At 40.0% G+C, this 61,922-nt stretch overlaps 1 protein-coding gene across 4 annotated transcripts; it reads right to left on the bottom strand.

Annotated features, from left to right (window-relative positions):
• Window positions 1-7,932: 7,932 nt before the first annotated feature.
• Window positions 7,933-41,517, bottom strand: C2H5orf63 (chromosome 2 C5orf63 homolog). 4 transcript variants are annotated; one of them, XM_021662455.2, is made up of 6 exons: window positions 41,410-41,517; window positions 39,455-39,553; window positions 29,499-29,576; window positions 28,876-28,993; window positions 25,946-26,002; window positions 7,933-25,335 (listed from the first exon to the last, which is right to left on the bottom strand). In XM_021662455.2, the coding sequence occupies exons 2-6, from the start codon at window positions 39,508-39,510 to the stop codon at window positions 25,156-25,158; spliced, it is 489 nt and encodes a 162-aa protein (XP_021518130.1). In that variant the 5' UTR covers window positions 39,511-39,553; window positions 41,410-41,517; the 3' UTR covers window positions 7,933-25,155. The 4 variants fall into 4 exon arrangements, with proteins under 4 accessions (XP_021518130.1, XP_060233227.1, XP_021518131.1 ...); XM_060377244.1 differs by lacking the exon at window positions 41,410-41,517 and adding an exon at window positions 39,724-39,808; XM_021662456.2 differs by lacking the exon at window positions 29,499-29,576.
• Window positions 41,518-61,922: the final 20,405 nt, after the last annotated feature.

The following is a 61,922-nucleotide window of genomic DNA, read 5'->3' as shown; positions in this document are numbered from 1 at the left end:
GAGAAGATGAATAGAATGTACAAACCTCTGCTCATGTTGGGATTGAGTGAGGCTGGAGATAGCAGAAAAGAAGGTCCAGAAGACTACTCCCCGGTTCTGGTAGTGTGTCTGTCAGGTCTAACCACGGTGACAAAGTACCCGAGAAAGTGTATCGGATAAGAAGGAAAGGTTTATTTTGACTTACAGCTATAGAAGCATAATAAGTTCATGGTATCTTGACTTCTTTGGGCCTGTGGCAGCACAGTGCCTCATGGTGGAAACACTAGGTAGAACACCACGGTAGGGGGATGGGCAGAGAAGGGAGATGGGTGGAAATGCCCCAGTGTCCTAATTTTCAGCAGGCCCTGCTTCCTAAAGGTTCGATCACCTCTCTATAATGCTACAGGCTGGAAACCAACCCTATCACATCTGTGTCTTTGATCCAAGCTACAGCAAGCAGGAGAACTCCAATCTCCTTTTAAAACTGTGTTCTTCTGTTTGCTTTCATGACCCCCTTGAAGCCCTTCCATGGAAGGCTGTCATGAAACACATCTTTGACTGGGATGATAAGGAAGTTCCCACAGAAGAAATGTATTTCTTTGGACTTTTTCCATTCACACTATGGATGTAATTAGACAAGTTGGCCATCAGTGCTTATGATCACATGCTGAGAAAAGGTGCTAATAGTTATTTAAAAAAAAAACAACATCTTTGGGTTGGTAGGATGGTTCAGACAGTAATGAATATTTGCTACTAACCCTGAATAGCTGAGTTCTAACCCTGGTCTCCACTTAGGGCGAGAGAACTGACTTCCTTCAAACCGACTTTTTACCTCACATGTGCAGCATGGCTCGGGGATGTTGGCATGTGTGGGTGCACAGACACAAATGAATATAATACTAATTAAAGATAATTCTAGCAGAGCTGGCGAGCACTTGTGATATATGGGCTTAAGAGCACTAGAAAAAGCTTAAATCACCTTGGTATTAGGAGCCAATCACTGGCTGATGACTCCACAAAACGTTGCACTCATATTAGCTACTGAGGGTGAACTAACAAACATTTCCTTTTGTAAATAAGAAACACATAGCTTCGTGTTAGTTTTTCATTTCTTTTATCTATAGATATATCTGCCCGTGGTTCCTAGATTAATTATGTATCTCAGTTTCTCTTAAAGAAGGAATAGTGTCTTTGTTAGGGCTTCTATTACTGTGACTTAAAAAAAAATGATCAAAGCAACTTGGGGAGGAAAAGTTGTTTTTTTTTTTTTTTCCATTTTACTGTTTATAGTTCATCCTCATGCTGAAGCCACTGAAGAATCATGTTTGCTGGCTTGCTTTGCTCATGGCTTGCTCAGCCTGTTTTTTGTTTGTGTTTTTTATTTATATTTATTTATTTTTATTTATTCACTTTACATCCTCATTGTAGCTCCCTCTTTTGCCTCATACTGATCCCATCCTCCCCCTCCCCTAGTCCTCAGAAAGGGAGCACCCTCTTCCCCTACCAAATGACCCCAGCCTATCAAGTCTCATCAGGACTTGGCTGCATTCCCTTCCTCAGTGGCCTGGCAAATCAGCTTCTTTTCTTAACCATTCAAGATCACAGGCCAGTTGGTGGCACCAGCCATAATGGCCTGAGCCCTCCTGTATCAACCACTAAGAAAATACCTCCCAGGCTTGCCTACAGGTTGATCCTATCTAGGTAGTTTTTCAATTAAGATTCCTTCTCAAATGGCCCTAACTTGTGCCAAATTAACATTAAAAACTAGCCCGCACAGATGGCAAGGAAAAGACAGCCCATTTGCACGATTTTCATATTACCACACCATCTTTTTAAAATATTTTTATTTTGAGATTAAAATTTATACATTTCCCCTTCCCTTTCCTCCCTCTAAACCTTCCTGTATACTCACTCCTCCCTGCTCTCTTTCAAATTCATGACCTCTTTTTTCACTAATCATATGCATATTCACATACAGGAATATACATCTACATTCCTAAATATAATGTGTTGACACTATTTAATGAGTTTGTAGATTTATTTATTTATTTATTTTTGTAGTTTTTCAGGGCTGGTCATTTGACACAGGACAACCAATTGGTTCCATAGCATCTTTTATTTTTATTATATGTATTTTTATTTTCCTTTTACTGTATGCAGTTTCTGCAAGAGCCTATCAATTGGACACAAGACAGATCATTCCTTTTAGTTGCTAGCTCCCATGATTATCTATTGAGTTTGGGTTGTCCTGATATTCTAGGAGGGGAAACAGATCTTTTACTGCTTCAAGAACTTAGGCTAACAATGTCTATAGGGTAGAAAAAGAAAACCCTGGAAGTCTGGATGTGAAAGTCATTCTTCTAGCCTATTTCGTGATTTCTTTCACTCAGAGGGCTGAGGAAGTTTGAGGAATAGCTTACGGATGAGAAAAGTGGTAGAGCTGGGCTGGATGGCAGATCTACTTTTAGCCTTTTGAGAATTCACACTGATTTTAAGATGCACTAATTTGCATTTTTACTATCACTGAATGGGGGTTCACCTTTGCCCACATCCTAGCCAGCATTTGTTGTCACTTTGTCTTGATGGTTTTAGCCATTCCCCTAGGGTCAGATGAAAGCACAAAGAAATTTTAATGTGCATTTTTCTAATTCCTAAGGATGTTGAACACTCTTGAAGATATTTTTCTCGGCCATTTTTATTTTTTCTTCTGAGAACCCATTTTTAAATTGTTTTTTTCCCTTGAATTTTTAAAAAAAGTCCATTATATAATCTGAATAGTAATTCCCTCAAATGATGAGCTGCAAAGGTTATTTCCCACTCTGTAGGTTTTATTTTCACTCTATTGTTTTTTTGTTTTTTATACTGCAGAACTGTTCTATGATATCTGCTTTGTCTGTCGTTGGCCTTAATTCCTATGGAAATGGAAGTCCTAGTCTGAAAGTCCTTTCCTATATCTTGTAGGTACTATCTGTTTTCCTCTAGATGTCTCAGCATTTCATGTTTCCCATTGACATCTTGACCCATATATATATATATATATATATATATATATATATGGGGTAAAAATGCTCCCAAGAGCCTAAGGCCAGCGCTTAGGAAGGAATTCATGTCTGGTACCATTTCCAACTACCTGTGGTTACTGAGTGTTCCTGATCCTAAAAGGAGCCTACTATGCCATTTTCCTAAACCAGTACAATTTCTAACTTTATTCTAAATGTACTTATCCTTATGCCCACAGAGAAGTGTACCTCTTACCCCTCATCAGAGCTTTTTGCAGTGGTTGGAGACTATTATGGACATCCACAATTGGTCGAAATATAGAGAAAAACTGACCATTGGATGCTCAATCCCAACTGACACATCTACATCACAAATCCTACACCTAAGGTTTGGGGAACATTGTAGAAGAGGGGGCGGAAAAGTGGGAAAAATCGAGGACCAAAATATGAGATTGTGAGTTCTATATAAGACAGGGAGCTGTACCTTTCAAGTCTCAACAATATGGTGTCTACACAAGACCTGGACAATGACAATACAGGTTAACATGAAGATGTTCAGGGAGGATCTCATAAAGATCCCTATCTGATCCCTACCTTCAGATGAAAAATCACAGGCAATTAGTGGCTGCTGACAGTGGCATCAGTCTTCTTCAGGGACCAGCCTCCTCATAAGTTATCCAATCCGAAGCAGTCAGCCTTAAACACACACACACACACACACACATACACACACACACACATATGAGCAACACTAAATGGACTCAACAGGCTACATACATACGCACACACACATATACACACACATTTAACAATAACTAATAAGTCATGAATTTGAGCGGTACTGGGGAGGGCACAGGAGGAGCTGGCAGAGGAGTGGAAATAATGTAAATACAGAACTCTTGTACAAAAATTCTAGAAACCTATTTTAAAAAGAATGAGAGGAATCAGAACCATGGATGCAAGATTTTTCCATTGTGGATGTAGAGCAAATTTTTAGGCACTGCCATCCCTCTTTGACAAGCTACACTTTAGAGCTTTTCAATAGGCTATGATGGGTAAGAGCCATGAGTTCCAATCTGAACAGCTGTCATGGGGAGTGCTTCTGGCAGTCACTTAACCTTTGTTTACCCTTTCTTCCTTGGCTGTAAAGCAGCTGGCAGAATTGTCCTACTGTGTTTAGCTGCTCAAGGGGGACCCCATGACAATGGTTACTATGCACTGCAAGTGCTTTGCATTTATAGTAGTACTGACTGCTGAAAAGGGGAAAAATGTGAGGTTGAAATGGGGAACTAGTGTGCTCTGGACAATTGCCTACATATGCAATTTTTATCTATTTAGATCTCATTGGACTCTTGTCCTATAAATGGAAATGAGGAGAAAGGGCCATTTGCCATCCTCTTTGATTGCCAAGTGTTTCCAAAGATGTTCAGGAGAATACATACTGTGTTGGTTAGATTTTTGTCATCACAAGCTAGCGTCATCTGAGAAGAGGGAACCTCAATTGAGAAACTGCCTCCATCAGGCTGGCCTGTAAGCAAGCCACCATGACAGTGTCTTGATTGATGATTGTCGTGGGAGGTGGCCAGTGCCATGCCTGGACAGGTGGTCCTGGGGTGTATAAGAACACAAACTGAACAAGCCATGGGGAGCAAATCAGTAAGTAGTGTTCCTCTATGGTTTCTACTTCAGGTGCTGCCTTGACTTCCCTCAGTGTATTGTTACTTGAGATATGTCTTTCCTCCCCAGGTTGAGATAGGATTTCTCTTCGTAGCCCTGCTGTCCTGGATTTACTCCGTACGTTATGCTGGCCTTGAACTCAGAGAGCTCTGCCTACCTCAACCTCCTGAGTGCTGGGATAAAGGTGTGCACCACCATCCGGCCATAGTCTTTATTACTGCAAGTGAAGAGCAGACTAAGACACTATAGGGACTGGCAGGAGGGCTCAGCAGGGAAGAGTTGTTGCACAGCCTGACAATTTGAGTTTGATCCCTAGAGAAGTAGGAGAGTACCCACTCCACAAAGTTGGCACATGTAAAATGGCCATTCATCTCACACCACACCTCACCATGAGCTTGTGTGCGTACACAAACAGACAGACAGACACACACACACACACACACGTGTGCTAAAAGGAGATAATGCATAATCAAAATGGAAAGAGTTGAAGCAGAGCTAGAGTTGAAAAATTTGCTTAAGTAAAGACTGTTTCCCACAAATCTTCCATTTCCACCATTTCTTTCAACATAGATTTACTTTGAAAATTGTTTGCACTTTTTAAAGGACCACCCACAGGATCTTGCAAAGAAATGAGGAAACTTCTAAATTCCTGCCAGAATCTATAGACTCTAACAGAAGCATTGCTTGGGAATCAATCTGAAACCTTCAACAGGTCATTGATTCATTAATGCTTTCCCATGTGTAACAATCTAGCAATATTTCTGACCAATTTCACACAGATGAGAGGGATAATTAATGATAAAGCAGTCTGAAATAATAGCTTCTGCACAGACAAGGTGTTTTTGGAAAAGTGAAGTATGGTGTTGGTTTGTGTACATCAACTAGGAGATATTTTGTAAGAGATTTTGATGGCACAGCATCTTCAGCCAGTGTGTCACCACCCACAAAACAATGCAGTCTTCTCTTCCTTGGATGTCAAAGCAACTTCTCCATTTGAGAATTAGGTTGGGACAGGTCCAACCACGATAAAATGTGCTAACAGAAATGGGTAGGGAAGAGCAGTTTTTGTTCCACAAAAACTTGATTTCAACATACATTCTCAGAAGAAAAACTATGTTGAATTTCTTAAAAATTTATACCACTGAGGACAAGCCTGATGGAAGACTGTAATCTTGAAAAATTATGGTCTGGTATCAAATGACACAAGCTGGTCAGGAATATACCAGAGGAAATTCAAAACAACAGACTATTCCCATTCATTCATAATGGGAAACTAGGCTTAGTGGCCCACACGTTTAATCCCAGCAGTGGGGAGGTGGAGGCAGTTGGATCTCTGTCCATTTGACGCTGGGCTGGTCTACATAGTAAGTCTCAGGACAGCTACACAGTGAGACCCTGTTGCAAAAGAAACAAACAAAAACAAAAAAAACTTCATAATGAAATGGGCAACCTTGAGGAATTAGGCAACCATTGAGAAAGGGAGAACCACATGTTCAGGGTGGAGATGGGAGTGGGGTGGGGAACTGACTCCATTGTGGCATTCTCCAGAGTTACAGAAGCAATGGGATCTATGCTTGCATACACAGAAAGAAACCCACTATGGGGAAGTGACTCAGTTATGGAGGCCAAGAAGTCCTGTATCTGTTGTCTGTAAGTTGGAGACCTAGGAAAATCAGCAATTTAACTCTACTCCCTGATTAGAGATTAAAATTCAGGTGAGCTGGTGACATAGACCCTTGTTTGAAGTCAAGAAATGACTAGTGTTCTAGCTCAAGCAGGCAGGAAGCAAAAAAGGAATTCTTTTTGTGCTTTTCAAGCCTGCCCAGATTGGATGATGCTCACATTAGGAAGGGTAGTCTACTGAGTCCACCTATTCAAATGCTACCCTCATCTAGAAACCACTTTATTTCAGCTTCAATTGTACTCCATCATGCAGGAAAATCAGAGCAGGAACTCAAGGCAGGAATCTGTAGGCAGGAACTGAAGCAGAAACCAGAGAGGGACAGTGCTTACTGGCTTGTTCCCAAGGCTTGCTTAGCCTGCTTCTTATATACCTCAGGACCACCTGAGGTCCTGCCCAGGGACAGGTCTATCCACAGTGTGCTGGGCCTCCTACAGCAATCATTAATCAAGAAAATGTCCTAAAGCCTTGCTTATAGGTAATTGGATGGAACTATTTTCTCAAGTGACATTCCTCTTTTCAGATAATTGTAGCTTATGTCAAACTAACCAGGACACCACTGTAGAAAGATGCAGAAATAATGTTTAATCAGGCTATTATTATTAATCAGGCTTCATAAAATTGACACATAAAATTAACAATCATAAATATAATTAAAACACGAGGAATTTCTTGCTATGTGAAAAAGTCCTATTTTTTGGAAATCCCATTGCTGAGACTGGGAGTATGGAGGTGATTAGTTCACCATGTTTGCTTGTTATGAAGCTTGAGAGCCAGCACAGGACCAGGCTTATGGAAGGCCCTCTACTGATAATACTAAGTACTTACTCAATACCCTGTTCTACTTTAACCCTTTAACATGTAAGGACTCCCACAATCCTCATGACAGTCTGTCATATCACTGTCATCTCCCCTTCCTCAGAATCTCTATGTAAAGAACTATTCTAGGAATAAAGTAGGCCATATGCTCCAAAGCTCTTGATAGGAACTAATATAGGAAAAATATAGGAAGTTTTATTTTTCTACTTGCAACCTCTTGAACACATTAATAAAAAAATGACATAAAAAAACTAGCACTTCTCTGCTTCCATGTGAAAAGACCTAATTCATATGTTACCTGATTAGGATAACACATGGCAATGAGTGATTGGTAACACTTAAATCAGAAGGGAGCTAAAGAAGGCCATAGAAAACAAGTAGTACTTTAAAATCCAAGCCATTTCCAGGTCTCATTGTAAAGCTCCTAGAAATTTTAGGCTTCTGAAAATCTAAATTCATCACCCAGATTTTAGACTTAATGGGAGCTAGTTCCCTGGAGGCAACAGCATTCAAATAATAACTGGCCAGTCAAAGACTAAAAAGATGGATTAGCCCTTAGAAATGAATTGTATCATTAGTTACTATGAATACTCCAAATTATGACAGACTCACTGGTAAGTGTGCCAAGGAAAAGTAGCTGTGATCTATAATACACAAAATTGTTTATTACTCAGGAGAATCTAGGTACTAATGTGAATGGTACTGCATCTGTGAAATCCTGAAACCCACAAAGGATTTGAAGATATAAAGCCAAATAAAACATAATACAGAAGGAAATGATTTTGATTATGTAACATTTATATATAGCATCTCATTTTACAATTTTAAATTGCTTTTCAGTCATTGGTTTATTCTTCCTGCACACCTGGGGAGTATGCCTGTACTGTTATCCTCTGTTCATAGCAGAGGCGTCTGAGACTGAGGAGGCAAGGGGTTTTGTCCAAAAGCACAATAGAGGTAGGGTGAGAAATTGTTCAATCAGATGCCTATTCAATACTCTTCTTGGCAAGAGAGCAAAATCTGTGTGGTGGCAAGAGCACAAACACAAGTATCTTATGTGTGGCCTCTCTCTTATAGGAACTTGCATTCTGCTGGATTAGGAAGTGATCTGTCAATCAGGAGTTACTCAATGAGATAGGACCAAAAGTATAGAGGAGGAGGAAGGCAGAGTTTTCTAAGATTCCTGGAGACAGATTCAAAGCCACTGAGGGTTGGGTCAATTTTGACAAATGGGGGCTGTAGGATGTGGGAGTGACACTGAGACATGAAGCTGGACAAATAATTTAATACAATATGGGAGAATGTACAACTGTGGCAAAGCAATTATTGGAAAAAGACCAGAGGGTAGAAAAGAAACAGGTTTTCCAGGTCATTTAAGTGCCCTGGAAAACCCTATATATTTAAGATAAAATATATGGCTTTCAAGCCTGTGGGTGGGTTCTCAGGGGCTGGATTCAACTCATCTCCGATTTCTCTTATTTTCTCATTATATTAGATGATAATATATGCTTATTCTAAACTTCACATCCATCTAAAAAGATATGTATTTTTATTCTTTTATGTGTGCAAGTGTGCATGTCCACACATGTGTTTGCAGGTGCCTACAGAGGCCAGAAGAGAGCACTGTATCCCCTGGAGCAGGGATTACAGGCAACTGTGGGGGACACCATGAGATCATGTCCCTAATAACTGACAGACATGGGACTCAAAATCAGCACCCCAACTTTCCACTTAGGAAGAATAGGTGCAGGTGAAGAATATGCATTCACTCGGGATACCCAAAGAATAGCATGACCCCTTCCATAACGGAATATCTTTCCAGAAATAAAATAATGCCTTAATATTCAGGGTACTTTATATCTACATTAAGCTCCAGGGTAAACAGAAAGCTCATTTTCCTTTATTTTTTTCCTGCTCTACAAGTAAACAAATACCAGCATTTTGATGATATTCTTCTTGTGGGTATTGCATACATTCTGGTCTCAGCTTAGTCTTCCAACTAAGTCAGGATCTTTCTCAAAGACTGGTCATTTGACTCCCTAGCAAATGACCTAGTGTTCTTTGCACTGCTATCTAATCCATTTAACCTCTGCCTATCTTTGTTTGAACCTTTACCTCTCAAAAATAGCTCCCACCACCAGAACTTCAGTTATATGCTGTTGTTCTTCATCACTTTTACAGTTTAATCATATGGTTAATAATCATACATTAAACAAGAGGAATGTTATCATTAACCCAGAAATATTTTTGAATGAAAATATTGTTTACTTAAATCTTTGTACAAGGAAGAAAAGTTCCAAGTTTACTTAGATAACATAAAAATTAAAACAAAAACAAATTTATATTTGTCAAATAGGATGCTTTTCACTCTTCTGGTTTAGAGAAAAAGTTAAAAAAAAGTTATTAGCAATAACCAGTGAGGAAAGTCTCTCGAACAAATAGGAACCATAAATGATGGGTCAGACAACTAGGAAACTATCAAAATGGGGCCTTCTTCTTGTCTGTTAATTCTTTACTCCTGTATTTGGTTCAGCTCACATTATATGACCCAAGTTATCAGAATAGTTGAGGGTTTCTCCATGTTTCTTTTATTTTTTTTATTTTTAAAAAAGATTTATTTTATGTATACGAACACTCGGTTTTTCATGTATATCCAAAGGAGGGAATTAGATTCCATTATAGGTGGTTGTGAGCTACCATGTGGGTGCTGGGAATTGAACTCAGGATGTCTGGAAGAACAGCTGCTGAGCCATCTCTTTAGCCCTCATGTTTCTTTTAAAATAAGTTGAAAGAGAGAAAACAAAGTTAATGTGCAAAGATGATTAAATTTCATCTAGGAACTTGTTTCCCCTTCAGAGATGTGGTGAGAATGCATTAGGCCATAAACTTGTACCTGATGGTTATACAGTCTTAAAAGTGCCATGACCCTTTCCTCCAATTTCAATAAGAGCAGTGGGGTAGGACACAGGTGGCTACGTGTCACCGAGGAAGGTGATGTAATGAATACACCTCATGCTTAAGCTTGTAGATCTGTGAAGCAGAGAACACTTACCTTGACATACTGGAAAAACAGAAATTTGAGCAACTCAGAAGGAATCATCTAATCTATTATAAACATTTACATATCTTTACAAAGGGATGTAAATCCCTTCACACTTCTGAAGATTTTCCATATTAGTGGAAGAAAGTGTGAAAGATACTTAAATGAATCCCACAGAAGGCATAGATTAGCATTAGTATCTTCTGACTATCACAATGAAGTCTATGTGGCTCTTCCCCTAAAATGTTCAGCAGAAACTTCTGAGATCCTTAAAGACTACTTAGGTAGTCTTGAATTAATCTTATTTTAAAACAGTAGCTGAACATAATAGATAATTTCCCTAACCAATAAGGCTCACTTCACCAGGGCTCTCTGAATTCTGATCAGGGTCTAAAAGCTGTCACAGGGTGAAAAGTAAAAATAAAGTACATTTTAACTTGCCTGTTGCCAAAGGTTAGTCTAGGAGTCCCCATAAAACTGCCACATCATCCAACCAAATCCTGGGAGTCTCTGTGGGAGGCCCGTGGTCTTCAGAGTCACTGAATTACAGAAACACTGAGGCACCTCAAAGAACTCCCAAGAGCCTCCAAAGCAAGGGCTGGGATACTACCCATAGATATTAGAAATAAAAAATATTTATTATACAGAATTTAATTGCTACAAGTCTTGAAATTAACTGAAGAAGCCAACTGTCATCAGGAGTTCAACCTAAACCCCCAAGGACCCAAAGAGATAAGAGCAAGATCAAGATCAAATGGCCAAAAAAGGTCCTTACTCCTTTAGGCTCGTGGCTCAAATTAGCTAGAGTGGAGAGCCACAGAAACCATTTAATTGTGGATAAAACAGTATTCAAAGTGGACCTGGCCCTTTAAACTTTGACCTTTTCAGAGCATAATGTAGAATAATTTAAAAATCCAGGTTAAAATCCAGGTTTGTTTTCTGTCTTCTTTTTCCAAGAAGCTGAACATGCATAAATGAACTGTTAGTTGTGGGTCACCATATTTATAAAACCTACACTCATTCCCAGGTTACAGAGTCCTGTGTCCTCATTGTCACACAGTCCTATTGTGAAATGGAGGTGAAGGTCTCATTTGACCACATATTCTTTCTGTAACCTGGGAGAAATGAGGCAAAATGTTGCTCTGAAGAAGAGATGAGTAAAGAATACACTTTCCAGCTCAACATCAGGGGGTTAGTGGTATCAATTGAAGGACCTGTGTGAACATGCATAAATACTGTCTAAGAATAGTCTTTTCCAATGAGTGCATTTATAGGCATAATCTCTAGTTGCATCTTAAGTTGATACGAGATGGTTAGCAAACAGATTGCAGCTTCTTTCTGTACTTATTTACTGCATTGTCTTCTGTGACCATAGCTTGAGTCGGCTTGTTTTGGCAGTGTAGAAGGCCTATGTTGGTGTTGGGAAAGGATCTTTTCAAATGATAGCGCTTGCAGGGAGGCCTACTTAAGTGTTTCTTTCGGTATTTGTCTCATTTTAAAAGGCTGTGACTAGGACTTCATACCTGTCTAATTAGCAGCATGGAACATTTTTATGTTTGGTGGCTGCTTTATAGGCCTCCATTAGTCTCCACAGTACCCCTTGAGGGTAGGTCAGTATTACCACCTACAGTTTACATATGAGGAAATTTAAGACACAAAAGGATTATGTGATTTGTGCAGGGTCAGCCAGTATGTGAGTCTAGCTAATAAAAGATGACTGCAAACTTTTTCCAAATAAAAAGGGCTTACAAATGTGAGGCAGCCTTGGTGGTAGCATAATCTCAGGATGAGTAAAGTGCTGTCCAGGATCAGGATGCTTGCACTCTATAAAATGGAGTTTCTAAACTACAGGCTGGTTTTGAAACAGTCACTCTTGGCCATGAAATGTCTGAACATTTCTAAGAGCATATGAATATCTGGCCCTTACCCAGCCTCTAGACTCATAAGCAGGGGTATGGGAGCTTGGGGGTTGCAGGCAAAATTATCTGTACCTTGAAAAAGCCCCTGGTTGGGAGTTGGGGGAAGAGGTCTGATGCTTAGCCAGAATCAAGAATCACCACTCTAGAATCCAATTGTAAGCTAAGTCCAATCACAAAACACTGTGGTTCAATTCAGGGAAGGATGTCCGGTGTCTTTCCAGGCCTCTGTCCAACAAGATCATAATTATTATCAGCAAAGTAACCACATGCATGAAATAACTATGACAACCACATGCTGTCCCAGGAAGTCATGCAGACATTAAGGTTTATTTGAGAACCACCAGTCTTTGAGATTTATAATTTACTGGATTGGGTAACTATACTGATCCAGTCTTTAGTTATCATTTGGTTCACTTTAATGTTTTAACTCTAAGTACCTTGTGGTTTTTTTTTTTTTTCCACAATAGTCATGGGGAGAATCAATAATCCCTGATGATGTATCCTCCTGTCAGACATTTACTGAGCACCTGCTATGTGGAGATTACAGAATGAAAAATAGCTGTAGGTAAAACCAAATTAAGAAACAAACAAAACACCCTAGACTACTAAACTACACATATTAAATGATAATAAAAAGTAAAAACAAAGTGTTAGGTTGACATTCTTCATAACTGCTTAAAGTAGAAAGAACTCGAATGTCCATAATCTAGTAATGCATAAGTAAATACAATGAACTATCACTCAACAATGATGGAGGGGCTGCACATGCAACTTCATGGTAAGGTTACACACGCCTAGCATGTATGTGTAGGGTTTGATGCCAAGCACAAACCATCATCACCAAAAACCATATTAAGGTGGAATGGAGTATACATGGCATAACATGGGTAGGCCTGGAAGACATTCTAAATAAAAACAGCCACAAAGGAGTGTTTAAAAAAAAAAGACACAGGAATTATACGATTCCACTGATATAAAATGTCCAGAATAAGCAAATGTATGGTTACCTCAGGCTAGAAAAAGGAAAGGAAGAATATGAACTGACATCCAACAGACATGGGTTTTCTTTGAGAAGTGATGAAAAAAATCTTCAAAATTAATCTTCAAAATTAATAGTTGCACAAATGTATTGATTATACTAAAAACTTCTAAATTTTATACTTTGAATGGGCAAATCATGAAGTTTTGGAATATGTTTCAATAAGGGAGGGAGGAAAGGAGAGGGAGAAAGAGAGAGAGAGAGAGAAAATCCTGAAGAAAGGAGTGATTAATGCGGATTAGAAGAGTAGTAGGAAGTGCTGTGAAGGAAGGGGCATTTGAGCAGAGTCAAAAAGCGACTTTGAGAGGTGTACTGGGTAGAGTGAGTTATGCTCAAAGACACAAAAGTGGTGGGGCAAAGGCAAATTACCTGGAATAAATGGGATTTAGGACACATAATGGGGACTAGGTGGGGTCTAGATGACATCCTGAACTCCAGAATTTGGTTTTTTGGTTTTCTTTCTTTCTTTCTTTCTTTCTTTCTTTCTTTCTTTCTTTCTTTCTTTCTTTCTTTCTTTCTTTCTTTCTTTCCTTTCTTTCTTTTTCTTTCTTTCTTTCTCCTTTCTTTTTCTTTCTTTTCTCTTTCTTTCTTTCTTTCTTTCTTTCTTTCTTTCTCCTTTCTTTTTCTTTCTTTTCTCTTTCTTTCTTTCTTTCTTTCTTTCTTTCTTTCTTTCTTTCCTTTCTTTCTTTTTCTTTCTTTCTTTCTCCTTTCTTTTTCTTTCTTTTCTCTTTCTTTCTTTCTTTCTTTCTTTCTTTCTCCTTTCTTTTTCTTTCTTTTCTCTTTCTTTCTTTCTTTCTTTCTTTCTTTCTTTCTTTCTTTCTTTCCTTTCTTTCTTTTTCTTTCTTTCTTTCTCCTTTCTTTTTCTTTCTTTTCTCTTTCTTTCTTTCTTTCTTTCTTTCTTTCTTTCTTTCTTTCTTTCTTTCTTTCTTTCTTTTCTTTCATTCTTTCTTTCTTTTGGGGGTGGGGAAGGCCAGGGGAGTCATAAGCATTTATCAGCATCACCCTGGGTTTTCAAAGAATTTTTGGAGATGGACTATAGAGGGGGTGAGAGAGCAGTGAGAAAGGAAAACCATTTAGGAAGAAAGGTTATCGAAATGCTTGAGTGCTAGATGGAATGAAGGAAGCAGACAGGTGACTAGACAGTTAGGAAGTAGAATTATAAAGCCCATTGACATGGAAAGCAAGTGAAAAAGCACACGTGTTTACCTCACCATCCCAGACTACATAGGGGAGTGCATCCAGTTTGTTATTTAGGATAATCATAATATAAATTTTTTTCAGATGACACCCAGAAGCCAAACTGTAGCTGTTTAACACTTTGCTAAGATCTGATTGCAGAAACCCCTACATTTTTAAAGAAAGTTATGTGCATCATGCTTCAAGGGTGGATTGAAGAAGAAAACAGTATCCTACTAGTCTGTGAGCACTTCGAAAACAGGCCTTCCCTTGTTGATGAGCTGGTCATTTATGGCCTGTCCTAAATGACTAAGTATTTACTACTTACTCAGATAGCTTCCCTAGAAACACTTCCTTTGGTGTGAGTAGCCTGCATTTACTGCCTGGGAAACACCGCCCATCCACCACCCATGCTGCTACTTGGCTCAGGCCTCATCAACAGGTGTCCGTAAGTGTCATTTTTTGTTTTGTTTCTAATAAGGGTGCAGACTCTGAAAAGCACAGGCTGAGTGTATCACACATTTAACTTTCCCTTACAAGTGCTCAGCAGGGAAGAGCTGAAGCCTTGAAGTCTCATGGGTAAGGGAGACAAGGACTGCTGTTCCTCTTAATGGTGTAAGGCCTTAGCTGTGTTTTCCACCAGGAGTAGAGGCAGCCAGATCCTGAGCAACAACAGAAATCTCTTCTTCCAGTGAATGGTGGTATGCTCTCTGGGATCTACCTATTAAGTTTTCCTCTGTGGGCTTTGGAAGGTGTTGCAATGGCACTTGCCTGCTGTTTGTTGGATTTGAGAACAGTGTCCCTGAGAGATGCCTTAAGGGAGTTTACCAAGCAGGCTGCACCATTTACAACACAACAGTGAGACATGCTCACCTGAGCCTGTCAGCGAACAAGGATTACAAGTCATTTTCAATGACAGCTGTTAGTACAGCTAATGACAGCACTCTCCTGTGATTAGAATATAAGTAGTCACCTTTGAGGGCTCACATCGCAGGTTCAAACAGGGGAGTCTCGGGTAAGGAATGGGCTTCTTCCTACCAAAGACAGCTGTGGGAATGAAGGGAACAAAGACCATAAGAGTCAGATAAAGGTTTATTTAACATGGCACTGGTATGGATATGTGGAATGGGTTAGTTAAAATGGCTGCTACTGGCTATGTGGGGAATCATGAGTAAACAATTAACTTGACTGTCATGTAATTTGTTATGTAACTAGTTTTGGCAAGAGGCCTCTTTTGTATGATTTTTGCATAAATGTCCTTGGTCCCAAGAACACATTGTTTTGTTTTGTTTTTTTCAACTGTTGTATCAGCCAATGGCTTGGCCATCTTTAAGTTCTCAGCTATCTGGGACCCTCAATCTCTTTCTCCTCTTAGTCCCAGCTCAAGTTTCGTCAGGGAGAACCTCAAGTGTTATTTTCCATTGCCTCTGCATAGTTCTGTGATTTGCTCATGTTAAGGGCTTGGTATATTGGGAATTTTTAAGGGGTGGATCTTTTAAGGGGTGGGGCCTAGTGGAAGGGAGGTAAGTCACTGGGGTTGTGCTCTTGGGAAGGATATTAGGAACTTGGACTCGGCCTGCATTTTTCCTTCCTGGTTACCATGAGGTGAGAACTTTGCTATGCATAACCTTGTCATGGGCCCAAATGCAGCACAGTCAACTGACAATGTATTGAAAGCTTCAAAATTATAAGCCAAAATTAGCTTTTTCTCCTTTAAGTGTATTATTTCAGACAGGACATCACCGTAACAGAAAGCTGACTAGCATACTCATCTTTGGATTGGCCTCTTCTTTGCCAGTTAGTTACCTGTTTACTTGAGCCAGGGTTTTACTATATTACCACTGGCTGGTCTGGAACTCAGATCTACATGCCTCTGCTTCCCGCGTGCTGGGATTAAAAGCTTGCACACAGGACAGAGCACCTTTTTTTGGTGTAAACTTGTCTCCAGTGTGAGGTGTGCACAAAGCCCCTAGGAATCAGAGGAGGTCAAGACACTGGGTTACAGTCTGAATGTGAACTGTCCCCACAGGCATATGTGTTTGAGTACAGGGTCCCCAGATGTCAGTGCTATTTTGGGAGGTTGTGGACACTTTCCGGGAGGTGGGGCCTCGCCAGGTCTTATGTGTTACAGCCTAGCCGCACGTGTCCTTGCTTCCTGATCTACTGAAATGTAAGAAGCCTGCCCCAGTTCCTGTGTGGTTGGAGGCACTTAGCCATGTCTTCCTGAGTTAAATCCTTCCTCCTCTGCTTTCTTCAGGTGTCTGGGCACTGATGGAAAGAGCAACTAATACCTCTGCAATCATCCTGTCTATTGTGTCTCTCATTTGGAGGATTTCCCTCTTTTTTTTTGGGACCACTGACTTAGACACCAAAAATAAGCAAACCATCAAACAAACAAATAAATACATAAAATTAAAATCCCCTTTGTCAATCTGAAGTTTCAGAGGACATTTCCTGACCAGAATCAGAAAAAGCCTATAATAGCCTATGCTGAACATGCCTTACTGAAACCCACAATTATGTTCCTATGGCCATCACAATACTATTCTAACTGGGTAAGGCATGTTCTCTAATCTGATAGTGCTGTGTCAGTGATTAAAAAAAAAAAAAATCACACGGAAAGACTCCTTTCCAAGGCTTGAAGAGTTATCTTTTGTAGAGAGCAAAAAAGTCAGAGCATTAAAAAGATATCAATGAAAAATGATCATGCCTTGTGAACAGAAGGAACCAGTCCTCATTCCAAAATAATGGTGAAGACTTAGAAGGATTGCAAATCCATGGTTCAAAGATGATGACTTGATAACAGCATGCCAGTGGGGCTATCAGACCCTTGACTGCTCCCTTATGGTGAGACAATGTCTCTATTTAAATGAACATCTTGTATTAAGTGTTTAAAGCTCCCTTCTTTTCTCCTCCCCATTATTTAGGTTTTTTTTTTTTTTCAATTGTTCAGCATAACTAAAGAGTCTTAAGCAGGGAATTGCACATAATTACAGGTTCTGCACCAGTGGCAAAGTGATGTTTCTTAAGTATTCAAAATCATCAACTTTACTCTTTTTCCCTCCACTGGACAATTTAGTTAAAATGGCAATAGTGTCCTCTATTACAGTTGAAGGCATCATTTGGCCTCACTCTGTGCAGATTACAAAACATCTATACAATATACACTCTATGTATGAACAGAAAATACCACTATACATACATAGGGTAAGAGGTGAACATGTGAACTAAGTTTTACCTATTAATAAGGTGAGGAGATTTAGGACTGTCTAATTCAAAGTCCCTGACAACGTTAGACAGGTGGTGGCTTGCATCTTCCAGCTGGGAGGTTACCTTGTGCTGTTGGGGGAGAATCCTGCAGCACTGCTACCCTCTTCACCTTTTCTCTATTTCTGCCTTTGAGAAATCTGATACTGCTAAAATCCCTAACTTGAAAATGCTTCACAGAGAAGGATCCTTGCCAAATTCAGGGATCTTGCTAGTTTGCAAGGCAAGAGATGTCATGCAGAACAGAAGACTGATATTACAAGTCAGTAGTCACAATGGGAATAAATCCTCCAATCAGTATGCTCCAAATATCTTAATTTCTCCAACCTTCAGAGGGGCACTGACTTTGAGAATAAATTTACAAAGTACTATTAGATGGGCTATAGTTAAATCTCAGCTCCTCTGGCAGTTCTTTCCCAACCTTTTTCTTTTCCTTTCCCCTTCTTCCCAAACCCTTTCTCTTCTCTACATTAAATTCATAACAAAGAACACAGAGCAATGCTTTACTTGCCAGTCCAAGAAATAAGCTTTTCTGTGTAGAAGAGCCTCCCAACTGATAGCTTAGTGCCATTATGTATTTGGACATTTTTGAGTCATTGTTTTCATTTACTTATTTCTCTCTGCATATGCGCACATGTGTGTCATGCCTATGGAAGTCAAAAGACAAACTGCGGGAATTGGTTTTCTCCTTCTGCCCTGTGGGTTCTGGGACTTGAACTCAGGTGACCAGGCTTGGTGGCAAGCACTTTTAGCCACTGAGACATCTTGCTACCTCTTTACCCATTACGTTTTACCCTTTTATTTATTTTGTGCATGCATGCATACATGTGTAGAAACCAGAGGAGAGCCTGTGGGAATTGCTTCTCTCCTACTGTGTGAGTCCCAGATAGTGAATTTAGGTCACTAGGCTTGGCAGCAAGTGCCTTTATCCACAGCCATGTCACTGCTCTCTTTATTTCATTTTTGAGAGAGTTCTAAAAATAGAATTGTTCCTCTTGCCTCAGTGGCCACAGGATGGGTTGACTTTGTGGTGTGGACTCAGGATGGCTGGGGTCTCCTGCATAACAGAGTCCTGCACTGCAACCTGGGTTCTGGAGGGGAGTTACAACATGTTGATGCACATGAGTAGCTTAATTTGGTCACAGACTCAACCTGCCTTTAACTCATATTGTCTCTACATCCTGCTGTTAGAGAAGCACTCAAGAGTCTCTATTGTTATCAACCTACCCCATTTCTATGGACAGAAAATATTCTGTCACTCATACCTCATACAAAACGTTTCAATATGAAAAGGGTGTGCTTCTCACTCTCATATGGGACCTTGGCTGGACCTGTTCTATTTTGTTGACAGGCATTGCATTCAGTGTTGCTATTCTATTGTTGTATGACTCTAATATTTCTCCTCTTGCCTGAAGGTTTACATCTCAGGTTTTCCAATTCAGAAGGTTGCCTACGGTAGTCATCTTCTTTGAACCAGAAGGGTAGCGAAATGCCAATTATCAGTGCCTAAACTAAACTGACTGAAGGCCAGTCTTTGCTGGCTCTGCCCGCAAGGTCAACATATATTTCTGCATTCATAAACAGAAGATCTGTGGCAGGTACTTAGGGTCACAGTGTAACGTATCCTGGTCTCCAGGGTGAACAAGAGCCATGTATCTGTGGATCAAGAAGGGTTATGGTTTACTTTCCAGAGTTAGGGCCACCATGGGATTCCTGAACTCTACTGTTAGGCACTAACCTTTACCAAGATAGGCTGGAGATGAAGGCGGCCTATTATCCTGATACTGCCTGGGATGACAGAGATAATTTTCAGATGTTTTCTGAATACTTTTTCTTAGAGGCTCAAACAAGGTATTTGTGGAAACTTTCTAGGAGATGGATATGTTTTAGATTATTGACTCATTCTACTGTAATTCTTCTATTCTACCTCTTCCTTCTTACAAAAACTGTTCTTACAATGTCAACTGCATCTACTTCCTATTGCTATGGTAACAACTGAGCACATTTTTGGTGGTTTAAAGGAACAGAAATGTATTGTCATATAATGCTTATTACTTTTTTTTTTATTGATGTGATAACATACTATGACCCCAAACAACTTACAGAAAAATTTCTTTTGGATTATGGTCCCAGAGGGGCTATCCATATGGTGAGGAAGACATGACAGCAGGCAGCTAGAATAGGAGACTGAGAGATCACATCTCAAACACATACAGGAAGCAGAAAGAGTGCAAGTACAAAGTAGAACAAGGCTGTAACACCCTCCCCACCACCTTCCCTCAGTGATATACCTTCCCTAACAAGGCTGTACCTAAAGGTCCCATTACTTCCCAAACAGCACCACCAAATACATGAGCCCATCGACGTTTTTTATTCAAACCACTTCTGTAATCTGGAAGTCAAAAATAACTTGCAGTGGTTCCGAAGTGTCATCAAGGATGTTCACACTGAAGGCTCTATATTAGTGGTTCTCAACCTGTAACACTGTGACCCTTTAATCCAGTTCCTCATGTTATGGTGACCCTCACCCATAAAATCATTTTGTTGCTACTTCATAATATTTTTGCTAGTGTTATTAACCATAATGCAAATATCTGTGCTTCCTGATGGTCTTAGGTAACCCTGTCAAAGTGTTCACGACCCCCAGGTTGAGAACCACTGTTCCAGGACACTACTGTTGACCTTTTGCATTGTCTACCATCCAGAAGTCACTAAGATTCCTAAGCCTATGACTTCTTTCTTCTATCAGGGTAACCTCTTGCTTCTATTGCCTCATTTCATTCTACAAGCAAATCTCCCATCTCCCTCTTATAGAGACATGATATTAAGCGTGGATAATAGGATTTCTCCATGTTGAGAGTCACCACACTTTCTTCTCACTATAAGTAACATTCCCAAGTCCGGGAACAAGGACCCAAATATCTTGGGGAATATTTGGTTTATGGTAGCACTAATTTCCTCATTTCAAATCTGAAGTTTCTTCAGTCCCTGTCCTAAATTTCTTGATATTTAAAGCTATTGGTACTGTGGGAAAGGCCTTTTTCTGAGGAGACAGTTATGTTTCCACTGATGTGGTACTTTTCCTTCTTGACTACAAGCCCCTGGGAGAAGGACTTCTGTATCAGCTTTGGTGTGCTAGCCCTGGTGCTTGGAACAGTTGGTGGTGTTATCAAATCATACCTATCATATAACAGAAAATGGACAAGCTCCTACCGTTTCCAGTTCTGTCATCTCTCATTCATCCCTGGCAAAAGCCTCTATTTTTGTGTATACTCCATGACTTACCCGCTCACTTCCCTCATAATATGCCAAGTGGATGAAATTCCAACCAGACCCCTGTGGCTCTTAAATCTGAACTTCAAACCTAGACCTGCAGTTTGCACTCTGGGCTGTAATCTGTACCTGGATGTCCTGCAGTACGGCAAATTCACCATGTTTAATTTTCCTTAGCCATCAAACACAACCAAAACCCAACTTTCTCATCTACCGTCTGTTTCAGGGAATAGGTAATAAAACCAGGTTTTATCCAACAGCCAAACCCCAAACACTGGCCAGCCCCCAAGCCCTTGTAGCTATGTTTCCCAAACTTCTCCCACCTTTCCAACAATCCAAACAGCCAAATATTAAGCTCTTGATAATATTTTTTTGCTGAACATTACAGTTCAAGTGTTTCCACAAAGTGGTATATAAACTAACTTACTGCACTGTCCCTCTTGACTTTTGATGAGTATACCAAAACAACACACTCTTAAATGTCTTGCATGAATGCCAGTTACTGATCACTATTGCCTGTCCTGCTTCCATTCTCTGATCAATGGAAGAGACCATGATTGTGAACTGCATGCTACATGACCTTGGTCACCAGAACCAACTGGGCCAGGGGCTGGCCTCTGTCTCAAAGGTGGCTTCTCCCATAGTTTCATTCACCCATCTTACAATTTTGGTGGCTGTTTTAAAAATGAGTAACATTTCTACTGAGATTTCAAAATAGAGAAGCTGAAAGGAGTTGGCCATAAGCCGCTCAGAGTATTGAACTGCTGAATAGAAATCTCATAAGGAATTATGGGCATGGGCAGGCTGCAGCTTTGCAAAGGAGATAGAGTGTATGAGCAGGGGAGCTGGGAGCCTGGAGAGAATGAAAGAAAAGGGAACCAGGGCGCTGTAAGGGGGCAGTGGTATCTGCCTCCCATTGTTTATAACAGCACACTGCATTGTAATTTCTGTTGTAGATGCCCATGAAGTCATTACATTATTAAACCAAAACCAACCCAAAACCCTCCCTTAAGTGAGTTCTGTTTTTTCAAATGAACTGTCCAAACAGTACTCCAGTAAGTTCTTACAACATTGCAATGAAGGATCTGTGAGGAAGAGACTGCATGACTATTCGAAAGCACCAACAGAAGACCCAAACTCCGCGTTCCTCCTGATCCTTCTTAAAGTCTTAGTTAAAGAGAGAAAAAAGGAAGGCTGCATCACTATGGGGGTATATGTGAGCTTATGGTATAAATCTTTACATAGGAACAAATAATTCTGTGAACATAATTTCAGACAAGTACCTTCTGCTACAAATATTACAGGAAAATGACTGCAAGAGGCATTCTGATACTTGTCAAGTGGCATAATCAAATTGCCCTTTAGATACCACATTTTTAGGTATGTGCCTTTCTCTTTACCAGCTAAGAGGACCAGAGGGATTGCTGAAGATTTCCAGGAATCTTTATCACATAACCAACTCTCTTTCAAATGAAAAGTAAATTTGTTGAAATTTATAAGTAAAAAAACATTAGGCCTACATAATCAATGCTCAGAATATGGAATAGCTATAGTGAGCTTATAATATTCATGATCTATCATAAAATAATATATACTAAAACATATATAATTAATTTTATACAAAAGGTATCTTATACCAGAGTTCTTTTATGCTTGGTCCACATTTGGTCAGGGAAGACAGACAATCACAGTTCTCTGAACAAACAAAACTATATAGCTCCTTCATGACAGCAAAGATGCTTGCCCTTGTCTCAAACGACTGCCTAAAACATAGTTAGACCACTGTATTCTTATTCAGGACATACATCCAGCTTTCTGATACCCTCACTGCCCTCTCTCTTACTAGAAGATGACCCCATACATTTAATTTAATGGAAACTAAGTGACAGCCCATTTTTTTTAAACTTTTTTTCCCCAACCCTCTCAATAGCCTCTCCTTAATCTCCCACAATTCTTGATGTGATCTAATAGTTTCTGGACATTCAATAATGACTTTAATGGCATTCAATAGTTTTTAAAAATGTCTTAGCCAATACCTTAGTTTGAATATCTTCTAAGTAAGTACTTTTTTTTTTTTTTTTTTTTTTTTTTGACAAAGGGTCTTACTATGTAGCTCTGGCTATCCTGGAGCTCACGAAGTAGAGGCTGACCTTGGACTCAAGAGAGGTTTGCCTGCTTTGCTTCCCGAGTGCTGGAAATAAAGGTGTGTACCACTGCATCCAGCCACATTGTAGAATTTTTGTTTAAAAAAACGTTTAGCGTTGAAACTATTCTGATGAAGCACTATTTTACCTTTAGTCTCTGCACTTCCTAGATACCATGACCACATGGTAATACTAAGCAGAATATTGCTTCAGAGGAGCCAAATTCCAGGCTTTATGTCCAAACCTACTGTTTGAGGGTCTGACTTGAAGTATTTGAATTCTCTGATCAGAAACTCACTGTCTAGGGCAGCAGTTCTTACTCAGGGTTAGAGATTCTCTGAGCTCATTGATTAGTGGCAGAACTCACTTCCTTGAAGTTATGACTAATATCTCCATTCTCCTGTTGGCTTTTGTCCCAAGAACTATTTACTTCCTAGAGACTTCCCCCAGTTTCTTGCTATGCGGACCCAAACAGGCAGTTCACAAGACAGACATTTTCTTGCTTCTAGGTTATCTAGAAATGACCTCTTTGACTTCTCTGAACCCCTCCTCCTTTGCCATTTAATATAACATAGCTACACCAAAAATGTTTCTACCCACACTCATAAAGGAGGGAGTTATACAAGGGTGAGGACACTGGGGTAATTCTAGAAGTTTGTGTACCACAGGGCTCAATGAATATAGTATCAGCATGTATAAACTATGAGCACTACTATTCAGTTGTAAGGCTTTTAAATTTTAATCTTTTAGACTTATTTATTTTACTCTAGGTATTATGTATATTTGATTGCATACATGGATATGCACCACGTGTGTGGCTATTGGAGTTATGAATGCTTGTGAACCAATATGTAGGTACTGGAAAATGAACCTGGGTCCTCTGGCTGAGCCACAAATGCTCTTAACTAGTGAACCATCTCTCCAGCCACTATAAGGCGTTTTAAAAAAAGTAACTTTGGAGGACTTACTCTGTGTTGAACCCACAGTGGCTGGAGTTGCTGTATTTGAACCACTACAGAAGTCCAGAGAACATTAGAAATGCCAGGGTTCTAGGCAAGACATAGCCCAGTGGCTAGGTGACTATGGACTAAGTCCCTCCATCTTCCTGAACTCTACATTCTTTCTCATATATAATGAATGTAAGGACAATGTCTAATGCTGGTGGGCTACAGTATTCTATAATTCTAAGACTAAATCACATCGAGCACTTACAGATTTCGTGGCTTATAATATCCAAACAGTTCACAGCAGAACTTCATAGGGATGTGATTTAAGAGAAAAAGACAGTTTTGTTTTTAAGTGATTCTATTCTGATGTTTGCCAAATCTGACAAAATATAAATAAGGTACAAAATCACATCTCTAACACTTTATATAAAATGTACTTTATGTTTAGATAGTACATATGTTCAGTTATGATTAAAATGAATTTTCCAAAGATACAAAAATTTGACAGTTACTATCTTATAATTAGTTGAATTAACTTAATTGATGATAACTTAAGACAGTCCTCAGTATTACACATCAATTCCATGGTGACATGTACAGCTGAGACTGTTATACACATACTGGAGGTTTAAGTCTCTTTTGTCTTTCTGAAAGTGAAGCCTTTTTGGCTAGGATAATTATTCTACTCTACTCAACAAAAGTGAACGCTAATTTTAAACAGGTATTGTTAAATTCTACTGAAATGGGCTGCATGCAGATGTATTCATTAAAACATCCCTTTATTGACTATGCACAGTTATTAACAATTCACATTCCACTTTAGTGAGTGGAAGAACATTTACTCCACTAAATTTAGGTTCCAGAGCTGCTTAGCAGCAGGACTGTGGAGCCTGCTTTATATTGGCACTGTCCAGTACTGTCTGCAGTCACAAAAAAAAGAGAGAAAAATTAACTCAACAACTAGATTTCTTCCTCCCTACAGCTTCCCCCTCCCTACAATGCAGTCCTCTTAGTTCACAAAATGCCTGTAAGCAAACTGTTCTCACATGGGTACTGCATCAACCAGAAGAGTAATGGCAAAATATTTATGTGATACCCTTGTAAGTGCTCTGGTGAAAGTGGCAAGGAAATCCGAGATCCTGGTCATACCCTCAGGCAGATGCCTTATGATAGTAAGGGTGAAAATCATGAGATGTCAGTTTGTCTCCAGCACCTGCTGCTCAAGTTTCAGAAGCTGTTTTTCAAGCTTTGAGGTATTTACTCGATGCATCATCAGAAACTGGCCATTCAAATGGAAAACGGGGATGTCAAATTTATACCTTTCATACCAAGTAGAATTTTCTGGAAGTGTGATGTCCACCTCCTGTAAAATAAACTAAAACACAGATAAGTTAAAACACTATTCTATAGACCATGGAGCAATGCAACAACTGCAATGATATGCCAACCACAGACTTCGTAAGGCTCACAGGTTTCCTCCTGTTTGTAGTAGGCCCATAGAAATCCAGTGGCCTAAATTTACAAAGCCTGGCAGGTTTCATTATGTTGTACTCTACATCCTGATTTCCCTACATTTTGGTTACATCTTCTCTATTCAGCAGTAGGGCTCTGCTCTGCTCCTGATGAAATAAAATATGTTCCATCTGGGAAGTTGCTTAGAAATCAGGACATAAGAATAGCCAAGCAACAATGGTTTGCTAAAGGAAAACACATCATGGAAGTTACAAAGTAAAAGCAATGGGACCAAAGTAAGCATGAACACTCTTGATAGTTAACTCTGGATTATAGTAAGAATCAGAACAAGAAAAAAAAAATAATCCAGTAGTATTCAGGTAATGAGTTTCATGGAAATCAGTAATAAACTCTCTGAGGAATAGAAACAAACTCTAAATGAAAATCCTTAAAGCTCTTTCCTAAAGAAAGGATCCAAACAGACACTTTATACAGTAAACTATACCCAAACCATCCGTATACATAAAAGTTACCCTGTCTTTATAAGGCTTGAGTACTTCTTTGGCTTCATCACAAAGTGGGCATGGATCCTACAGAAAGAACAAAAGATGTTAAACCCAAAGACAGATGTTTGGTATAACACCATCTCCCCTACCCAAGAAAAAACCAAACACACACCAGAAGCATGTTAATTTTAAAGGATAGTTTTCTACTAGGTTAATTGTACTGCTTTACTTCCAAAGCAAAACATAACCATAGAATCTCATAACTCACTACTATTGCATGATAGTTGGCTCTCTGCACTTTTTGGTTATTTTTATTTTCTCATATTTGTGTATATACCTATTGGCATGTATGTTTGTGCGTATATTACATATTCCTGATTTTTATCTGACCTGTCTACCTGGCTAAGGGCTCTGTACTTCCTGAGTGAGAAGCACCTTGGCCACCTCATAAAATTGACCTAAATGGTTGAAGTCTTTTCTTACTGGAGAGTACTGTTTTTCCTAATCACACCAAAAGAAAAATTCTAACAGGAAAGAGTGAAATAGTGACTCTTCTACCCCTAAAAGGAGGGAGAGAAAAAAATTCAATTCAGATGAATGACTGTAGCACTTTATCGTGTTTATTTTATTTTTTTTCTGGTTTAGTATTACAGGTATCCACAATGAACTAATGTTTTACCTGAAGCATAGGCAAATGCTAGGACCCACTGCTGTTTTACTCTTTAACTGCCTTGTAAGGAAGGTGGGAAGAACAGGTTGACAGTTATTAAAGGTCTCTTAGCCACTGTGCCTAAGAGTCTAGCCACAGGTTCTCTTATGTGAGCTGAAAACAGACTCAGCATTACTGTTGCTTGTGTAAAAGCTGCTTTTTAATGTATTAGGAAAAGATAAGCTATTACATAAAAGATAGGCCTTTTTTTTTTCAGCTTAATTCAGAGCATGCTTTGATATTTCTAGATCTTTTTGGCCAGGTCAGTTCATCAAATTGCTATTAGCATTAACAATAAACAGATGGTGGATAATTTGTCACTGTAAGACAATCATGCTAAAATTTTCTGAGGAAGTGTCAAAAGGTTAACATAAGAGCTTAAAAGAAAAGGCCAAACAAGAATGTGCCAAGTATAGATGTACCAAACATACTTCTTTTTGGTAGAGGCTTGAGAAGAGTATAGTACAGGTGTTTTACTTTTGAAAATCAGCTCCGTGGAAGTGCAGATTACTACTGCAAATACATCAGTATGTATCTGTGAAGAAGCTCATCTTGGAAAGGGTAAGTAAGGCCCATGGTTAAATATGGCCTTTCTGAGGATTCTCCACAGCACTTCTTATTCTTCTGTTCTTGAACTGTTTACTATCTAACACCCACCCCCCTTTCTTATAGCAAGAATTCTATAGTTTTGTTCCATAGGAACTATTCTTGTCATGTGGCTTATTCCATCTCTAAGCAAGAAAGGTGTAACACTTGACACAGGTCAAGCAATCAGGGCATCCTAACTCGATGCCTATGGTTGGCTCAGGGGTGGGCCAATCCGAGCCATAAATAACCCTAAGCCTTCTGCTGAGGCTCTATAGATATGTGAAATGTGAGATTGGGCTTGGGGTTACTGCAGTTATACATGAGAAGAACCAATATGAAGATGAATTTAACCTAGAATACAAAGCTGAAGATACTGGTAACCTTATTTCCTAAATCAAGCACTCAGCACTCCCTGGAACCAGAGGCCAAAACAACCCAGAAAACCTCTTGTTTTAAATTCAAACAGGAAAGTGCACTCTACTACTTGTCATAGATAAAGGACAAGTTCTTCACTTTTGTACTTCTTTTACTGGGCTGCACACTACTTGTATCTTATTATATACTTTACAGGGTTCAGTATATTAAGATGAATGGAATAGCGGATAAGATAATGGAATAATTTGTTTGATTATTTCCTGGAAAATGTTCTTGGATATCTCAACTGCTGTTGGAACCAAAAAACAGTGCCTGGTAATCATAGGCCAAGTAAGAACAGCTAGCTTTATGGGACTATTGTCTTGGATAATGGAATATTGTTGGGGGTTCAGATAAAGTCTTGCTATCTTCCTGCCTCACCCTGACTCCCAACTGCTGAGGGACAGAGGTGTGGACCATCACAACTGGCACACTTTGTTATCAGATAACTGTCATCAAAATTTAAATTGTCAAAAGAATAAAATCCATCAATAAAACCTATCAAAAAGACTTTCTGTTTGAATTGCTCTGCATAAAAACGTAACTTCTGATGTCACGTTTCTTTTTGATTATAAATTCCAGGACGTGATGTCAATTAGCAAAAAGATATTACTGGACTACAAATTAACAGGGTGAAAAACTTAAAAATTCTGAACCAAGGCTCAGTGGTTAAAACACAAGTACAAACTTGGGGACTGGAGTTCAGATTCTTAGGACCCATGTAAGTGCCAGGTGACCATGGTGGCCTGCCTGGAAGTACAGTGCTTGTAAGGCAGAGTCGACTGAGAGAACCCTGCTCCAAAGAATGAGGTGGAGAGTGACTGAGGGAAGACTCCTGCTATCAACCTCAGGCCTCCATTTGCACCTACACACATGTACCCAAATACATAGAAGGCATATGCTCACACATCTCTCTGTTACACATAACACACACACACACACACACACACACACACACACACACACACACACACAACCTCTGTGGCTTAATAGTACTGCCAGAGAAAAGAAGACAAGTCCAATCTTCATTATTCATTGGTTCTCTCCTTGTGAATTTGAGTAACCCCAGACAATTTGCAACCCCCCAAACAATACTGGAAGCACTTTTACAGTCTGTCACAAACATGCTTAAGCACAAAGCTATAACAAGTTTGAGTTGTTTCTTGATCTTGCATTTCTAAAGTTTATATACACCCAATTATGATAACACTTTTTAAGTTGTTAATTTTAGTTTTCTACCCAGTACCTTTGTGAATAAGGTCAGCACAGGCAGCGCTGTGTTAGAGGCAGAGAGATTTCGCAAGAGTCCTAAGGAGGATTTGGCAATATGCAGGCTATTTCCTTGAAACCAGCGCATTTTAATTCTGCCAAAAGAAAAATAAGCCAATAAACTTAATGCACCATCGACTCTGCTCTTTAGAATACAAGCAGTAATTTGCAAGCTTATGATTGAATTTGAAAGTTTCAGAATTGTATCTTGGAGTCCAGGAGTGTCAGAGAGGCCCAGATGTTTGGCAAGTGTCCACAATAAATTCACTGTACTCCAGGCAAAACAGAACTTAGAATTAAACCAAACCAAATCACAACATCAAAAACAAAAACAAAAATAAACTCAAAAAAACCCCAAACACTATTTATGGATTCCTTTAATACCTAATCACTTTGTTTCTGTAAGCCAATTTCATGACTTTGTTAATTTGAATATGAAATTAAATTTCAACTGCAGATGTTGCTAGCATCTTGATGACTCCCTAAAAATGGAAGTGTCCTGAGATGGTTTTTAGTCACAAGGATGGTTTACTCTTATTGGTATGCACCCAACACCAGCCTCCCTTCCATGGTAAAAGAAGTAGTAAGCAAATGGCACACCTGACAGTGCAAGCCATCTCCAAGATCTCTCTCCCACACTGGAAGAAATGGAGACGCTCAAAGCTGCAGGGAGACAGACTGTAAGAGAGAATCAGTCTGAGTTAACTTGTCAGGAAAAAAGTCTATTCAGCCCCTTAAGAAGTGCTTAAAAAGAAGAGTGCCGTGATTTTCAAAAGCTTCATACATAAACGCACCGGTGTTTTTACTGGAGAGACTCCAGAAGGAACAGTTTAATAGCAGCATGTCAAACACTGGGCTTTGAAGCTCCCTCATTCTGCTACTCTGCTTGACTAAGACACCCTATTATTCCTAGTTGCTCCTTCAGTCTAATTTATAGGTGGTACAATTTCACTTGTAAAACATGTGTAAAACATTACTCCCAAGATGAACTTTCCTGGGATTGTTGTTTCTTAATTTCACTTTACCTCTCCAACTTTGCCTACCACTTTCTCCTCCTGTATGTTGGCAAGTCTCCACCTGATCCTTGAATGCCCAGAGACCACTTCTTCACCAGTAGCACTGCACTTGCTCTCTTTCTCCACATGAAGAACACACAGCTTCTCCTTAGTTTGCCCTAGGACTCACATCATCTCCTTGAAGAGTCTACAGAGCACCTTACCAATGCTGGCCAGCCAGTAACTCCCCATCCTCATATCCATAATATCTTTGTGAACCAACCTAATGCATAACCTTATTATTCATGTTTCTATTTCAGGATGCCCCTTACTACTTACAATTTATGTCCCTTCATCTACAGTGCAGCTCTATTAGAACAGGTATTGTTCACATCAGTATTGCTCAGTATACACAATCAATGTGCACATAATAGGTACTTAAATATTTGCTTGAGTGTTAAAATACTAAAGTGACCTTGCCTTCCTACTGTAATCTCACCTGTGCTCAATTACTCAGTGTGGACGGCAGTCATTCTTTAGGCCTATCTCTAAACTACAAGTTACTTACTGCTCTTCAGGGTGTCTATTGACTTTGGACTGAGGCACTGCAGTTGGTACTGCCACCATTTCATATCCCTGTGCCCTACTTCACAGAGCATGGCTTTATTAAGTGCTACTCTTCTCTGGCTACCCTTCTCTGCTCACTGTAAATTAGCTTTAAACTTATTTCCAACAGAATGAGAGGACTTTAGAAAAAACTACCAACCCACAGGACAAAAAGCCCAGACACTGATTAATGGAAGCAAGGATCTTTCCTTTACTCATAAGCCTCTATCCTCCCACTTGTACCCAGATTTTCCTGCTAACTAACTGACCTGGCAATCTAAGAAGAAGGAATGTAATATGAACTCTGCAGGAAGCTGCTTTTTACAAAGTGAATATAAACAATGCCAAAATATTCTGTGAGTCTCTCTAGTAAGTTCTAGTAATTTCTGTGAATTCAACAGAATCAAACTCCAAAAGGTGAATGTAGCTGAAGATACAGCTTTGATTGACAACATATGATGTAAAGGAAGGAGAAAACTGAATGTTAAAGGCAAGTATTTATTCACCCCACATTTCTAGGCATAGGCAATTGACCTAACTAACATACAATGGGTAGATAGACATTTCTGAATCATTGGATTTGGAAGGACTCTGTCATCAATGGCACTCTCATGTAAAATAAGATGGTATTAAAGAAGCTGTATGGAGATGTAAATGTAAAAATTAAGCTTTATAAATAGTAGAGATATAGTCCTTGAAAATAAGGATGAGGCCTTCTATAGCAGTGTACCAAGACTATAACCAGGATGGTGAACTGCAGCTACATGCTTCTGGTGGAGGGATAGAAGATTTATGGATGTTTGGTTGGAAAGGAAAGGAAAACATATTACTAGCTGACCTGAGACTGCGGTGTTAAGGCTTTAAAAGAAATTCACATCCACAACAGAAAACGGCTTCAGAACTTTCGACATGACAAAACACAGCATGTGGTCCTGGCTGCACCCAAGACAAATAAAGCCTGTCATGGTAAACGGAGCTGCCATTCATTGCAGATTTGCTTGAATATTTGTCCATAACCAGAGAGCTAAGCAGAGTCTTCACTGACACTATAGCCTCTTCGCTTACAACTATTGCTGGTTTCTACTCTGTTTCTGCTTTCTCACACATTTTTAATTACTTAAACATGACACGTTTATTTGCTGAGAAAGGCATCAATGCTATACAGTTTACAACTTGCATATTTTAATGGCCTCAGGTATATGCATTTTTACTATATTGTTCAATTAACTTATTTCTTTTACAGTAGTATGTTATAAATTCATATCAGAGTTTGATATAAAGGAAAAGCTCCTTGTTCTTCACCTAGACAGATATTAAAGCTAAAATTCCGTAATTCTTGAAGTTCACTTATGGCTGTAAAAATTAAATGAGAAATGACATACTCCAATGGGAACACTTTAATACTCTTCTGAGTTCATTTTACTAACTCTGTAAACCCTAACACCATTGCTGTCAAAGTCACTTTCACCAAATTATGTCTTCTTGAAGTAAAATCCTTATGTGGGCTACTCTATCAATGTGACATTTTCATTAGTTCGATTATTTTTTAACCATATCTTAGTACTATGAAAGAAAAAAAAAAACCCTGAAAAGTGGTCTCTGCCTGTTAGCTCCCAATCATGAGCTGACAAAATTACCTCCCCAATCCCCTGTACTGGAACTGAACCTAGGGACTCATAAACACTGAGCAAAAGCTCTATGAGTCTCACTAGATAGCCCAGCGTGTCCTTGAACTCACTCTGTAGTTCAGGTTGGCAGTGAACCTCCACTCCTCCTGCCTCGGCCCTCTGAGCAGCTGAGATTAGAAACCTGCACCACTAGGGCCTTACTGACAACATTGTTTTAAAATTATATCACTTTAGTCATGAAGTTAAATATTCCTATTATACAGACAGACACAATTTTATCCTTTGTATTTTGTTATATGTCTCTGTGACAAGAACACAAAGAACTGCACTCATAATATCAAAGAAACACAATTGGGTCACCTTTGTCACAGACTGGAAGAAAGTAGAAAAAGCATGAAACTGGATTTAGAATGTGCTTAGAAAATTCTGAAGCCTAACAATAAAGATGGTGACTCCTGCTGTTTCAAGTCCAGTGCTACTCAGAGGCATGAATCCCCTGAAAGAGAAAAGGGAAACTGGCCTCCCAAGACAACAGAGGCAGACTTCATTGGTCTTTATGGCAGAATCAAATACAACATGGGGAGGAGGACTGATTGGACCAATTCAGCCTTCCTTGAAGCAAGATAGAGAAGATAACTTAACTTTATAGCATTTTCCCGAGATGCACTGAAGGGCACACCATGAAAGCAACTGATTATAGTATAGGAAGATGCTATGGTTGTTTGAGCCTTTATTAAGGATTATTCATTTCAGCATGACGAGCTGCCCAGGCTTTGGCTGCACATCACTTATGTGGGGCTCCTGGATCTTTCAAACACTGTGTGCCTCTGATTAGGAGGGAAACAACATCGTTCTCGCTTGAGTAGAGAAACTGACCTTCACTGACCAGAATTTTATTCATACAAAGAGTCCTTTGGCACATCAGAGCTCTAAGCCCACATAATCATTCATCAGCAAGCTGCAGTGTTAGTTCATGCGCAAACTCAAGAAGTCTATATAAGCCCAGGTACCGCCTTGGTTATTAGCAGATAATGTTGGAGCTTCTGCACAAGACTATGATGTAAATTTAATGCTGAGCTAACATTACCAAACATTATTATCATAGCTCTTGCTGAACCTGTGTTCTATAAAGAGAACTCGAGGCCTCCGTTTAGTCATTTGTGCCATGTGAGAAGTTAAATGCTCTACTTCATATACACTACCATCTAGGTGTAATGTTCCTATTTTTCTGGAAAAAAAAATGAAATGAAAAGAAACACACATTCTTCTTTTGAGAAGAAACCCCATATTTTAGGATGCTGAAAGCTTTGTAATCATGTGATGAGGTGAGGACTCAGGTCACTGGGTTCTACCTAACATAGGGAAAGAGGGACAAATGATGGTTCCTCTTTGAGTTTGCAACTAGCTATATTTGCACCTCACTCCTTTCGGGAACAAATGGGAACCTAACTTAAGATCTTGAATACAAGAATAGAAGAAAGGGAAGAGCAATTGTGCAGCTGGAAGTGATGAGGAACAGCACCATACAGGGACAAATCCCAACTGTCTCTGTAAACGGATACTCCAAGGGGTTAAAGTAGAATATAGCGTGCAGGAGGCAAGGCCTTAATTTACTAATGTGGGTGCTGTTCCAGGGCTTCAGCCCCCCACAGTCCTGGAACCTGGCTAAGAAAGTGGTACCAAATCAGTCAGGTGTCAAAGCAATGCTCCTGACATCTACGTGGAGGCCACTGCACAACACGCTGTCCAGGTTTACTTTGACTATGTGGTTTGAGCTGCTGGTTTGCCTGTCAGGTTCCCATGGGTCTGGGGCATTCTTGTGCCAGGTGAACAAGACACACTCACTCAGACTTTATCTGCTCTTCATGCATTCACTCAAGGCATCCTTGGCTCCCCAGAGATCATGGAATAGAGATCTGGATATCTGGATTCTATGTTCAGATTCCATCGATGCTACATTCAATTGCATTTACACATAATCAGTCTGCAAGAACTTTTTGAAAAGAACTTGTCTACACAGTAAGATTACAATTTTATTAAAATTATAATTTACATACCTGCCATTTAATGCATGAACACCCCCTCTAATTCTCAGTAAAATTAAGCCATTACACATTCCCTCATGTATCCTAGAACAAGTATTCTTATGTATCTACATCAAGTTTGTGCATTCAGAAGGGTGATTTTTCCCCCAAAGACAGGGTTTCTCTGTGTAGCAGAACCCTGGCTGTCCTGGACTTGCTTTGTAGACCAGGCTGGCCTCAAGCTCACCTCTGCCTCCTGAGTGCTGGGATTAAAGGCACATGCCCACTACACTGGGCTCAGAAGGGTGATTCTTAATTGAGATAAAAGTTATATCATGCTTTATAGTATTGGCAAACTAATGACCATTTGCTCATTAGTTTCACAGTGGCAAGGAAAGAAATGGTTGAAAGTAAATAAGATAATCCCAGCAATGAGAGGCAGAGGTAGGCAGATCTCTGTGATTCCAGGCTAGCCTAGTTTATAGAGTGAGTTCCAGTACAGCCAGGGTTACACAGAGAAACCTTGTCTGGACCGCCCCCCCCCAAGAAAGTAAATAAGACATGATCCTTATTCATAAAGAGCTGAAAATATGGTCAGAATATTAGCATGCACTGATAGGTAAACAAGAAAGACAAGAGGTATAACAACAGGGGTGTACAAAATATTGCAAGAGAAAGGGAAAGATGAGTACCATGGGCTAAGACTGGAGACAGTGTAACAAGAGAAGGACTTCAAATCATTTAGGATTTATGGACAGTTACTAAAAGACAGCCTTGACCAGTTCCTGCCTAATTTAACAACTTAAAACATGTTTTTGGTAAAGACAGAAATAGTTAATGGGAGGAAAAGAGTGGAGACAAAAGTTAACTCTTAAAGGGAACAAAACATTTAAAAAGTTGTGTAAGTCAAAACAGAAATTAGAATCAATCCCAATTATTGGTTATAGACTAATTCTAAGAGGCATTTTATAAATAATGACAATGGGTTTTTTTTGGGGGTGTGTGTGATGGAACCTTGCTTTTACTGGCCCCAGACAGAAGACTTACATCCTTAGAAACAGTGGTTTCAGAAGTGAAAAGTTGCAGGACTGAAAAATACTTCAGATGCAGCTCAATATTTCAGACTGTGAATATGACTTAAACAAGACAGCACTGTGTCTATGCAAGACTAGACAGCACATTTTTAGGCATGAGGTCATCGCTTAATTCACTCAGAAATTTTCAGAAAATTACAAACCAAGATACCCAATCTGAGCTTTTCAAGAATCATTTTTCCATTGATAGATTTTAAACAAAGGGTAACCCCCTTCCAGTGAGCCTTTCTCTGGACTTGTCTTTATTTTCATGGGTGGAAAAAGTAGTCATTACTATAATACTAATGATTTCCTCAAACCCTGTATACCAGAACAGAAGCCCCTTAAGGAAAATGTTAAGTTGAGATTATTGAACATCTTTAAAGACAAAACTTGTCCTAAGCAGTTCGGAATAAACTTGCTGGAAAGATCAAAATACTTTAAATAAACACAATTTACACTCAAAAGTTTCAATGAGGGGAATTACACATAAATAGTAAAACTGTTCGTTTAGAGCTAAAGGTTCATCTTCACGTAGCGTTTACACTGGAATTTTGTATGTTTGAATTCTCTCAATGCTTTTTTTTTTTTTTGGTGAAGATTTTACAAATACAGAACCTAAAGAGAAATACAACTGCCACAAACAAGTTCTAAGACACAGGAAGACTCTTTATCTCTTTGAGCCTTAGTTTTGCCAACTGTGAAAAGGAAAGTCTACTACTTATCCTGACCTCTCATTTCCCAGAGACTCAAGAGAAGCATGTTCATAGGCTTTAGGTCTCAAATGTCGTTGTTACCCAAGAAAAAACAATCCCATACTAAAGAAATAGCACAGGAATGGCCCATGCCCGCACAAGGCCTTGAACAAGTTTCTGTCTTCTAAAGCTGAAAATATGCAGCTCTGTACAGAAGACCAGAATTCTCTTTGAGATACATGCCCCAGTGTAAATATACTTGCTTACTGTTATCTGTTTTGTTTTGTTTCTCTCCCACTCTTCAGTTAGAACTGGGAAGCAGCGGCTTCCGAAAGCAATGAGCTGGGAAATGGGGTAGCTGATACCAGAGTGGCCTGGCACTCATCTGGAAACTGTTTAATCACGGGAGTTGGACATACTACTAGACATACATAATGTGTTATTGTAAATGACATATCCTCCTCCTCTTGGCATTTCTCCCCACATGCAGAAGCACTGTTGCCTTTGCCTTGGCCTGTGGTAAGCTGACAGATGTGTAGCAGGAAAAGAATCTTCAGTGCACGCAAGAGTGTTTTAGAATCTTTAGAACTTTGTGATCACTCCTTCCAGATCATTACTTCAGAGGAGTCTACTTGGTAAAGAGACTGGAGCATGTGACAATGCCAAGGAAAGATTTCCATGAAAACATCCAGCTGAGAAAAATAAAACAGTGCTAAACAAGAAAACTCATAGCATGTGCTTCATGGCACTAGGAGTCCAGAGGGAATTCTGGACCAATTAACACAATGGGGTCTGCACATGCAGCCCTCCTCCTTCTATCCTCAACCCCAAAGATACTGACTCAGCAACTGGCCTAGAGCCAGAGCAGCACGGTCATTCAGAGTGTGCAAAAATGTTTGGCTCAATTATGACATAATGGCTGCATACCCATTTCTGAAAGCAAGAAAACCTAAATAATGTGGTTAGCTTATATTGGACATAAGGGCTTAACAGAGTTTAAAAACCAATTTGAAAATTCCATCCTCCCATAAAGATAGCATTAAGATTGAGGGCAAAGCCATCTAGTTCAAGGAATGGGAACAAAATGCATAAGGAATTATGCAGACTCCTTTTGACATTATCCTTCTTAGCCAACATGACCTAGTTCCTCTGATATTTAATACTGACTCAGAAAGAAGGCAATTTCATTAAAAACATTTTAGTCACATTATGGCAGGAAAGTAATACCAGTTTCATTGCTAAAAACAAGTTTACAATTCAAAATGTCTTCCATTTATCACTAATATTCTATTCATTTCCAATTTATCTTTTCAAAGATGACCACCCAAGACCTGTAAGCCATTTTGTTTCAAGTCCAATAATTCATTAGTCTTCCAATAGCAATAAGTCATAAGCCTGTTCAGTACAGAGTCTAATTTGAATGTTGAGAACTATTTACTGTGTGCCCAGGCCCTGGCAACTCTGAGTTGTGCTAGGATTCTACAATTGCCTGAGTCTTATTTTGTTTTTTGTTTGTTTGTTTGTTTTTGTTTGTTTGTTTCACAGCTATTAACAGAATATTTTGATATTTTGGAACTGGAAAGCGACTTTAGATAAGAAAACTATGTTTAATTCTTTTATAGATTATATTTTTGTTTACGCTTATTTTTTCCTTGAACAAGGGCATATGCTTATATGTTTTGTTTGAGGCTATTTTAAGGTTCATGAAAAGAAAGAAGGACTGAGTTTCAGAGTTTCAGAAAATTCTCTTAGTATGAAACAGGGCTCTGATCTCTAAATCTAACAACATTCACATTAGTTTCTATTTGAACATAAAGACCTCTTTTTCCATATTTCAGATGGCCTCAGCTGACTTTCTATCAAGTAACGTAATATTGTTCTCTCTTAGCTTACCAAAAACATATATATTAATAAGTAAAAATCAAATAATTCAATGTCATGCCCTTTCCTCCTGACTGAACTAAACCCCATTTTCCAATTATTTCATTATTAGTATGGGAATGCACTGGAACAGTAAGAGAAAGTTTATTTGTTACAGCTGTAACATTCTGGTTTTGGATGCAATCAAATTAATAGAAGGAAACACTGTTAGCTCACAATGTCCTACTCTATCTATATATAATTTAAATATATTACTTATATATTAATATTCTATAAGATAGAATAATAATCAATAGATAACATATTAATTAAGATATATAAAAAAATATATCACATTAAAAAATAAATTTTAAAAAAAGTTGGGACCTTTGAACTCTACCAGCATGTTGTTAATAAAAGAGGAAAAATAAATCAAAACATAAAAACAAAACCAAACAAAGAAAAAAGCCCTGTGAATTTTCATCACTATTATTTGAGCAATTTAGTTTAAAATAGTAACATGACTTAAGACAGGATCAAACCAAGATGCTGGTAGCCTGGGTAAGTTAGTAATTTAGCACCCTTTCATAGATAATTCTTCAAATATTTGCTGAACAGATACCTGGGTGAAGGACTGAGCATGCTAAGTCTGGAAGAAGTATAGATACAGAGAGCTGTTGGGCCTTTCAGCCTGCATATTCAACTCAACACAATAAATGCTCTACAATTCTTGAGGTGGATCTGCTTAGAAGGTGTTTGGCAACAATCTGTGGATTTTCAAAGATACCCTTCCCTGGTCCAAGCTGTTAATCAACACATTACTTCTGACTGCACTCAGTCACTCCCTGGATGGTGATTCTTGTTTTCCTTCTTTCCTCTCTGCTGCTTCCCCGGAGACATTTTCATGTTCTTTATAGGTGTAGCCTTCCTTCAGGGGCACTGCCTTTTCAAATCTATAGATAGCATGAACTGAGTGTATGCAGTGTGTCAGGTACTATAAACATAAACACTATAAACATATGACACTGTCCTTGCCCTTACGGAACTTGGGGCAGAGGAAGGCCGACAACACAACAGCACAGGGATGAAGACTAGTAAAGTCATTACTGATGTTGTGCGTTGGATACCCTTTGAGCAGGTTCAACTGTTGGGACACTCCATCCCCAAAATGGCAATGGCAAGGTAACAGAAGCTTTAAGAAGTGACCTAGAAGATACTTGATCATGGAATATTATAGCAAATAAAGGGGGGCGGGGAACTAATGTAGTTCCCTTCTGCACATGGTTGGTTCCCGTTCTGGTATCCAAGTGTGATGGGCCATAGCCGGGGAACACTTGTCAATACTTCAGCATCAGTGGATTTGCATCTTCCAGACTATAGGATCAGGAGCCAAACTCTGAAACTTTCTAAAAACAGCAGACATTTAAAATTTTTCTCACATCTCTGGGAAGTTAAGACTTACATAAGAACCAGAAAAAGAAGAATAGAGTCTTTATGCTTCCTGATCCCTGTGCCTACCTGCACAGGAATGGGATTTGGGGATGTGGAGTTTATGTTAATCAGGCACAGCTTTTCATTTTACGCATTTCCCCTGAATGGCTAGCACTTGCTAAATATACAAAGGAAAGGCTTGTAGACGCTCACTTGGTCCTGCTACTTGTATAGCCACAAATACCTGATCCAGACAGTATCCTCCTTCAAAACAACTGCAAACAGGAAGAAAAATCTCATTCAGGAACTAGTCCAGCTGGCTTTTGGTTTCTTCTGATATTCCCTGAATAAAATAGAACAAAAAATTAGATTTACAATAAGGAACATAAAACCTTGCACTACTTCATACCATATCACCTCAGTGCCTTACTATGTTTGAAGTCCCAAGCATGAGCATTAGTAACTAAACATATTGGCCAGGTAGAATATATACAAAGTAAGAAATGCAAAAACCTTAATTAAAACAAACTTATTTTAAAGGCATCTCTCCATGGTGCCTCTGGGTGCAGTGTCCTTGTGAGTAGAATACAGCCAGGTAACTGGAACAAAATACAAACACAGCTCAATAAATTCTCCAAGTTAGAAAAATATCCGTTCCTATTACTCACCTGCCAATAGCCTGTCTAAATAAAACTACATAGCTACACATTCCTCTAGCAAAAGAGACAAAAATTATTGATCCTTTTCTGGCAGGTAGCTTCAAGTGGGCCATAGCTAACAGGGAGGCAAACCTGGGGCCTGTTTAGAGCAGCCCACAAGTTTTAATTTTTACAACTGGGCTTTTCTGGTTCCAGGCAATTCCTTAGTACAGCAGCACCCAGGATTAGGTTCTACATCTCATGTAGAACGACAATTAGTTCTGCCTCATCCCAGCAAAACAATAACTCAGCATTTTCCAGGACAGACTTGTTTCCATGCCTCCGCTGCTGGTAGTGGTTTGTTTGTTGAAACAAGGTCTGACTATGTCTTCAGGGCTGGTCCAGAACTTGAGATCCGCAGTTCTGGGATTAGAGTAGGCACCAACACCATGTGTTCTCCCTTGCATTTTATCCTCTGCTGTTTACCTATTACACACTTCATGTATACACCTCCAGATATTGGTAGAGGGCATCATGTGCATTCTTATTAGCTATTCCACAAAATATTACTAAATGAGACCACTATGGCCTCTAAGAGCCATCTCTACAGAGACAGCAGGAGCAACAAGTTAACCAAGAAATGCATATCTACAGAAGCCCATATTAGGCTGAGAAATGAACGTACTACTAGTTTTGGGATATAGCAACTTTTGTGCACCATCCCTGTATTTAAAAAAGTGAGAATCTTTGGATCATGCTAGACCACCCAGATTTGTTTGTTTTTTTTTTTTTTTTAGAGCACTAAAATATAGTTTCACATATACATAATTAATAAGGATAAAGATTAGTCAGGCAAAAACCCACTTAAAGAGAGCCTTAGAAACAATTGGATACCTATTCACACTAGTAGTGTGAATCAGAGACTTTTCTACCGTTGGACTTATTAAAAATTGTTTTAGTTGGTGTTTGTCAGGGGTGAGTGACAGGGCTAAGTACTTGTTGAGAACCATGAGGTCTGATTTATTCTTTTATTGTCAACAGGCCCAGAGGGCTGCTTCTACCCAATAAAGCAAAGATGAGGTCCAGACAGCCAGGTCCAGAGAGGCCCAGCACTCACAGTGTTCCTTCCTGCACTTTCAACCTTTTCACCCCAATTAAAGGTCAACATGGCCGCTCAAAAACATTTATTTAAAAAGGCATTCAACTCAGCAGGCTGTCAAGTGTGATATTGCCACTTCATAGGATTCAATTAAACCCGGGACCAGGGCATCTGTGAATCACTGGAAGAAGCATGAGCTGAGACATTTTCTGCTTTCTTGGAAAAGCTGTATTTTCCCTTCCGTCATTTATTCAGGTCCCAGAGCGCCATCACAGGCGCGCGTTTACAATCTCCCCCCAGCGGCTCTGGGATTTATAGCTCCCGGCTTAATTAAATCCCCGCTAACTGCGAGGGAAGCCTGCAGCACGCCGCAGTGCGGAGGGCTCCCGGCCTCTTCCTGCGGGCGCGCGCTAACACCGGGATGCCAGGAGCACTCACAGCAGCGCCCGCACCATCACCCACCTCAGCCTCGGGCAGCCAGGCCGCCGCTTCCGCCCGCCGCACTTCCGCCGCGCACCGCACTTCCGGCCCGGGGGCGCCGCCCTGCCGTCCGGGTCCTCTCCTTTCCCCGCGTGGGCGGTGCCTGACACAGTACGTGAAAAGACAGCCCAGCTAAAACGTGTTGAAAGGAAAGAAAAGAGGAAGAAAAGAAAGGAAGAAATAGGGAAGAGGCCTTGTGTGTTTAGGAAACAGCCTAGGGCTTGGGAGGCAACATTTTGAGACTGGCCATTTAAACCTCTCCCTATGTAGGTTCATTTACTTATTAAGATAGTATTTACTGTCTTCCCCTTTCTTTGGGTTGGAGCTGAACTGGGTTCTAAGGAACAGGATGAGCAAAACGGGGAGCAGTGCCTCCCCACGTTTACAATCTAGTAGGCAAGGCAGACATGGGGGAAATTATTCTTTAAATATGTTACCCATTTATTTAGCTAAGTGTTTAGAAGGGAAGGAACATTACTTGTGAAAAGGTAGTGTCAGCTAGTTAGAGAAGCAGCTTTTGTGCTGGCATCTGACAGACTTAGGACAGGGACAGAACTCTGTAGAATGAAGGAGCGCGGCCTGGGCCGTGCATAGACAACTGACTAGTAAAGCTAACGCGTGAAGGGGTTGGGGTTAGAGCGGTGAAAAGAGGCTGAGTCAGACTCCGTAGCCGAACAGGCTTGAGCTAAGGGCAGCTGGAATATTTTCTGATTGATTGTGTCTCTGCAGAAAGGGAAGCTGGAATAATTGTTACTGTTCTCTAAAAGGATCTCTCAGCTTTGGGAAGATAATGGCTTAGTATGGGTGGGACAGACAAGGGCCATCAGGAGGTGACTAAGTCTTCTAGGCTCCAGGTGTGGCGATATTGTAAGTAATAAGAAAATGATGGGGAATAATTATAATAATGCTCAAATTAAATTTATTGATTGCGCACCCAAATCTTGGTACTCGTTAGCATATTTGATCCTGTGAACAGTCTTATGAAGTACCATTTTACAGATGATGAAATGGACGCTTAAGCACTTGCCCATATCCTCACAGATAGAAACTAGCACATTGAATTCCATTTCAGCTGCCAGTAACTGTGGGCTCATCGCTGAACAAAAATCACTTTGTATTCAGTGCTTTAAAAAAAAAAAAGTCAGTAATGAATACCTTAAACAAACCATATTGATTATATGATATTGGTAGAGGACACAATTTGAAAGAAGACTTTTCAAGGTCATGCTTTATCACTTGAGCATTTGTTAGCCAAAGGAAGACTTGAGACCTTTAAACAGACTTTGATTTTTTTATTGTTGTTGTTAATACATTCTGGTAAGTCCTAATCTTTCTGAGTAGGAAAATGCTACTCTATAATAGTTACAAATAGAGTATTTCTTAAGAACTAATGTTGTGCCTAGTTATAAGTATCTTGATAGAGCATTTGTGGAGTGATAGAAAAGCTTCCTAGAAATGTTAACTCCAGGTCACCTTCCAAATTTCATTTCTATTTTGTGGGGGAAATGAAACTTCGTATAGTCAGTTGGGTTTATGAAATTTAATTTTGCAAACTGAAGATGAATGGTTTTCTCAAAGGTCACAATGAAAGATTTGCAGCGTTGGTTACAGGAAAATTTCCCCAAGGAGACAAAAGTTCATTTCCAGCGTTTTTGTTTAATTAGGAAGATATTTTTTGGGTGGTTAATACAGTTTAAATGGTAGCACTAGACTTGGATCTATACAAACAGTTTCACTTGAGAGTACGAGTTCCGGGAAATCTCTTGAGATTCTGCTGTCAGAACCCAGTCACAATGGGAATGTCTGTGTTAGGTCTTTTATTCCAGAACAACTTGGCCTCTAGGCCCAAGCTTCCCACCTTCCTGTGCCAAGCATAGGGCCTTTGTTTGAGCAGATTTTGGAGTTTTAACAGGGAAAATTATTATCTCAAAAAAAATTGGCCACAGCGAAATTATAAATATTTATTCAAGGGTAGCCAAGAAGAACACTGTGTGGGTGTCACTAAGGGCTTGATTTAGCATTCATTGAAAACAACTCTCCACTGAGACAGGCTGAACTTATGAGAGCTGCTACAATGTGATGAATTCAGACACTATAGTGTATTCGTTGGTTACTTTAGCTAAATAATTTCAAAAGCAAAATTACAAATATTCTTTTCTTAGGCCTTTGACCTATGTTTTGTCTTCTGGTGTTTGTGCTGAGAACAGAAGTGGCTGTTTGTGTTCTGACTACTTTGGAAGCTGAGACTACTTTAGACCTCAAGACTGTTCACTCAGTGGTTATGTCAGAGGCTTCAGCCTAGCTCTAGGAAAAGCCTGCTTGAAAGGCCAGGTCTCTGTAACTCCTGAGACAATTCATGTTCTTTAGATGATACGCTAGTTGTTCTTCCAGAAATGACTTGGAGTTGGAGTCGGGCCTTCCATTTGAGGCCTCAGGAGGGTTAGACGTGTGGGTGTTGGAGATGGTGGCTTTACTCTTTCCCCTTTGCCTCTGAGAAAGCAGAAGTAAAGAAATGGCTGTTGGTATGAAAGTGTTTCCTTCAGAATGCTTCAAAAACTAATGTCTTGTCAGGGACTGGTTGCCATGCCTGTCCTATTTGAGAGTAACCTGGATTGGTGCTGCCACTCAAAGAGCATGGGAGCTGGACTTTGACTAGGAGGGACTATCAGTGATTGCCACAGTTGGGTGATATGATGGTAGAAATATTCAGAAGCCTGGGAGGAGTTCCCTGGTGTTTTTCTGGTCTTCATGATGAGCATATTTGTCACTCTAGGTGCTGCCAGCTACAGGAAATGATCTGAAAAGGCCAGATATTAGATTATGTTTAAGGTCATGGAGGAAAACAGTGGCAACCTCCCAAAGAAAGATGAGCTTCTGAATCTGGGATGTGTTGGATCATTGGGCCACTGTTGCCTACCTCCACGCCAACCATTGGAGGAAGAAGCAGAATTACAAGCCTGTCCTACTAGCAAAAAAATGGACCTCAGAAACCTGATTTCTATATCCCCTTTAACATTAAAAAACAAAACCAAACCTCTGCTCTTATGCCAGACATTTAGAGGAGAGTGAAAAAAATTCAGAGGGGAAAAATGCTTATTTGTTTTAAGGCTTGCTCAAGTAATCCACTTATGCCATTTACATTAGTTAAACAACCTTTCCGTGTAAACACCATTAATTATGTAGTATAAGAGTCAAATAAAAATGCTAAGAAATAAAGTAATTGTAGAATAAATTAGCGTAGCTTGAGTGCCCATACATTATAAAGAAACTGTAGACTTTTACAGGGATTCATGTGTGATTTTCCTATTGTTTGAGCTATAGGATGGAACCAAGAGAAATGACATTTCACAGATGGATACCAAAGCTGTTAAAGTTGAAACTCATACAGGCAGTGAAATTACAATTTTCACAGGGGCCTTGACTCTAGCCTCTCTCTTTATCCAGCTTTAAAAGGCTATGAGGTGAGATGGGGACTGGATATCCCATGGATCTCCACAGAAGATCTGATAGAACCAAACTCCACAACCAGTAGCCTCCAGCCTCCTTTTGAGTGTAATAACAGGAGGTTGTTTCTGTCTGTGGTGAAGGAAATAAACTGATGTGCTGCCAGCTACAAAGAAAGAGGCCAGGGACTAAAGCTCCTGAAAGAACGGGGCATGGGAGACACTGCAGTGACAGCAGCAGTGTGGATTCACATCCGCCTTTGTTAATTGGTGGCTCAGAACCCCTCAAGACAGGATATACATTTTTGCCATCGTATTTTACAGACAAGGAAATTGATGCTTCGAGAAGATCACAATGAAACAGGAATTGGAGAGTATCTCCCCCTGCCTGTATTTTTCTACTACCTCGTTCACGTCTTTAAATGTGAATGTAAAGAACTGTGGCTTATTTCAAAACAATATTTTGTGCTGTGTAGGATTTTAAGAATATCTGAGCACATTGACATCATTTCCTCAGGGAAAGTTCTGTTTTACCTCAGGAGACAGGAAATGGTTTTGAGATGGGAAAAGGTTTTTATTTTTATGGATTAAACCCATCTGTTAAAATCACTAAAACTGGATCATGGAAGAGCATGGGGTTCTCACAGCATGAAGAGGAGGATACAAAGCTTCTCCCTGGTGCGTATCCATACCATGAGGGAGGCCTGTTCAGGCAAACAGGGCAACTGGGCACCAGGAAGAGCTGCTCTGCAAACTCTAACATGCTATTCACAAACGTGTCTAACGACTTACTGCTTAGAAGAATTCTGAGGTGCAATTTTTCCAAATATTGAGACTCTGACACTTCCTCAGAAAGATATAATAAAAAGTTAGCCATACCATCTGCTATGTATGTGCAGCATAAATTAAAGAGAAATTGTCTTTATTTATTCAGAATAGTGCTTCCTGTGCTAGCAGTAAGCACTGAAACTCCAGTACTAAAATAAACATGCATGCCTCTTACAATGGAACTCACAGTCCAATGAGGGAGATAAATGTTAACCAAATGGCCATGTTAATAAGTGTTTACTACTGGCCTTGGGGCTGAGGCTGGAGGATGAACAGATAGAGGCCAGCCTGGGCTACAAAGCAAGACTATCTCAAAATAAAACAATATTTATTGTAAATGTCTCCTTCTCAAATGAGGGTAATTTGTAGCTAACTTACTAGAAAAAAAATGAACACGATAATGTACCATATTTATACATATTTTATTTCTTACTTAAGACACATAAACATCTACTTGCCAGATTTGGTCCAGCTAAGATGCCCTGCTTAGCTGGGCTGGTCACTGAAGTGTTACTTCAGCTTTCTTGTATAAAGCCCACTCAAAATTATACATGTTATGTACAATTATCAGTTTTAGCTACTTTAAGATGGAAGGTATGAAGACATTGTTTTATTCATTTAGATTTATTATCCTCCCAATCTTTTACATGTCTCTTGCTTACAACTAATTTAAGAATGATCCCCACCCACTTCCCAGGCTTCGTATGTCTTTCTGAAGCACTTAACTTAGCTTTCTTAGAAACAACAACTCTCTTTTTATGCTCATATTTGAACAGTTTATGTGATACTTAATTAAGCTATATAATTATAGTAATCAAGTACAACTGTCATAAACAGGTCTGAGAACAAAAACAAGTCATCTGAGTGAGCATGGAACTCAGCTGGTGGTAGAAGCAATGGGGATACCAGGCAGGCAAAACTCACAAGCATCTATCTCACTCCGGACAGCCGGTCAATACATCTTACAAAGGGATTTGAAAACATCAGTTAAGTCTCAGAGGAGCTCAATTAAAAGAGCTTCTATTATAATTAAAAACTAATAAATATTTCAAGGGAAAAGCAGCGGGTGCCATAAAGGTCTATAGTGGGGAGATGTGCTCTCGCCTTGGGAAGTCAGGAAAGGTCTCAGAGGATCTCACAGTTGAGCTGAGATGGAAGCCCATCAGAATTATCTCAGAATTCTGGGGCTGGGACAGGACTCCCGAGAGGAAGTACAGCAGCATAGCAGTTGCTGTATGAGGATGGAGGGAGTATGTGTTGAAAATGAGGAACTGAAGGAAGCCAGGGGCTGTGTGAAGAGCAGAGGTGGAGGCCTGGTACAGGGCAGGGTGGTAGGAAGACAGACACCTCAAGACAGCTCTTAGGCCAGAGATTCTCAACTTTCCTAATGCTGCAACTCTTTAATACAGTCCCTTCTGTTGTGGTGACCCCCCAACTGTAACATTGTTCTCATTGCCACATTATAGCTGTAATTTTGCTACTGTTGTGAATCTTAATACAGATAACTGTGTTTTCCCATGGTCTTAGGGTCGTTTGACACCCCCGCCCACATGTGGGGAAACACTGTGTCAGGGCTCTGACAAGCATGTTGTACTCACCCTATCCACAGTGAGAAATTGACAATGCAGGTAAAGCAAAGGTAGGGTTATTTTATAAAGAACATCTGATTTGTAGAACCTGGACCTTCAAGCCTAATTTGTGAACTTTGATTTCTATTTTTCCAGTGTAAATGCATCAAGGTGATATATTGTGAACAAAACAAACAAACAAACACACTTTGCCCCTGGCTCCAGAATTTCTTACGGAGGTAGCTCTGCTTATTGAGGAAATTGCTCTCACCAGCAGCTTGTGGGTCAAAGATGAGCATCTGAGGGTAAATGTCAAGACAATAAAAGGGATGCTAAATATCTCTGCTGGGAAGATAAGAGGGAGGGAGGGAGAATTTATTTCCTAGAGCTTCCATAACCAAGTACCACAAAGCGGGCAGCTGGATTCAGAGTCAACAGGACTATGTACCCTCTCTGAGGCTCTTTCCTTGTGAGGTTCTTTCCAGCTCTTAACTGCTGTTGGCCAGCAATCCTGCCATTCCTGGTTTGCAGCTTTGTCCATGCAGCTCTGCCTCTGTTATCACATGGCATCTTCTCCGTGCCTCGATACCCCTTCCTCATAAAAAATATTGTTCTATTGGATTAGAATCTACCTTAGCTTGCTTATATTTGTAAATACTCTAGTTCCCATTTATAGGTATTGGGATTCGGGGCTTTAAGGGTAAGATCCGGGAACCTATAGTAGAGTCAAAGGAAAGGAAGTAGGAAGAGTCAGAAAAATCATGTGAAGTTAGGTAACTGGGGGGGGGGGTAGTTTTTGCAAGAATTTGCCAGTGTTTGGATGGATGAAATTACAAAGGGTTTTTAATGCTTTTCTTACAGAGTAAGATACAAATATCTCTGCAGTACTCATCCTGGTGATTTACTCCGTCAGGTATAGATGTATTAGTGTTTTGGCGGTGGAGATGAGAAGGCAAATGACAAGCAGAGCCACAGAGAAGGTCTTGGTCCCCATGTTGGAGCTGCTGACATGAAAGGTGTGACCAGAGAAGGCCTCTAGAGAGCAATTCAATATAGACAAGAAATCTGGGAAAAGACCATTGAATGCCTGTATCACCCCTCTGTACATGCAGATAGTAATATGTATATATACACATAAATATGCACACACTCATATATATGCATATATGTCTCTGGTCTGGGGCTTTGGCAACATTATTTGGTTGGACTTGGACTACAAACAATATAATTATGAAAAGAAATTTCCCGTCACTTGGTACTCTCAGCCTTTTAAGGGTGCAGTGCAGGATTTTAGCTACATTAGGGACCTTTGTGAGCTATTTTAAAACAAAACGGAAGCTTCCACATTGTTTCTGCTGTGCCTGTATTTTCTGAATATAAAAATGGCATGATTTTGGCTTGGATGGAGAGGGGATAATCTCTGAAATTCTGCATCCATTCTTGTCACTGGCTCCTCTTATGTCACAGCGAACCTTTGCATTTTGTTTCCTGGGTGGAAACTGAGGCACAGAAGCTCTTCTATTCCCTTCTCTCAGGTGGGTCCCCAGCTCACAATGAAGGAAATCATTTCCTGTAGTGAGGCCAGATGCTTGTGTTCAGCATTATTGCTATTAGCCATCAAGTCTGAATTGTATAAAATTAAATTCATCCTTAAGGCCTGAAGGGAAGACAATCTTAATAATGGTTTAATGTCCTCAGAGTGAAATAGCCTGAAGTGGGGGAGGAACCTCCATCTCTCTGAACACAACCCCACGCTACAGCATTTCTGCTCATTTCTGTGGCTCATTTACATTGGTATTTAACACAAATGTGATTTTAAAGCACATAACAGCCTCCTTAAAACCCAAGTAACTGGCAAATGGTTAGAATAATTAATAAAGCAGTTTTTTAAATTCCTGTAAACAGCGCAAGGAATATGCCAAAATATTCAGTGGGCAAAGGTGTTGTTAATGATTAATATATCCTGCCTTTGTGGGAACGTTCACCTCCATATTGTAGGTGCTGTATGAGCACTGAGCCTTAGGCAAAGCAAAACAAAAACAAAACAAAACAAAAACAAGCAAAAATAGCAGCTATCAAAGGATTGAGAGTCCGTGAACCAGTATGGCCATGTTTGGATATTTAGGTAAGAGACCTCTTGGGCCTTTCCTACTCTGTGAGTCTTTAATGCATTGCTCATTGGAAAGTTTAGACAGGGCTCTGTCCCAACCTACTCATCCCAGGCATCATGTGCTGGCTTGTCTTCTTGCCTGGTTGTGAAGGGGAGGGCCAGTTCTTTTGATGAAGCTTGTGATCCTTTCCAGACCTGGAAAACCAGTGGAGCTCTTTCCTAGATGCCCTTTCTGGGCACCACCTGTAGCCTGGGAAACTGTTCTTCTAGAATGGGGACTGGCATTGGGGCCAAAAGTCCTGGAGAAATGACTTCTGAGAGTCCCTTCAGCTCGGTCCTACATCATAGGCCAGGCTCCATAGCTCTGTGTTGTTCTTTCTTTTATTTAGAAAAAGAGATTCATTTATTTTTATTTTATTTGTGTTTGTCTACACCTATGTATGCTTACCACATGTATGCTTGTTGCCTGTGGAGGCTGGAAGAGGGTGTTGGATCCCCTGAAACTGGAGTGTACAGGTTGTTGTAAGCCATGGGTGCTGAGAATTGAACCCAGTTTTTTTCCCCAAGAACATCAAACAGTCTTAACAGCTGACTTCTCTCTTCAATGACCTGCATGTGGCTCTTTACCGTAGGCTTTGCTATGCCCATACTAGTTCTTTGAACAACCTTCTAAAAGAGTTATCCAGTCAGTGTAAAAGGTGTTAGGCTTCTATGACCCCCTTGCATGGGTCATATTCCAAGCCAAAAATCAGCTCATATTTCTACTCAAATTCTCAAAAAACGACCACACATTAAAAAGATTAAGACACCGAGAAAAAATGGTCAGCTTGAATTAGTCACCCAGCTGTCCCTTGCTGCTCATTATCCTGCACGCAGGAAACATTCTTGAATCTTCAACCTTTTTCTGTCTCTCTTTTCTCTCTCTCTCTCTCTTTCTCTCTCTCTCTCTCTTCTTTCTTTCTTTCTTTCTCCCTCACTCTCTTTCTTTTTTCTTCTCTCTCTCCTTTTTTTGAAGTAACAGCAGGTCAAATTGGCCAAGATTCAGGGAAAAAAAAAAAAAAAACACCTCAAAATGGCATCAATTTAAAAAGGTTCTTTATAAACTCAAGAGTGGAAACTACTTTCTGGGAAAACCCAGGAAGGATGAATGATAACAATATGCTGGCAGATATGAATGGTAGAAAGAAACTGGGGGTCAGTTATTCTCATTAGTCAAAGAGACAAGACAAAAGCAATTGGCTTATGCTTGGTGGAATAAAAGAAATTCAAGAAACAACTCATCATAAGCACAAAGAAACTTTGGCATTGCTTTCCTGTACTGCTGGTGATAACTTAATTATAGCACAATTGTATTTCTTATTTTGTAATGTAATTAGTTAAGGTGTTTCCATGCTATTTTCTTCTCTCTCTTCTTGAGCATGTCTCTGCGTGTGCATGTGTGTATTTTCATTTGAATATTCGTGTGTGTGTGTGTGTGTGTGTATACCTGTGTGTACATGAAGAAAAGACAGTGTTACCAGCTCCATTAATCTAAGGAAAGCTGAAAACCTAGAGTAGCTCTTTCTGCTGCAGCTCATCTGCTATGGTCAGGTGGATGATCACTCTGAAGATTCCTACTTACAGAAATTTTTTTTTTTAATTTTTTTTTGGTCACAACAGTCCTAGTTTGTTTTTGTTTTGTTTTTTTGGTATATATAGCACTCTCTCCTTTTTGATCACCACCAACTATAACACAGGCAGATGAGGACAAAATTTAACCCAATGGAATACTTTAGTTTGCTGTATCTAATCCTATATTATCTTTCATAGGTTGTCTATTGGATATTGTCTGTCATTCCTTATATGAACTCATCCTCCCTCTTTGGCCGGGGGGGGGGGGAGGAGGGGTCTCAAGTTACTTTGTTATCTAATGTCTGTAGATAGTTTACAGGCCACACAGTTTTCACTGCCTGTGTTCTGCAAGTCAGTGGCAGTGTGACCTTCAGCAGCTGCTAAGCCTCTAAGTAGGGCAGGGGAGGCCATTATAGAAAGGAAATGACATGTGGCTTCCCAAACTGCACGTAATGTATCTGTTGTGACTAGATGAATTACATATTCATGAACGTTGAAAAATGAAGACTGTTTCACTTGCCAAGTACCCACCTTGGCTGGGCACAACGCCTGGCAAACAATGCGAAGCTCTGGCTCTCTCTTCTCTGTTTACCTGGCCTGGTAGCATGGCTGAGTGATTAAATGTTTCTGTAACACATTTGTGGGAGGAAAGCTGGGGAGAGATACACATTTCCAAAGAAAACTGAATTCCATCATTATTGCTCTTTATTTTATATTAGTGAGTGTTTGTTGACTGGCCACCACTCTCAAATTATTCTAACAAAGTTGTGGTACTGTCTTTTTGGGAAAGGAATTTGCTGGTTGCAAAGAAAGTCTCTACACAAATTCCATGGAGATCTTTCTTCACTCCACTAAGTAGACTGTTTAGCTGTTGTGTGTACAACTACTTATAGGATGGTAAGTTTTGATGCTTTTATTTTTTGTTAATTCCAGTTAGCAGAGAATTATGGGAACACTTCCTATTTTATCGATAGGAACACTGAAGCCAGAGATGTTAAGTGATCTCCCAGGGGACATTATTAGTGGCAGAACCAGGGAGAATATCGCTACACTGCTCTCTCTTAACTCTTAGTTCATATTTATTCCACCAGAACAGCACACTCATGTGGATTTAACTTTAGTTTTACAATGTCAGGACCAATGATGACCAAAAATAATTGGAGTTTTAAAATGAGTTCTGTTCAAGCTCATCAGAGCTCCCTATTCCTCCTGTCTTTAACGTATCCCCCTTCTCTACTCACAGATTTCTCCATCTTAATATTTTCTGCTGATCAAGTGAGTGCAATGGCTCATCACAACATAACTCTTACAACTTTCCTGTGTTTCTCTACTACAGATGATGGAAAGAGACTCCTTTGAAGCTATCTTTCTGGATGTGACTTTGGGCTCTTAGAAGCAGCTGTATTCTCACAAGACAAATTCAGACCTAGTTAAATAGTGAGAACAACAGTAATCTGTTAGCCTTTATTCCCACTTCCTACTCCTAAGTAAGAAAGTAATGGGGACTAACTGTTACAACCCATGAAGAGTTGCAAATGAAGCAATTTCTAGACCCAGTGGTTGCACTGGCAAACATCTTGATTCCCAGGCTTCCTAAAGATGCCATAGAAGGCAGCTGCCATTGGAGTTGCTGTCCTTACGCATTGTTTTAGCACTCATTTCTTCAGAGTCCCAGCAGAAACTGCCTCCTCTGATCTTCTTAAGTTTTCATTAGCATTTAATTCACTGAATCGCTTTCTACCGAAATTTGCTGGAGCGGTTTCTCAGAGCTGTTACAGGGTCATGACTGATCACCTGTCAGTACACTATACCCTGAGTTGTCAATCCGTGATCTAATACATACTTGTGCTTTTAAACACTTCCCCCAGTCTCCTACACGGAGAGTACAAGGTATTCATTTTAGTCCTGCTATAGCTTGGGTAATGCCTAGCACAGGTAATGCGCTTTTTGTCTTGAAAAAGTGGACGAATGACTAAATGCATAGGAGCAAACATCCTGTGATGCTTATTTCACATGAGAATGAAAACCTTGGTGAAATGTAATTGTAATTCATGTCTATGCCATTAGCATATTTTATATAACAAAATGTGGAAATGGCACGTACTTTTAGTTCACAATTAATCATTATTTCTTATTTAAACAGGCAAATGGGATTTGCTGCTTGGCAGCTAAATGTTTTGCTGTCCCTGGAAGACTAGAAATGTGCACTGATGAATGTGAGCCTCTTCTCTTGCCTCCTGCCTCTTACTCATTACATTTCTTCCTGAGCAAATTCTGAACAGGTGCTACTAGACGCCTCATTAACTGCACAGAGCTATGGAATCTATGGGTAAGACCATTCCTTGCCAGAAAGTAAGCCTTGCATTCTTTAAACCCTGCACTAGACCGAAAACATTGTGATTCATCCTGTGTTGCCACTAGCGACAGATACTGGCTTAAGACAAAAGAGCTCGAATTGATGTTGTCTTACCTTCTTTTCTGATCCCCCATTCTTGCCATTCAGTATGCTCTCTGTCACTTATCTGTTTCTTTATGTTTTGTTTTCCCATTTAGTACATACCCACATGTTGCATTGTAAAAGACACACACACACACACACACACACACACACACACACACACACACCACTCCTCTTAAGGACCCATATTCGACTCATTTAAAAATAATAATCATCATCATCATAATTTTGAGGCTCGGTTGTAGCTCAGGCTCACGCTGAGCTCACTGTGTATCCCAAGCTGGTCTTGAATTTTTGGTGATCTCCCAAGCACTCTCCAGCCCCTGAGTACTGGAACTATAAGTATGAGCCACCACACCCAGCTCATTCATCTAATTATCACTAAAACTTTCTGAGCTCTGGAGGATAGTCACTAACATTCTCATCTTACTAGGGGATTTGAGGGGCTAGAAAAGTGTCTCCCTGAGCGTCATACAGCAGAGTTGGACTTGACTGAGGTCAATAGATGTGTAACCCTACTTACACAGTGATTGTTCAAATGCCCTATTTTCTATGATGACGCCAAGACTGAGACAATAAGCAGATATGTCATTAGGACTGCGCACTGTGAGCCAGTATATTATATAAATGTTGACAACAGGAGTGTCTTGAAGAGAGTTAGAAAGCCCTTCAGGTTGCATAAAGCACCCACAGAGGAAGTGGAGTCAAGCCTCATCTGGTGATGACTAATCTCTTTGGAATTAACAAAGCCACTGCAGCAATCAGGAGAGGTTACACACCTACAGCTCTCTGGCTTGACCTGATGGCATATTTAGGCATAATATAGGACAGTATGTTTAGGTACGAGCAGCCAGGAGAAGAGGGTTGGAATAGAACATTGTAGAAACCAAATAAAGTGGGGATTGACTTAAGGGTTTAGGGAGGACAGAGCATGTAGAGGAGGAGCCTTGCTTACTGTCTTGTTCTCCCTGTCTTGCTCAGCCTGCTTTCTTACAGAACACAGGACCAACAGTCCAGAGGTGCTCCAACCCACAATGAGCTAGGCCCTCTCTTATCAGTTACTAATTAAGAAAATGTCCTGAATGCTTGCCTGTCTACAGCTTGATCTCATTGGGGAATTTTGCCACTGAAGTTTCTTCTTCTCAGATGACCTTAGCTTGTGTCAAGATGACATATAACTAGGACAGGGTAAGAATAGAATAGTGGTGACTTGGTTTCTTTGTGGCACCAGAGAGCAAATATTACAACATCAATAAAAGTACAATGAAGGACATGTTTTCTGACAGCCACAGCTGTTTAATAATGAGGTGAATGCGCTGAAAGGTCATTAGTTCTTTGTCATCAGAGATACTTAAAAAAGATGGTCACCTGTCAAAAGTATCTTAAGTTAAGTAGGTTGTCCTTGAACTCACTCTGTAGCTCAGGCAGATCTTGAACTTGTCCAGGAGCCACCCAAATGAGGAGTGTACATAGCTCTCAAGTTTTCAGGCTAATGTGTGCCGGTGTGCTCGGTGGAGCAGCAGGCTGCACCCAAGAATTCTGTGGTAGAATCCAGTGAACTGCTGGACCAGAGCAGCAGACTCCACAGTTGAAGGCAGAAGAGAAATGTAATCCCTGTGTATTTATATTTATCTAAGGGAAAAGGAAGGAAAGAAGGAAGGAAGGAAGGAAGGAAGGAAGGAAGGAAGGAAGATTACTAGTTTTTAATATCTAGTGAATTACATGGCCTAGGAATACCCCAGCAAGGGCTTGAGTTCTGTAACAGCAAAGGCTGTAACAATATCATCTATTCATTCATGCCACGATGTGCCCATATACTGTAGTCAATTTGGGTTTTGTTAATGAAATTTATAGACTATACCATCTTAAATAGCAGAATTACAAATAGTGTCCTTATGATTTTAATGCAGAGGATAACTGATTTACCTTCTATTGTATCACAAAGAGGTTTGTGGATCATACTGGAGTAAATTAAAGTCATCAAAATTGTTCTGTAAAATATTTTTGGCAAAAGACATATAATTAAGCTATTCTTCTGTGATGACAAATGGCTATTGGTAGCAAGCATCTTAGAAAAATTTAAAAACAAACAAAGCTGCACACTTAACAGATTTCATTTTTGTGTATGAGCCAGAGAGATTCTGCCTCAAGTGAGTTCACTGCTCATCACACAGGCTTACGAAAGCAGAGTCACTAACTCCATGGAAGAAGAGGGACTAGAACCCCAAAAAAGGGAAGACTTCCCCACAACCACTAAAAGACTTAAAAAAAAAGGAAGAAGAATCTGGAAATGAAGGCTTTTAATTAGTCAATTAAACGGTCATTGCTTTTTAAAGAGGAGAAATCATTAAAAAATTGTGATACAGAAAAAGTATTTTGATTATAATGGCCAAAAAAGTGTTTCCATCATTAAAGTACAATCTTTAAAAAAATCATGATATATAAACTTTTAAAATGTAGTAATCAAATTCCAAAACTGGCTTTAAAGTAGTTTCAGTGTATGTCTAATAACTTACTTATTAAATAAATAAAAATGTAGTGAGCTCTAATTTGTAGGGGGAAAAAAAAACAAGTTCTAGGAAAGAAAAAAAGAAGTTTACTAGTAAATTTTGACAAAACCTTTTACAAAATTGTTGGGAAGAATTTAGAAGTTTCATGATACATGAAGGTAGCCAACACTACCCCCACCCTCTAGTATTTAGATGGACTTAGGTTAGCAAAGCATCTTTCTCAGTAATGGCAGCCATAAAAGCTACACTGCATTTTAAAACCCCTATATTCCCCAAATACCAAGCCAAAATTAAAAAAAAAAAAAAATAAGGAAACAGTCTATTGCATTCTTCTTAGTTCAGGAGTGTCATCAGTGGCAGTATCTTTTTAGCAAGACCAGATTTTCTTTGTTCCTAATGGCACAATAAAGCAAAAATCATCATAAAATATTTTGCTTCTATGTCATCTGCACAGTTTTCCTCTTTTGATTGAGCTACAATGGCCGTGGTATGTTGTTTCAGTAGTGTGTGTATATAGTGTGCTACATCCCCAGACTTTACCTATTTTCTCCTTAATTTTGAAATAAAGTATCTTAAGTTAAGTAGGTTGTCCTTGAACTCACTCTGTAGCTCAGGCAGATCTTGAACTTGTCATTATCCTGCTTTAGCCTCCCAAACAGCTGGAAGCATAAGCCTGCCCTACCAGCCTTTCCACCTTCAAATAGGCCTTGTGCGTCAGCTTAGGCCTCCTGTGCCCTGCAGTCTCACACCCACCCACCCTTCACTGCAAGGAGGGAAAGCCTTTGAGCAGTGGGCGGCACGCTGAACCTTCTCAGGTGAGGAGCTGGACTCAAGGGCCGTGAGTCACCAACCCTTCCTAGCCCAGGGCAGGGCATAATGTTGTAACTGTCAGTTGGTGCTGAAGATGGCCTCTCCCCTTTCTGACTTTCACATGATGGGGCCTACAACTACATGCACCTCTGATGTCCCTGTTATGTGTCCACAGTCACTCACGTAAGACACCAGTCAGATTGAAACAAATGCTCGCTCTCTAGTGGCCTCATTTGAACGTGTGTGTGTGTGTGTGTGTGTGTGTGTGTGTGTGTGTGTGTGTAATTACCTCCTTAAAGGTCTTATTTCCAAATACAGTCACACTCTGAGTCACTAAGGCATTGCTTATTTAGTGGGGGGTGGGGATAAATGTGTGTACACACATGTCACTGTGCATATATGAAAAAAAAACCCACAGATTTTTCTGAAATTTGTTCTCTTCGTTCTGAGGCAGGATCACTTCTGCTGTTTATGTTACTACTGTGCTGCACACTCCAAGCCCATGAGCTTCTGGCTGGTCTTCTGTCTCCACCTCCTATCTCACATAGGGTGCTGGGGTTATAGATGAATGCCATTGTAATTCACTTCAGTGCCAATTCTGGGGAATCAAACTCAGGGCATCAGGCTTGCACGGCAGGTGTCTTTACCAATGAGCCATCTCCCCAGCCCAAAGGCAGAGGTTTAATATATGAGTACAGGCTTGCCACAGTTCACCCACAGCTGACCCTGTGATTCCCATGTTAATGGTAAGGATCTTCCAGTCTCCTGTGTGCAGTGAATGACGAGGGAAGGATTTCAATTGAAGTCTGTATTAGTTACTTTCTGTTGCTGTGACAGACTACCTGAGCAAAGGCAAATTCAGAAAGAAAGAGTTTATTGGTGCTTACGGTGTCAGAGGGAGATTCTGTAGTACAGGGGGGCATGGTGCCAGGTGTCTGAAGCAGGAAGCTGAGAGATGACACCATCAACCACAGACTTGAAGCAAGGAGAGTGAATGAGAAGCAGGGCAAGGCTATAAACTCTCAAAGCCCATCTTCCAGTGGCACACTTCCTTCAGCCAGGCTCTACTTCCTAACAGTTCTTTAACATCTCCAAACTGCACCATCAACTGGGAAGGAGGTGCTAAAACACGTAAGCCTACGGAGGGCATTTCTCATTCAAACCACCACAAGCTCTGTTTGGCATGCAGGTCTGTTCTTGTCACCATAAAGCGCTGCCTCTAAAAGCTGATGAGTTGTGCAAAGACAGGAGGCTGAGTGACAAGCGTGGGAATTTATAGGTTACAGACATGTATAGAAAAGTGACTGCTTTGCTTAGAAGCCTGCTTTGACTCACGCATAATAATCGCAAGTCCTGTAGTTGTGGATCAATTTGTTTGTTCACTTCTTACTATAGAAAAATCTCTTTAAGCAACAGAAAAATATGCAATCTGCCCCTGCATAGGCCTCTGCCTGCCCCAGCCAATTATTGAAGACACTGTTCAAAGAAGTGCTCCTAATTAATGCTATGCCTGGCCTGTGCCAGGACATGAGGCCAGCATCTTTAACAGTCTGTGATCTGGTCTCACACACCAGTGTCAGGTATGACTGCTGTCCCCACACCTACCTACCTTCTTTTTTGAGGGGTAGAAGGAGGGGGTTCATAGTGGGTAATGAATCAATAAACATTCAGTCAGTTTCCTGGACTCTGTTGACATGCATGGCCAGTTTTCTCTCACGATTAATTACATTTGTTTTTGCAGGAGGATTAATTCACTTTTCTGGAGAGTTTTTCTGTTTTTCTGCTTTAAAAATAAACAATTCAACAATCCTCCTAGATCAGCAGGAATGGAATCTGGTTCAGTATGGCTGATCAAAATTGTCAAAATCAATGGTTTTTTGAAAAGAGCATGGTTACAACTAGAAGGGGACATAAATGTGTGTGGATATAGATACGTGTAATATACATGAACATAAACAGAAATCTCTTATAATGATGGTGTTTCATAGTAAGGTATGCAGTACATATGCTTTCCATGGTTGCCACCTATTTCAAAAAGCCTACTAACTTAAACCTACAAGCAAATCAGACACTACACATTTCAGATAATAATACAGTAAAAAAAAAAAGCAGATAATAGGAGACATATTCACAATTAGACTTAACTATCTTCAAACAAAGAACAACCCTCAGTTAATTAATGTTTGTCAAGAACTTTAAAATCATATAATTCAACAGCCTAGATGTTCCTACCTAAAGATAGGAAGACAAAGAACCAGTGCAGGGAGCTTTATTGGCTGGTTCATGGTCTTGTCTTCCTCAGTGATTCATCAGAGGGGAAAGGCAAAACACCATGCACACACCAAGTAGCTCAAACTAAATTTCCCTAAAAGCTATTGCTGTCTCTTCCTCTCATTTTTCTTTATGAGTGAAGGGGGAATAATTCTCCTGAAAAGCATTTCACAGGAGCAGTACCATCAATTCTTAATTATTAACAGCACAATGTGTTATTTACTGAGCATCAACAGTGCATTAGATGTCCACAACACAGATAGCTCCAAGTCTTAAATCAAGCTAGCTCACTTGAAAATATGGATCTTTAGCAATGCTGTTTTGAGCATTTGTGTGTGTGTTTGTGTGCATGTGTGCATATGTGTGGGTGTACATGTGTGCATGTGCACACATGCTTCATACGATTGTGGGAAAGGAGCTGAATAATGGGATGTCCCTTGCCTTTGGTAGAATGTCTTCCTAACTATCTGTATTTTCTTACTGGTCAAATTATTTACCTATAATTCAAAGACTGGAAACTGCAGGGGTGTGGGACCTGAAAAAGCCACATCTGATAATCTCCAAATGCATCTGACCAACTCTCTTAGTAAGGTATTTGAAAAAGTACATTGTTGATTTTATGTGATCATTTGCACACTATATATACACACTAATGAACCGACATTTCACTATCATTCAAAAGAGAAAAACTGTACAGATGACACACACAGACACACACAGACACACAAATACACACACACACACACACACACACACAGAGAGAGAAAGAGAGAGGACGTTCTTTTTATGCCCAGGCACGATGTAAGAATTTCCTCTTTTACCTTGGAGAAGGACACCAGAAGAATATCAACTAAGGGCCTCATCCATGCTATGTGAAGGCTACCTCTGAGTTAGTTACAATTGCAGTCTTTCATTTATTGTTGCTTTTTTATTTTGAGATAGCGTATCCCTAAGTTACATGGGCTGGTCTTGAACTTACTCTGTAGCTCAGGCAGAAATTCGAGAGATCTCAGAAACCTCTCCATTCTATGAATTACAAAAGCTTGTTGGCCACAACTCTTTGTATGTTCACTAGTTTAACCACTATTTACTGTATGCCCTCTGGGGTCAAAGCCATGATGTGCTTTTTCTGAGGAACATAATAATAATTAATGTTTTATTATGTCAAAGGCAGTTGTCCAGTCCTTTTGCATATTACTGTTGATTTTATTTCATGGAAGTTGTTGAATGTCTGCCAAGCAGCACGGACAGCTCAGTGGTTTCCAGGCATTCTTGCAGTGATTCCAGAGAAAGTACACCTCCATTTCACAGCCAAGAAAACAAGGTTCAGAGTCACAAAGCCCAAAAATGCTGAAGCCAGGAGTGAAACTCAGGTTGTCCTGATCTTAAAGTGCATGCTTTCTTTGCCTGCATAGGAGACAGCTGAGGGAGATATACTGTGCCATAGGTGAGAGCCTTTATGTTCAGCTTTGGAAGTCACTTTGAAGAGTAACACTCTCCATAAACAATGCTTACTTTATTTAACTTCAAGTCAGGAGTATTCAAATCTGCATGCCACATCGCATAACTCGCTTTCCCCAGGCAGCGGAGGGAGTCCTGGTTACAGTGGTTACAGCTGTGCCCTGCTGACCTTCGTGTGATATGTTTGCTGCAATCTTACTCTGAGGAGCTGCTGGGGAGTTCAGCCCAGGTCTGGTGGGGAGGGTGGGGACAGCTAAGGCTACAGGATGTGTGAGAGATGGGAGCTGGATGTCCCTCTTTAGGTGGCCTTGTGGCTTTGTGTCTTGGTGAGCTGGGCTTTCCTGAGGCTCAAAGCTGCTCTCTTTTCAAATCCATCTAATCTCCAGCTGGATGGTGGCTTGGATGGAGATGTTAGTGAAAAAACAGACGCAGATTTCTTGGAGGATTAAAAAGAAACCTTCCGTTTTCCCGAATTTATGTTTAATGTTGTTCTTTTGTATCCACCCACATGCAGACCGTGGACTTCTGTGAGCTCACTTTAATGGAAACATAGCTCTTTCTGTTTAATCTAACAAAAAGCTGATGTTGCTAATAGCATGTATTCAAATTCCAATGACCATATACAAAGTGCTTTCACAGGCATCACCTCGTTGCTTATTTCAGCAAATTCTGGGGTAGGTAATTTTCTTCCTTTTCCTGCTAAGGGACCACAGGCTCACAGGGCTTATGACTTGCACAGAACCACCGACTCAGACAGTGGTAGAGGCATGGGGAATACATTTCATTTTAAGGTTGAAAAGGCTGAGGTCCTTCAGCCACATCACATCTAGCTGCCTCCTCCATAACATCTCCTATAGAAACTTGAAAATGTTGAGCTCCCAACTCACAGCTCATTTTCACTGGAAGACTAACATGCCTTTCTACCCTTCCCCAGGTATAGACTATGAGTCAAAAGTCCCAGTTAGGAGGGCTGTCTTCTTTTCACTTGGACTGAGTTCAAGGACTGTAGCTAGCTGGCTGTGGGCCAGCTTTGCTGTTGAATAAGCTTAGTAGACAACAACAGGTCTCTGGGCAGACCTGGCAGATCCCTATTCTCTGTGTATCAAGGGTTGGGTGTGATTTGCTTTGCAAGTGCTGGTGGATGCTTCCTATGGGAACTGTGCTGGCTGACAGGAAGATGGTTCTGCCTAAAGGCTCTGAGGTGGTATGTGTCCCTGCCCCCTCACACCAGGCTGCCCAACAAGATCTGAACATCACTTCCATGAGTCTTCCCCTGAGATCCCATACTTGGCTCTCTGACCTCCCTCACTCCCTTATCAACAACCTTGGGAGGACTTTCTCATTAAGTCAATCCATGGGAACCATCACCCCAAATTTGATTTTAGGGAAGCTGCCTTCAGAGAAAGGGTATAAAAGGAAGGGTGT

The sequence above is a fragment of the Meriones unguiculatus genome, chromosome 2 (assembly GCF_030254825.1).
Source record: "Meriones unguiculatus strain TT.TT164.6M chromosome 2, Bangor_MerUng_6.1, whole genome shotgun sequence".
Lineage (NCBI taxonomy): Eukaryota > Metazoa > Chordata > Mammalia > Rodentia > Muridae > Meriones > Meriones unguiculatus.
Note: the sequence above shows the minus strand (reverse complement) of the source record. Positions and strands in the feature narration are given on the sequence as shown.

Bases quoted from the DNA above. Each gene is read 5' to 3' on its own strand.
- C2H5orf63 (XM_021662455.2), bottom strand. From the start codon at position 39,510: ATGAGATTTTTCTTCCTGTTTGCAGTTGTTTTGAAGGAGGATACTGTC. The intron at 28,994-29,498 runs GTGTGCCATTTG...TTCTTTTGGCAG, and splicing joins GAGATGGCTTGCACTGTCAG to AATTAAAATGCGCTGGTTTC. The intron at 26,003-28,875 runs GTACTGGGTAGA...TTCTTTCTGTAG, and splicing joins TGCTGACCTTATTCACAAAG to GATCCATGCCCACTTTGTGA.